Consider the following 72089-nt stretch of genomic DNA (forward strand, 5'->3'; position numbering starts at 1 on the left):
TCGCAGATGTCCTGGCCCCGGGAAATTCTCCAGGAGGGGGCTGTAGCCCCTCCTACCCAGGAAGGGGCCTTGACCGCCTTTCCTTTCCTTTCGGCGGCCCATCCTTAGAAGGGACCGCCTCCCCGTTGAGGGGCCAATGGCCACCTCCCTCGAGCGCTCCCATCCGTAATGGGTGACGCCCACTCATAGGGATCTTCCAATTAGTGCTCACCGATCATGACCTTACCGCCACAGGCCGGATAGTTGACCGGCTATCCGGACCCCCCACAACACTCCTACCTAAAGGTCATGTCTTAAAGTCTTTAGCCAAGCTATGAAGTCTCCTATGAGTAACTCGTTCCCCACCCGGGACAAATGAACACCATCCCCCAAATACATACTGTCACCAGTAACACAACCATGCGAAATAGAATGCAGTGTATTGGAACGGAACAATCTACTCACTTTGTTATTAATTTTTCTTACTGAATGATTCAGAGCAGAAACAGAAATAGCCCCCCGCCATACTTTTCGTGGGATCATATGGGACCATGCAATTGTGCACCCTGGAACTCTCCTCGCTAACCAACTTACAGAGGAAAGCATCGCCTCAAGAAGAAGTCGTCTACCAGTGGTGACCAAATCATTGCCCCCAAGATGTACTATGACTATAGACGGCGGTGACCTCGTCCGCCCTAGCAAACCCTCGAAAAATGATTGAAACTGGTCAATACAGAGTCCGCCCCTTCCGTAGAAGGACACACTGTACCCGTATTCCCCAGCCACGTGAATCATGTCACCTGCTTTGAATACGTCCGCGGCACGCCTCACGTATGAGTGGCCCACGACCCACACCTCCTTTTTCACAGCCGGTGATGTCTGACCGCTGGCCCGGTGTTGGGTCGACTGCATAGTTCGCCCCGCCTCGTAGGCTTGCGCAACTGAAACCAAACAAAAACAAGAAGCGTGAGTACATCATTACAGCTTCACAACATGTGCAACCGCACATACCTTTTATAACAATTGGAGGACCAACGCCCCACACGTTTAACTTGTTCTACATTCAGACCCCTGGCTGTAGCCTCTGTAGCAGCCCCTATCCGAAAGGAATGGGTCCCAAACTCGCCCGGGTTCAAGCCCGCAGCGGCAATCGACATCGCAAGCACCCGCTGAAACTGAAACCTCGTCAGTGGGGTGGCGTCAGCGTGTCTCAACAAGGTCCCCCCCCATGATGCCACCCTTTGTGCTAAATATTCCTCTACACAACTCACCGGGCACATGGAGGAACCGGGAATCCTTTGTATGATTATGCAATCACCCATCGCACCCTGATCGGTCTTGGACCTGACAAACGAGACAGTCATTGTCCCCCCTCTGACCTGAACGTGCTCTCGGCACAATCCCCCCATCACATCCTGCTTGTTCCTTGCCACTAGTTCGCTTACCCGCATAGCCCCATGGAATGCCAGCGTAAAAGCGTCTCGGAAAAACACTGTTTCATACTGGGATGAACACGTTGCAGGGAATATGGAAAATAACAGGGCCAACCTATCCAAACCTATCGGGCGCCTTTCATCTACTCTGCGACCCTCAAGGCGTTGCCACCCACGTAGCGCTTTTTGCACAACGAAAGACGCTGTCGGGTCCTGGATCCCATGAGCCCTAGCCACAAAGGAAATGGCGGCCCGATGCCTCTGGGCCGTAGCCACCGATTTGCCTGCCTGATGTAAAGACAGCAGAAATCCTACTACAGACTCTTCCTGACCCCAAAGCTCCCCCCTAGCAGCCCCCAAAAAGGCCCAATAGGAACGGAACGCCCCTTCATATGCCTTCCTCGTCCTGGGTGCTAAACTCTCTCCCACGAGGTTTTGTAGTTCGGGGCACCGAGAGACCAGAGAGCTTCGGGGAAGGGTGCCGCCACCGGGTCCGCTGTGGGCAGGAAACCCCAGAAGGCCTGCATACGAAAACGAGAAAGTGCATCAGCCGCATGGTTCAGCACCCCCGGCACATGTCTTGCCTTAAATAGCACAGTCAATTGCATACACAGTAATACAATTTCCTTGAGCAATCTCAGAATCCATTTGCATCGTGCTGCCTGGCTATTGATACATTCAACCACGGTCATGTTATCAGACCAGAATACCACAGAGTGATCTCTGAACCCCTCGGGCCAAGTTCTCAGGGCCACCAGAATGGGGAAAAGTTCCAGAAAAGCAATGTTACTTGTCAGTCCGCTATCATGCCACCATGACGGCCATTTTTGTGCCGACCACTGAGTGCCGAATATGGCACCAAAACCAATGCTCCCTGCCGAATCTGTCCACAGCCCCAGCTCCTCAGAGGACACCGCCGGTTTGTTCCAGACAATTCGACCATTGAAATCCGCCAGAAATGCCAACCAAATGCGCATGTCCTGGCGAACCTCTGCCGAGAGCCTTGTGCGATGATGACCCTCCTTCAGGCCGACCATGGCTTGAGCGATCGAGCGGGAAAAGGGGCGGGCCATCGGTATTACTCTTAGGGCAAAATTCAACTGTCCCACCAATTGTTGTAATTGATGTAGCTAAACCTTAGACTCACTTATACACGTTTGCAGGCATGCCCTGAATCTTAACACTTTGTCTCCTGGTAAACGAAAACAACCTTCTTCAGAGTCGAGCTCGATCCCCAGAAACTCGAGGCAAGTCGAGGGACCCACAGTCTTACCAGGTGCCAATGGCACGCCAAACTGATTCATCAAGACACAAAATTCAGTCAAAGCCTGTCCACATTCCGGATCCCCGGCTGCCCCCAGAAACAAAAAGTCATCGAGATAATGCATAACATGTTGAAACCCCGTCTTCTTTGTGAAGACCCATTGCAGGAAACAACTGAACTTTTCAAAATAGGCACAAGATATAGAGCACCCCATTGGCATACACCTATCCATGTAATAGTGACCCTGAAACATGAAACCAAGGAGACGCTGATCGTCTGGATGTACCAGGAGCAACCGGAACGCTGACTCTATATCAGATTTTGCCATCAGCGCACCGGGCCCCAGGCGATTCAATATGGCTACGGCCTCATCGAAGGATGCGTACCGCACCGAACACACTTCCGGGTCTATCGCATCGTTTACGGAAAGACCACGTGGGGCTGATAGATTATGAATCAGCCGAAACTCACCCGGGTCCTTCTTGGGGACCACCCCTAGCGGGGAACAAACAAAGTTAGCAACTGGTGGCACATTAAATGGACCGGCGACTCGACCTCGAGTAACTTCTTTCCTGATTTTTTCCTGTACCACGGCCGTATGTTGCAAGACCGATATTTGGTTTTTACATTTCGCTATACCCTGAAACTCCCCCACTGGGATGCGGAAACCGTATGAAAACCCGTTCCGCAACACCCCAGCGGAAGCGTGATCCGGGTATTCGCTGAGCCAGGGAATCATTGCCATGGTATCAATCGGAGTAGGTAAAGGCGCCCCTCGGACTATATCAGACCTGTTTGGCGCCTCCTCTCCCCCCGTTATCACCCGTTTTGGCTCTGCACATGGACTCAGGATGAGATGATTGCCCACACCCACTACATTCGTGCCTAAATTTGCATGACCCCTGGGGCCTCGTACATTTCCCCCTGTTAAAGTTCCAACAAATCCCCCTTTTACCTGCGTTGCCGATCGACCTCGAGTGGTTGTCGTTACTCGTACCTGATCGAAAGGGCGTCCCAGCATATTGGCGGGAGGGTTCACCCACGCTACTCCCTACCAGTGGCAACTTCAACATACCAGTATCTTCCATTTTGGACCAAGACACAGAATCATAACAATCCCAAGTTAAGTTTTTATCATGTTCTTTCGCTTTTCTGAAAATATTATCGTAACAGAACCAGTGATTGCCCTCGTGTGATACAGAATACCCCATGATCCGTGACTGATAAATCGGCAATTCGGGCAGCAATTCGGGCCTATGCTCACAGATGATGGATGTAAAAATCCCCCACGCTTTGCCCCAATTGCCAATGTTTTCATTTACCTTAAAGGCGGCCATCTTTGCGCGCCAAACACTCGGATGCATGAGCTCCTTCTGGCTCTTAACATGCTCCATCTCATAATGATCGGTAAGCAACGAGAAGATGTTTATATACTCCGCTGCCCATATCTTCTCTTTAATAGCCAAAGGGACATGTTGACCCAACTTTTCCCTTCGTGAGGGTGCAGACTCATCCCTCGCAATCGGCAATGGCCGCTTACCTGAACCGGAAGCTGTATCTGCGACTGGACCTGTCCCAGGTGGCTTCTCTACTGCCGCAGCCGGCGATGGTGCCTTCGCCGCTTCCCTTGTTTCACGCAGTTGCTTCATCAACACCTGCGAGTCGTCAGCCGTGGCGCCCTTGCTACCTTTTCCCAACCACGCTGCTAATTGTGCTGCCAGCTCGGGCGGCATATCTTCCCCGGACACGGGGGTGACCACCACGGGAATCGGATTCCCCTCTTCCGGTACGGGAGTTGGTTCCTCGAGTGGGGTACAGGGAACCGGGATGTCTCCCCCAGCTGCTCCCCTCCTGGGCCTCTTGCCTTTTCCTCCCGGAGCTGCTCCCGCCAAAGGACGTTTCGGTCCCCCTTCCTCGTCTTTATCCGCCATTCGCCTTTTTAGGTCGGTCACCTCTTTCATAAGAACACGCAGCATCTGGTCGGTAGTCATTCGCTTTCCCGCTTTCTTGGGCATTCTCCAACAGAGTATCTGCAAAACAAACAAGAAAGATTACAACGCTCAAAATTGGCTCTTCGTTCCGTCTCGAGCTCACGTGCAGCGAGGTGGTGCAGCTTCAGAGCACAGGAACAAGAGGATGCTTCCTTGGCTTGTTGCTCCTTTTATCCGTCTTCAGGGCGGACGTAAACCCGCCCCTGCCTGCCCCAAGGGCGAGGCCGGCCGCGTCAGTGTCTAGGCCAGCCCACTCCAGGGCGGGAAAAAGGCACGCCCCGGCTACGCCGCTTCGGGCATACCAGCCGAGACTCGCCTCCCGCCCAAGATGGCTTCCCGGGGGGATCGTGGTACTCCGCCATACGTTCGGGGGGACCGAATGGTCGCCCCTTTCCATATGGCTGAGATACCCGCCACCCCCTCTCGACACAATCCCCAAGGATGGGAAACCGGAAACAGTTCTGAACTTTTGGAAGACGGGAGGGAGTGACCCTCCCGGCCGTATTTATTAAAATATGAAACAAAATTAAAACATTAAAATAACAGTTTCATATTATGTACAATTTCATTACCACATTGCGATGTTTGGCTAACCTTAACATATTCTCTAATACAAAGGTTCTCCTAGCCGAACTAACATCCTACAAAACATTTAACTTGAAATTTTGAAATTGTACATCCTAACGTTTAAGGGCCAACGGCAAGGTCGTAACCGGTGTCAAGATCCCTAAACCAGAAACATCCCCCTCACTTGTGAGGGGCGACCGCACAGAGGTGTACCTCAAGTGCAACTACCAATTTCCCTTGACTTGACGGGGGCCCCAATAAACTCGACGCCACTTAAAGGTCGTCCGAGGACTCGTGTGAGGTATCTAGAAGGTAGCGTAGACCCCCCCCCCAAACCCCACACAACTTACCGCATCTGCCGTCGCAGATGTCCTGGCCCCGGGAAATTCTCCAGGAGGGGGCTGTAGCCCCTCCTACCCAGGAAGGGGCCTTGACCGCCTTTCCTTTCCTTTCGGCGGCCCATCCTTAGAAGGGACCGCCTCCCCGTTGAGGGGCCAATGGCCACCTCCCTCGAGCGCTCCCATCCGTAATGGGTGACGCCCACTCATAGGGATCTTCCAATTAGTGCTCACCGATCATGACCTTACCGCCACAGGCCGGATAGTTGACCGGCTATCCGGACCCCCCACAACACTCCTACCTAAAGGTCATGTCTTAAAGTCTTTAGCCAAGCTATGAAGTCTCCTATGAGTAACTCGTTCCCCACCCGGGACAAATGAACACCATCCCCCAAATACATACTGTCACCAGTAACACAACCATGCGAAATAGAATGCAGTGTATTGGAACGGAACAATCTACTCACTTTGTTATTAATTTTTCTTACTGAATGATTCAGAGCAGAAACAGAAATAGCCCCCCGCCATACTTTTCGTGGGATCATATGGGACCATGCAATTGTGCACCCTGGAACTCTCCTCGCTAACCAACTTACAGAGGAAAGCATCGCCTCAAGAAGAAGTCGTCTACCAGTGGTGACCAAATCATTGCCCCCAAGATGTACTATGACTATAGACGGCGGTGACCTCGTCCGCCCTAGCAAACCCTCGAAAAATGATTGAAACTGGTCAATACAGAGTCCGCCCCTTCCGTAGAAGGACACACTGTACCCGTATTCCCCAGCCACGTGAATCATGTCACCTGCTTTGAATACGTCCGCGGCACGCCTCACGTATGAGTGGCCCACGACCCACACCTCCTTTTTCACAGCCGGTGATGTCTGACCGCTGGCCCGGTGTTGGGTCGACTGCATAGTTCGCCCCGCCTCGTAGGCTTGCGCAACTGAAACCAAACAAAAACAAGAAGCGTGAGTACATCATTACAGCTTCACAACATGTGCAACCGCACATACCTTTTATAACAATTGGAGGACCAACGCCCCACACGTTTAACTTGTTCTACATTCAGACCCCTGGCTGTAGCCTCTGTAGCAGCCCCTATCCGAAAGGAATGGGTCCCAAACTCGCCCGGGTTCAAGCCCGCAGCGGCAATCGACATCGCAAGCACCCGCTGAAACTGAAACCTCGTCAGTGGGGTGGCGTCAGCGTGTCTCAACAAGGTCCCCCCCCATGATGCCACCCTTTGTGCTAAATATTCCTCTACACAACTCACCGGGCACATGGAGGAACCGGGAATCCTTTGTATGATTATGCAATCACCCATCGCACCCTGATCGGTCTTGGACCTGACAAACGAGACAGTCATTGTCCCCCCTCTGACCTGAACGTGCTCTCGGCACAATCCCCCCATCACATCCTGCTTGTTCCTTGCCACTAGTTCGCTTACCCGCATAGCCCCATGGAATGCCAGCGTAAAAGCGTCTCGGAAAAACACTGTTTCATACTGGGATGAACACGTTGCAGGGAATATGGAAAATAACAGGGCCAACCTATCCAAACCTATCGGGCGCCTTTCATCTACTCTGCGACCCTCAAGGCGTTGCCACCCACGTAGCGCTTTTTGCACAACGAAAGACGCTGTCGGGTCCTGGATCCCATGAGCCCTAGCCACAAAGGAAATGGCGGCCCGATGCCTCTGGGCCGTAGCCACCGATTTGCCTGCCTGATGTAAAGACAGCAGAAATCCTACTACAGACTCTTCCTGACCCCAAAGCTCCCCCCTAGCAGCCCCCAAAAAGGCCCAATAGGAACGGAACGCCCCTTCATATGCCTTCCTCGTCCTGGGTGCTAAACTCTCTCCCACGAGGTTTTGTAGTTCGGGGCACCGAGAGACCAGAGAGCTTCGGGGAAGGGTGCCGCCACCGGGTCCGCTGTGGGCAGGAAACCCCAGAAGGCCTGCATACGAAAACGAGAAAGTGCATCAGCCGCATGGTTCAGCACCCCCGGCACATGTCTTGCCTTAAATAGCACAGTCAATTGCATACACAGTAATACAATTTCCTTGAGCAATCTCAGAATCCATTTGCATCGTGCTGCCTGGCTATTGATACATTCAACCACGGTCATGTTATCAGACCAGAATACCACAGAGTGATCTCTGAACCCCTCGGGCCAAGTTCTCAGGGCCACCAGAATGGGGAAAAGTTCCAGAAAAGCAATGTTACTTGTCAGTCCGCTATCATGCCACCATGACGGCCATTTTTGTGCCGACCACTGAGTGCCGAATATGGCACCAAAACCAATGCTCCCTGCCGAATCTGTCCACAGCCCCAGCTCCTCAGAGGACACCGCCGGTTTGTTCCAGACAATTCGACCATTGAAATCCGCCAGAAATGCCAACCAAATGCGCATGTCCTGGCGAACCTCTGCCGAGAGCCTTGTGCGATGATGACCCTCCTTCAGGCCGACCATGGCTTGAGCGATCGAGCGGGAAAAGGGGCGGGCCATCGGTATTACTCTTAGGGCAAAATTCAACTGTCCCACCAATTGTTGTAATTGATGTAGCTAAACCTTAGACTCACTTATACACGTTTGCAGGCATGCCCTGAATCTTAACACTTTGTCTCCTGGTAAACGAAAACAACCTTCTTCAGAGTCGAGCTCGATCCCCAGAAACTCGAGGCAAGTCGAGGGACCCACAGTCTTACCAGGTGCCAATGGCACGCCAAACTGATTCATCAAGACACAAAATTCAGTCAAAGCCTGTCCACATTCCGGATCCCCGGCTGCCCCCAGAAACAAAAAGTCATCGAGATAATGCATAACATGTTGAAACCCCGTCTTCTTTGTGAAGACCCATTGCAGGAAACAACTGAACTTTTCAAAATAGGCACAAGATATAGAGCACCCCATTGGCATACACCTATCCATGTAATAGTGACCCTGAAACATGAAACCAAGGAGACGCTGATCGTCTGGATGTACCAGGAGCAACCGGAACGCTGACTCTATATCAGATTTTGCCATCAGCGCACCGGGCCCCAGGCGATTCAATATGGCTACGGCCTCATCGAAGGATGCGTACCGCACCGAACACACTTCCGGGTCTATCGCATCGTTTACGGAAAGACCACGTGGGGCTGATAGATTATGAATCAGCCGAAACTCACCCGGGTCCTTCTTGGGGACCACCCCTAGCGGGGAACAAACAAAGTTAGCAACTGGTGGCACATTAAATGGACCGGCGACTCGACCTCGAGTAACTTCTTTCCTGATTTTTTCCTGTACCACGGCCGTATGTTGCAAGACCGATATTTGGTTTTTACATTTCGCTATACCCTGAAACTCCCCCACTGGGATGCGGAAACCGTATGAAAACCCGTTCCGCAACACCCCAGCGGAAGCGTGATCCGGGTATTCGCTGAGCCAGGGAATCATTGCCATGGTATCAATCGGAGTAGGTAAAGGCGCCCCTCGGACTATATCAGACCTGTTTGGCGCCTCCTCTCCCCCCGTTATCACCCGTTTTGGCTCTGCACATGGACTCAGGATGAGATGATTGCCCACACCCACTACATTCGTGCCTAAATTTGCATGACCCCTGGGGCCTCGTACATTTCCCCCTGTTAAAGTTCCAACAAATCCCCCTTTTACCTGCGTTGCCGATCGACCTCGAGTGGTTGTCGTTACTCGTACCTGATCGAAAGGGCGTCCCAGCATATTGGCGGGAGGGTTCACCCACGCTACTCCCTACCAGTGGCAACTTCAACATACCAGTATCTTCCATTTTGGACCAAGACACAGAATCATAACAATCCCAAGTTAAGTTTTTATCATGTTCTTTCGCTTTTCTGAAAATATTATCGTAACAGAACCAGTGATTGCCCTCGTGTGATACAGAATACCCCATGATCCGTGACTGATAAATCGGCAATTCGGGCAGCAATTCGGGCCTATGCTCACAGATGATGGATGTAAAAATCCCCCACGCTTTGCCCCAATTGCCAATGTTTTCATTTACCTTAAAGGCGGCCATCTTTGCGCGCCAAACACTCGGATGCATGAGCTCCTTCTGGCTCTTAACATGCTCCATCTCATAATGATCGGTAAGCAACGAGAAGATGTTTATATACTCCGCTGCCCATATCTTCTCTTTAATAGCCAAAGGGACATGTTGACCCAACTTTTCCCTTCGTGAGGGTGCAGACTCATCCCTCGCAATCGGCAATGGCCGCTTACCTGAACCGGAAGCTGTATCTGCGACTGGACCTGTCCCAGGTGGCTTCTCTACTGCCGCAGCCGGCGATGGTGCCTTCGCCGCTTCCCTTGTTTCACGCAGTTGCTTCATCAACACCTGCGAGTCGTCAGCCGTGGCGCCCTTGCTACCTTTTCCCAACCACGCTGCTAATTGTGCTGCCAGCTCGGGCGGCATATCTTCCCCGGACACGGGGGTGACCACCACGGGAATCGGATTCCCCTCTTCCGGTACGGGAGTTGGTTCCTCGAGTGGGGTACAGGGAACCGGGATGTCTCCCCCAGCTGCTCCCCTCCTGGGCCTCTTGCCTTTTCCTCCCGGAGCTGCTCCCGCCAAAGGACGTTTCGGTCCCCCTTCCTCGTCTTTATCCGCCATTCGCCTTTTTAGGTCGGTCACCTCTTTCATAAGAACACGCAGCATCTGGTCGGTAGTCATTCGCTTTCCCGCTTTCTTGGGCATTCTCCAACAGAGTATCTGCAAAACAAACAAGAAAGATTACAACGCTCAAAATTGGCTCTTCGTTCCGTCTCGAGCTCACGTGCAGCGAGGTGGTGCAGCTTCAGAGCACAGGAACAAGAGGATGCTTCCTTGGCTTTTTGCTCCTTTTATCCGTCTTCAGGGCGGGCGTAAACCCGCCCCTGCCTGCCCCAAGGGCGTGGTCGGCCGCGTCAGTGTCTAGGCCAGCCCACTCCAGGGCGGGAAAAAGGCGCGCCCCGGCTACGCCGCTTCGGGCATACCAGCCGAGACTCGCCTCCCGCCCAAGATGGCTTCCCGGGGGGATCGTGGTACTCCGCCATACGTTCGGGGGGACCGAATGGTCGCCCCTTTCCAAGTGATGGATAGTGTAGGGGTTACAATTACTATTCTAACTCCAGAGAGAGGTAGCAGTAGGGCAAGTGTTGGCTAGTGTAGGGGTAAACATTACTATTCTAACTCCAGGGAGGTGTAGCAGTAGGGTAAGTGTTGGATGGTGTAGGGATAAAAATTACTATGCTAACTCCATAGAGATGTAGCAGTAGGGTAAGTGATGGATAGTGTAGAGGTTAAAATTACTATTCTAACTATAGTGAGGTGTAGCAGTAGAGCAAGTGTTGGATAGTGTAAGGGTAAACAGTTACTATTCTAACTCCAGAGAGGTGTAGCAATAGGGCAAGGGTTGGATAGTGTAAGGGTAAAAATTATTATTCTAACTCCAGTGAGGTGCAGCAGCAGGGTAAGTGTTGGATAGTGTAGGGGTAAAAAAGTACTATTCTAACTCCAGGGAGGTGTAGCAGTAGGGCAAGTGTTGGCTAGTGTAAGGGTAATAATTACTATTCTAACTCCAGTGAGATGCAGCAGTAGGGTAGATGTTGGATAGTGTAGAGGAAAACATTACTAATCTAACTCCAGGGAGGTATAGTAGTAGGGCAAGTGTTGGATAGTTTAGGGGTAAAATTTACTTTTCTAACTCCAGAGAGGTGTAGCAGATGGGTAAGGGAAAGATAGTGTAGAGGGTAAAATTACTATTCTATCTCCAGTGAGGTGTAGCAGTAGGGCAAGTGTTGAATAGTGTAGGGATAAAACATACTATTCCAACTCCAGGGAGGTGTAGCAGTAGGGTAAGAGTTGGATAGTGTAGGGGTAAAAACTACTATTCTAACTCCAGAGAGGTGCAGCAGTAAGGTAAGTGATGGATAGTGTAGGGGTTACAATTACTATTCTAACTCCAGAGAGAGGTAGCAGTAGGGCAAGTGTTAGATAGTGTAGGGGTAAAAATTACTATTCTAACTCCAGGGAGGTGTAACAGTAGGGTAAGTGTTGGATGGTGTAGGGATATAAATTACTATTCTAACTCCAGAGAGTTGTAGCAGTAGGGTAAGTGATAGATACTGTAGAGGTTAATATTACTATTATAACTCCAGTGAGGTGTAGCAGTAGGGCAAGTGTTGGATAGTGTAGGGGTAAACAATTACTGTTCTAACTCCTGAGAGGTGTAGCAATAGGGCAAGTGTTGGATAGTGTAAGGGTAAAAATGATTATTCTAACTCCAGTGAGGTGTAGCAATAGGGCAAGTGTTGGATAGTGTAAGGGTAAAACTTATTATTCTAACTCCAGTGAGGTGCAGCAGTAGGGTAAGTGTTGGGTAGTGTAGGGGTAAAAAAGTACTATTCTAACTCCAGGGAGGTGTAGCAGTAGGGCAAGTGTTGGATAGTGTAAGGGTAATAATTACTATTCTAACTCTAGAGAGGTGCAGCAGTAGGGTAGATGTTGGATAGTGTAGAGGAAAACATTACAAATCTAACTCCATGGAGGTGTAGTAGTAGGGCAAGTGTTGGATAGTGTAGGGGTAAAACTTACTATTCTAACTCCAGTGAGGTGTAGCAGTAGGGCAAGTGAGGTGCAGCAGTAGGGTAAGTGATGGATAGTGTAGGGGTTACAATTACTATTCCAACTCCAGTGAGGTGTAGCAGTAGGGTAAGAGTTGGATAGTGTAGGGGTAAAAATTACTATTCTAACTCCAGAGAGGTGCAGCAGTAAGGTAAGTGATGGATAGTGTAGGGGTTACAATTACTATTCTAACTCCAGAGAGAGGTAGCAGTAGGGCAAGTGTTGGATAGTGTAGGGGTAAACATTACTATTCTAACTCTAGAGAGGTGCAGCAGTAGGGTAGATGTTGGATAGTGTAGAGGAAAACATTACAAATCTAACTCCATGGAGGTGTAGTAGTAGGGCAAGTGTTGGATAGTGTAGGGGTAAAACTTACTATTCTAACTCCAGTGAGGTGTAGCAGTAGGGCAAGTGTTAGGTAGTGTAGGGGTAAAACATTCCTATTCTAACTCCAGAGAGGTGTAGAAATAGGGTAAGTAATGGATAGTGTAGAGGTTAAAATTACTATTCTAACTCCGGTGAAGTGTAGCAGCAGGGTAACTGATGGATAGTGTAGGGGTAAAAATTACTATTCTAACTCCAGGGAGATGTAGCAGTAGGGTAAGTGTTGATAGTGTAGGGGTAAAAATTATTATTCTAACTCCAGTGGGGTGCAGCAGTAGGGTAAATGATGGATAGTGTAGGGGTTACAATTACTATTCCAAATCCAGTGAGGTGCAGCAGTAGGGTAAGAGTTGGATAGTGTAGGGGTAAAAATTACTATTCTAACTCCAGAGAGATGCAGCAGTAAGGTAAGTGATGGACAGTGTAGGGGTTACAATTACTATTCTAACTCCAGAGAGAGGTAGCAGTAGGGCAAGTGTTGGATAGTTTAGGGGTAAAAATTACTATTCTAACTCCAGGGAGGTTTAGCAGTAGGTTAAGTGTTGGATGGTGTAGGGATATAAATTTCTATTCTAACTCCAGAGAGGTGTAGCAGTAGAGTAAGTGATGGATAGTGTAGAGGTTAAAATTACTATTCTAACTCCAGTGAGGTGTAGCAGTAGGGCAAGTGTTGGATAGTGTAGGGGTAAACAATTACTATTCTAACTCCAGAGAGGTGTAGCAATAGGGCAAGTGTTGGATAGTGTAAGGGTAAACATTATTATTCTAACTCCAGTGAGGTGCAGCAGTAGGGTAAGTGTTGGATAGTGTAGGGGTAAAAAAGTACTATTCTAACTCCAGGGAGGTGTAGCAGTCGGGCAAGTGTTGGATAGTGTAAGGGATATATTTACTATTTTAACTCCAGTGAGGTGCAGCAGTAGGGTAGATGTTGGATAGTGTAGAGGAAAACATTACTAATCTAACTCCAGGGAGGTATAGTAGTAGGGCAAGTGTTGGATAGTATAGGGGTAAAACTTACTATTCTAACTCCAGAGAGGTGTAGCAGTAGGGTAAGTGATGGATAGTGTAGAGGGTAAAATTACTATTCTAACTCCAGTGAGGTTTAGCAGTAGGGCAAGTGTTGGATAGTGTAGGGATAAAGAAAATACTATTCTAACTCCAGGGAGCTGTAGCAGTAGGGCAAGTGTTAGATAGTGAAAGGGTAAACATTACTATTCTAACTCCAGTGAGTTGCAGCAGTAAGGTAAGAGTTGGATAGTGTAGAGGAAAAAAATACTAATCTAACTCCAGGGAGGTGTAACAGTAGGGCAAGTTTTGGATAGTGTAGGTTTAAAGATTACTACTCTAACTCTAGTGAGGCGCAGCAGTAGGGAAGTGATGGATAGTGTAGGGGTTAGAAATTAGTATTCTAAATCCAGGGAGGTACAGCAGTAGGGTAATTGATGGATACATAAAAAATATATTTTTGAAAATCATTTTTTTCCTTTTCAGATAATGTCAGCAGATAATACTGCCAGATACATCAAATCTAACAAAGGAAACTGACTATTAAAAAATGCTGGATAAATATATTGTAAGGAGAGAATAACTGAACCTAGAAGACATTGGAGGTACGTGCAATATTACTCAAGCCATTGCAAAGGCAGAGTGGTTAACTTAGGTGACAGAGTTATTAAAATATCAGACCATAACCACTCTGCCTCTGCAATGGACATTGAAGTTAGAGAAACAATAAAGGAAATGAAGGATATTGCAAGCACCTCCAATGACACTTCTGGTTCAATTTTAAGGAAGGTTGCTCAGCATGTCCCTAGTCATGTAGCTAGCAGTATGCCAATAATAACTAATCTGAGAAGAATAATTCAAAGAAAAAAACAGGCAAGTAACCCACAGAGAACTACTCCACAAACCTATTCTGGTATTCACATTCCTCCTGAACTCTCTGTTTCTTTTTCTAATGAACCTTTCCTACTGCATGATAAGCAAAACCCTCTTAAACGTATACTTATCTTCAATACACCCTGCAACCTTGTAAAATTAGAGAATAGTGAAATATGGATGGGATATTTAAAAGCACGCCCCATCCATTCATTCAAATTTACACCATTCATGCTAAAATTAACAATAATGTAGTCCCCTTAGTGTACAGTTTGCTACCTGACAAACAATCCACAACCTACACTGAACTTTTAACAGTGATTAAAAACAAAACATCTAACAAAAGTCTAGGAAAATAATTATTGATTTTGAATTTGCAATGATAAATGTTATTACCAAAACGTACATGGATACCCAAATTTAGGGATGTTTTTTCCATTTTTCCCAGGCATTTTGGTGTAAATTACAAAAAACATCCCTAGTTTTGGATTATTCTTCGGATCGCAAACTGCAATTTGAATTAAAAAAACTAACAGTTCTGTGCTGTGTTCCTCCTGAAAGTGTAGACGAGTACTGCACAGCAAATACAGAATCAGAATTTGTTACCGAAAACGAGGAAAAACTGGCACCCTTACTAAATTATTTTGAGGACACATGGATTGGGTATCTAAGCAGGTCGGGTCGCAGGAGGAAACCACGTTTCCATAAGGAGTGGTGGAACTTCTACACGAGCTGCTTAGAAAGAGAAGCAAAGACAAACAATGCCATAGAGGGATGCCATAACTCCTTCAATAATACAATTGGTAAACCTCACCCAAACTTCTATCATTTTTTGGAAACTTTGAAGAAGGAGCAAAGTTTCCAAGAAATGAGAATCTCACAAACATTAACTGGTAGTCTAAATCCACGCATCTCTAAAAAATCAAAAGAAATGTCTGAGAGACTATTGGGTACCTTACAACAATTTTCGTTGTGTGTGGCTTTAAACTAGCTAGATAATGTTGCTCACATACTACATTATTAACACAAACATTAACATTACTTTCCTGTTTTGCCCTAAATTCAATTCAATTCAATTCAAAATAGCTTTATTCCATTTTGCATACAGAATCATAAAAGCACAAAATTACATTCCAATTAAAACATTGTTAAAAGACAGTAGATAAAACCTTTAAAAGAATTTCATTATTACAGTGGTTAAAATGGCAGATATGTCCTAACTCAAATTCATTTGAAAGTAAAAACATGAATACAAAGATTCATTAAACGTTACATGGACTTTCTGAGGGCTATGATAGTTTTCAAATAAGATGCCACTGCTAAGCATGGGCGGAAAATCCGTTACGCTTGCGGATTTTGCAGATTTTTGGGAAATTCGCAATCCGCGAGATTTGCGAATTTCCCGCAAAATCCGCAAATTCGCACGCAGCGGATTTTTTTTGCGGCTCGCGTCGTTGGTGATACAATTTTTGCGGCGCGCGGCGTTTATCATAATTTGCCGAGTTGTTTTTCTCGATATTTTGCGAGTGCTGCGCCATTTTGGATCTTGCTGTGTGATCCCGCGGGAATTTGGTGAGAGCGATTACGTCATCGCGGCTTGCCAACTTGCACAGCGAGAGTTTGTCAACGCGAGTACGGCGAGATCACTTCTCGCGGTACTTCGCAATTGCGAGATTTGAGATGCGGCGAGCAGTAATAATCTCGCACACGCGAAAATATAAAATTTGCAATTCTGCACAAGAAATCCACCAGCAAGCAGCATAAACCTTCTTGAAATGATGATTTTTATCTGAATAACTCCTTAGGTTGACATTTGCCTGCACTTTTTTAGCGAGGAGTCCATTTGGGGAGGGGGGAGGGGGGTGGGAGGAAGGAAGTGCCCCACAGTCTTCAACTTCCTGTTCCTGTCCAGCAGGCTCCTCCCAGTGCTTTGTCCATCTCCTGGTCACTATTCATTTGGATCTGGAGCTGGAAGGATTACTTTTTGTGGATGCTGCTGGATATTTGGATTTGAGGCCTTTTTGACTTTCTTTGGATCACTGTTGGATTAGAAATTTTACAAGTAAGTTTGTTTGGGGCATTACAGTTGCTGCAACAAAAATTTTGGAATTTTCGATTTTTGGGCTGTTTTGGGGCCTTTTGCCCAGGGGTACTCAGTGGTGGGTGGACTGAGTCTTTCTGTGGGTTGTCTTGAACTTAAACATCATGGAGGGCATGGATGGATTGGGATTGTGCTGATTTTTCAGTGATTTTCGTTTTTTGGGGCTGTACTTGTGGCCTTTTCACCAGGGGTATTTGAGTCTTACATGGGCCTAGTCTTTCTGTGGGCTGTCTTGAACTTAAACATCATGGAGGGCATGGATGGAATGGGATTGTGCTGATTTTCAGTGATTTTCGTTTTTTGGGGCTGTACTTGTGGCCTTTTCACCAGGGGTATTTGAGTCTAGCATGGGCCTAGTCTTTCTGTGGGCTGTCTTGAACTTAAACATCATGGAGGGCATGGATGGAATGGGATTGTGCTGATTTTGCAGTGTTTTTCGATTTTTGGGGGTGTTCATGGGGAGGGACAGGCCATGTGGCTGGTGGCCATTTTGAGTGCTGCTACAGGCACTGGCCATGTGCTGGGAGGCAAGTGGCCATTTTGAATGCAGGCTTTGTTGTTAGGCCTGCAACCATTTTGCCTACTTTTCAACCTTTATGCCCAGGGGTAGTGAGTCTTGCATGGGCCTAGTCTTTCTGTGGGTTGTCTTGAATTTAAACATCATGGAGGGCATGGATGGATTGGGATTGTGCTGATTTTTCAGTGATTTTCGTTTTTTGGGGCTGTACTTGTGGCCTTTTCACCAGGGGTATTTGAGTCTAGCATGGGCCTAGTCTTTCTGTGGGCTGTCTTGAACTTAAACATCATGGATGGCATGGATGGAATGGGATTGTGCTGATTTTTCAGTGATTTTCGTTTTTTGGGGCTGTACTTGTGGCCTTTTCACCAGGGGTATTTGAGTCTAGCATGGGCCTAGTCTTTCTGTGGGCTGTCTCGAACTTAAACATCATGGAGGGCATGGATGGAATGGGATTGTGCTGATTTTGCAGTGTTTTTCGATTTTTGGGGGTGTTCATGGGGAGGGACAGGCCTTGTGGCTGGTGGCTATTTTGAGTGCTGCTACAGGCACTGGCCATGTGCTGGGAGGCAAGTGGCCATTTTGAATGCAGGCTTTGTTGTTAGGCCTGCAACCATTTTGCCTACTTTTCAACCTTTATGCCCAGGGGTAGTGAGTCTTGCATGGGCCTAGTCTTTCTGTGGGTTGTCTTGAATTTAAACATCATGGAGGGCATGGATGGATTGGGATTGTGCTGATTTTTCAGTGATTTTCGTTTTTTGGGGCTGTACTTGTGGCCTTTTCACCAGGGGTATTTGAGTCTAGCATGGGCCTAGTCTTTCTGTGGGCTGTCTTGAACTTAAACATCATGGATGGCATGGATGGAATGGGATTGTGCTGATTTTTCAGTGATTTTCGTTTTTTGGGGCTGTACTTGTGGCCTTTTCACCAGGGGTATTTGAGTCTAGCATGGGCCTAGTCTTTCTGTGGGCTGTCTCGAACTTAAACATCATGGAGGGCATGGATGGAATGGGATTGTGCTGATTTTGCAGTGTTTTTCGATTTTTGGGGGTGTTCATGGGGAGGGACAGGCCTTGTGGCTGGTGGCTATTTTGAGTGCTGCTACAGGCACTGGCCATGTGCTGGGAGGCAAGTGGCCATTTTGAATGAAGGCTTTGTTGTTAGGCCTGCAACCATTTTGCCTACTTTTCAACCTTTATGCCCAGGGGTAGTGAGTCTTGCATGGGCCTAGTCTTTCTGTGGGTTGTCTTGAATTGAAACATCATGGAGGGCATGGATGGATTGGGATTGTGCTGATTTTTCAGTGATTTTCGTTTTTTGGGGCTGTACTTGTGGCCTTTTCACCAGGGGTATTTGAGTCTAGCATGGGCCTAGTCTTTCTGTGGGCTGTCTTGAACTTAAACATCATGGAGGGCATGGATGGAATGGGATTGTGCTGATTTTGCATTGTTTTTCGATTTTTGGGGGTGTTCATGGGGAGGGACAGGCCATGTGGCTGGTGGCCATTTTGAGTGCTGCTACAGGCACTGGCCATGTGCTGGGAGGCAAGTGGCCATTTTGAATGCAGGCTTTGTTTTTAGGCCTGCAACCATTTTGCCCACTTTTCAACCTTTATGCCCAGGGGTAGTGAGTCTTGCATGGGCCTAGTCTTTCTGTGGGTTGTCTTGAATTTAAACATCATGGAGGGCATGGATGGATTGGGATTGTGCTGATTTTTCAGTGATTTCGTTTTTTGGGGCTGTACTTGTGGCCTTTTCACCAGGGGTATTTGAGTCTAGCATGGGCCTAGTCTTTCTGTGGGCTGTCTTGAACTTAAACATCATGGAGGGCATGGATGGAATGGGATTGTGCTGATTTTTCAGTGATTTTCGTTTTTTGGGGCTGTACTTGTGGCCTTTTCACCAGGGGTATTTGAGTCTAGCATGGGCCTAGTCTTTCTGTGGGCTGTCTTGAACTTAAACATCATGGAGGGCATGGATGGAATGGGATTGTGCTGATTTTGCAGTGTTTTTCGATTTTTGGGGGTGTTCATGGGGAGGGACAGGCCATGTGGCTGGTGGCCATTTTGAGTGCTGCTACAGGCAATGGCCATGTGCTGGGAGGCAAGTGGCCTTTTTGAATGCAGGCTTTGTTGTTAGGCCTGCAACCATTTTGCCTACTTTTCAACCTTCATGCCCCGGGGTAGTGAGTCTTGCATGGGCCTATTCTTTCTGTGGGTTGTCTTGAATTTAAACATCATGGAGGGCATGGATGGATTGGGATTGTGCTGATTTTTCAGTGATTTTCGTTTTTTGGGGCTGTACTTGTGGCCTTTTCACCAGGGGTATTTGAGTCTAGCATGGGCCTAGTCTTTCTGTGGGGTGTCTTGAACTTAAACATCTTGGAGGGCCTGGATGGAATGGGATTGTGCTGATTTTGCAGTGTTTTTCGATTTTTGGGGGTGTTCATGGGGAGGGACAGGCCATGTGGCTGGTGGCCATTTTGAGTGCTGCTGCAGGCACTGGCCATGTGCTGGGAGGCAAGTGGCCATTTTGAATGCAGGCTTTGTTGTTAGGCCTGAAACCATTTTGCCTACTTTTCAACCTTCATGCCCAGGGGTAGTGAGTCTTGCATGGGCCTAGTCTTTCTGTGGGTTGTCTTGAATTTAAATATCATGGAGGGCATGGATGGATTGGGATTGTGCTGATTTTTCAGTGATTTTCGTTTTTTGGGGCTGTACTTGTGGCCTTTTCACCAGGGGTATTTGAGTCTAGCATGGGCCTAGTCTTTTTGTGGGCTGTCATGAACTTAAACATCATGGAGGGCATGGATGGAATGGGATTGTGCTGATTTTTCTGGGGGGTTTTTCGATTTTTTTGGGGTGTATAACTGAACTGATGTTCCTCTGTCTTCCATTGTTTTTAGGTGCACAAGACTCAAGAGAACCACCAGTGCCAGGAAGAAGTCCTGCAGCGGTGTGTGTGTGCAGCATAACGTCACGCGACGTCACGTCTGGCCTCAGACAACTCTACAATTCATGCAACTGTGGCCTGCTGTCTGACCTGCTCTGAAGAAGATGGCCCCAAAAAAAGTTCTCCGTAGCTCCTCTATCAAGAAAGTTGCTAGTAAGGAGCAGAAGAAGCAAGTTACCAAGGAGGCTGGTGTGCCAACCGCCACGTTTTTTGGGAGCAAAAAAAAAAGTACGCCTGCAGCAGCAGGATCTGCTGGGGACCAAGCTGGGAGCAGCACCCCCGCTCCATTGGGTTCAGTGCCTCCACCACCACGCCAACTTAAGTCAAATCCCTTGAGTGCTTCAGAGGCAGTCAGTGTACTTCTCCAATCACCATCGACCAGTGATGTTGGCTCATCGCAAGAAAGTAGCAGCAATGTCCCTGAATCAACACAGGTTGTTGTAACTCATCTGACAAGTGTTGAACAACCACAGCCGCAACAACAACATGTGCAAGTACTACAAGCCCAAGTACATGTGGAAGGAGAGGCAGCGCAAGGAGATGCGCAAGTAGAGGTGCATGGAGGGTCACAACAAGTTCCCACAATAGTTGTCCCTCCCGAAGTAGGGGCACATCAGGAAATCGACAATCAAGCCGAGGTATCATTGGAAGCCACTCCTCCTGATGATTATTCATTGTCTTTCACATCCCTAGCAAGGAAAAGATCAAAGGGGGTGTCTACATCTTCTTCAAGCCCACCTCCTTCTGATGATCTGGATGAAACATGGAAACCACCACGGCCGTCTGAGAGTGAGGCACACCATGATCTGACAAAGGTACCTAAGCGTAAAAGGAAGGTCGTCGACAAACTCATACCTATGGAGTGTGATGAGGCTCAACAAGAAGTGACGCATACTGCTGCTGATGAAGCCCTTCACGACGACGATCCAGTCATCATAAAGGTCACTGCAGGCCCAGCGGGCATGCAGCAAAGAGACATTTTGACCCTATCCCGAGAAGCTGCTGAGCGTGATGATGATGTCGACGAGGAGGCAATGGAAATGGAAACACAACAATCATTACATTTGGAGTTAACTAGTACACCAACACCTACCGCTTCCATATTTCTTCCTCGCAAGAAGGGACCCACCTCGACCTCAATTCGTGGTGGTGAAAGTGCAAAACGTACTGAAGTTCGGCAATCCACATTCTCCACTTCATCTGGCATTAGCAGCAGGACCACCACCACCAGTATCTCCTCCTCCTCCAGCCCCCAAAGACATTTCAAGTCTCCAGTTTGGGACTTCTTTAGTGTTTGCCCAAGAATGGAAAACGTAGCCATTTGTAGCATTTGTAAGCTTCGAGTTAGTCATGGTAAGTTTGGTAGCAACTATGGTACCGGAGGCCAGAGAGGTCATCTTAAGAGAGCGCACCCTGTCCAATGGTTTCCGCACCTAGAGGCGTTCAAGCAAGCCGGAATTGCACGTAATGGAAACGTTGATTTTTCATCTGATGATGACGAGGAGGAAGAAGACGATTCAAACACTTCACTTACACCCAGTACCCCTGTCAGCAGCACACCCCATGTGAGGCACACTAAGAGTGTGGGAGAGAGTGAGACATCAATGCGGAAAAGTTCATCAGCGAGCGTAACTGGGTTGAAGATATCATCATCATCCCGTAAATCCTTGGTCCAGGGCAACATTAAAAAGATGTTGTTTACAGAAGCGCAATATGAACGCAACCACCCACTGACGCGTCTGTATAACACTAAGCTGGCTAAAATGCTAGCTCTGGACCTTCTCCCTTTTTCTTTTGTAGAAGGGGTTGGTTTTCTAGAATTAGTGGCAGAGCACTGCCCAAAATGGAAGGTTCCTAGCCGGTTCTATTTTGCCCGAATTGCGGTTCCAGCACTACATGAAGATGTTCTGAAGGTGATTGAGGCAGCTTTGCAGAAGAGTGCTGTTCACACTATACATCTGACAACAGACATGTGGACCAGTGGCGCAGGCGCTGATTACATGTGCATCACTGCACACTGGGTCTCTTTTTCAGGGGCTAAAGCAAAGCTAAACACAGGTGTTGACACGGACATTGTTTTTAAAGCTGCTCGGAAACATGCAACACTAGCCATGTTTGGTTTGGAGAAACGTCACACAGCAGAAAACATTTTGGATGTCTTTAACACAAAGGTCCTTAACTGGCTGTCCCCAGTAAAACGCCAGGTTGGTTATGTTTCCACGGACAATGGCGCCAATATAGTTAAGGCCATGAAGAAGGGTGACTATTTCAGAGTGCCGTGTTTGGCGCACTGTATAAACCTGGTTGTCCAAAAATTCTTGGGTGATAAAGGCAGTGCAGCGTACAGAGTATTGGACACCTGCCGAAAAATGTGCAAGCATTTCAGCCATTCTTTTAAGGGCCGGAAGCAGCTGAGGAGCCTGCTATATCAACGTCAAATGCCAGTGAAAGCACTCATCCAGGAGGTGGTAACACGTTGGAACTCAACCTTCTACATGCTTGAGCGTCTGTATGAGCAGTATACGGTACTCGATCAATATTTCTTGACAGAGGGTACAGAGGACCTGAGGATGGGTGCGGCGCAATGGAACATAGTTCAAAGCCTGACACGCATGCTTCGTCCTTTTGAGTTCTTCACGCGTGCAGTCAGCAAGGAGGACTGTAATTTGGAAAAGCTATCCCATTGTTGTACATGCTGGAGGGCCAACTGAAGGAGGTGTGTTCTGTGTTTGAAAAAGATGTAAAAAACCAAGACTCTTTTCTTCTGGCTGAGAAATTATTAGAGCTCCTACAAGGTGATGAACGTCTTAAAACGATCCACTCAGAAGAGCATTACATTTGTGCTACTATTCTGGATCCACGCTACAAAAAGGCGCTGGCAGGCCAAGCATTCTTTCCTTTTGATGATGAACATGTTCCAAAGTACAAACGTTGGCTAGCCTTGTCAGCCAAGAGGTTTGAAAGAGAACGGCTGAAAATTGAAGGAAATGGCAGTACATCAGCAGGCCATCCCCAGTCAAAACAATCCACTTCTGCACCTGTGGCTGTGGCACAAGTGACCTCTCAGCCGTTAAAGACACCGGCAACCGGATCATCTGCACCAGACACAACAGAAACATTGGAGGCTGAAGAGGATTGGCTAGCTCTGCGTGGGTTTGGTTCTCAAAAGGTCAGAGGCACAGCAAGAGCTAAGCAAAGTGGAGGAACCTTGGATGAGGACCTTGAGTCGATGGTGAAGGACTATCTGAATGACTCAACACAGGTCTATGTTAATTCTGACCCATTGGCGTATTGGCATGGGAAAAAAGAATTGTGGCCACAGCTCACCAACCTGGCATTAAACTACTTGTCTTGCCCACTCGCAAGCGTGTCTTCTGAACGTGTTTTCAGTGCTGCTGGTGGCATTGTAACTCCCAAACGGAGCCGCCTCTCGCCCAAAAATGTGGAGAGGTTAACAATGATCAAGATGAATCAGCACCTCATACCACCAGATTTCAGAGTACGAGAAATCGCGCCGGGTGAAGACGAGGTGGCCAGCAACATAGATGAGGGAATTTCTACTCTGTCAGATGACACTGAGCTCACCCTGCCTGAATTCGCAGAGTATGATGATGAAGCCTTATTCTCATTCCTGGACCGTGATACTGAGCCCTGAAAATGAGACAACGACTCAATAATTTTCTTTTTCGTCCTTATTCACTTTTATTCCTGTGTGTCTGTCTTTCTTTGCTGTGCACAGTTAATATATTTCAAACTTTAATCAGATAATCACAAAAACAAGCCCATCAGCAGAACTGTCTTCACTGGTTTGCTAATTGATTTGAAGTTGCCGCAGTCTGCATTCCTCAGGTTCACAAGTTCAGAAGAACATGCTCCTCTATCCTCCTCCTTCAGACTCCTATTTCCATCAAACCAGAGGGCTGGTTTACGCCCAATGAAGAAAGACTCAGCACTTGTGGAGGTGTTGTTCTACCTCTTTGCAGGTGAGTTGACGGCTCTGGGACCATTGTTGGGAGGATCTAATACCGGATAAAAGTGTTTTGGACCAAATCCGAGGCGCACATTTTTTAGTGTTTTTGCTGACTTGCTTGCCTTTGAGGTGCTCTTAGGGGGCTTCCTGGTGTTTGTGGGTGAGTTTCGGGGTCTGGGAGCACTGCTGGGACACTCTAATCTTGATTGCATTTGCTTTTCAGGAAATCTGTGGTGGCAACCCCGACTTATGGCCTAGCTACGCAGCGCGTTTGGACCGAAGGCCGAGAAATATTGCAAGTATGAGATTTTGCTTTTGGCCTGTTTGGGGGTGTTATGCTTCTTGGCGGGTGGGTTGCCGGGTCTTGGGGCATTCCTGGGAAGGTCTAATACCGGCTAGAAGTGGTTGGGACAAAATCAAGGCCGAATTTTTTTTGCTATTTCTGACATTTTGCTCAATGTAGCGTTTTCGGGGGCCTGTTTGGGGGGCTTCCTGGTGTTTGTGGGTGAGTTTCGTGGTTTGGGAGCACTGCTGGGACAGTCTAATCTTGATTGCATTTGCTTTTTAGGAAATCCGTGGTGGCAACCCCGACTTATGGCCTAGCTACACAGCGCGTTTGGACCGAAGGCTGAGAAATATTGCAAGTATGAGATTTTGCTTTTGGCCTGTTTGGGGGTGTTATGTTTCTTGGCGGGTGGGTTGGCAGGTCTTTGGGCATTCCTGGGAAGGTCTAATACCGGGTAGAAGTGGTTGGGACAAAATCCAGGCCGATTTCTTTTTGGCTATTTCTGACATTTTGCTCAATGTAGCGTTTTCGGGGGCCTGTTTGGGGGGCTTCCTGGTGTTTGTGGGTGGGTTTCGGGGTCTGGGCGCACTGCTGGCTATATATACTTTACTTTGCAAGAGGTTTGAAGCAAATCCATGGTGGCAGAGGGGAGTTAGGGCCTAGCTGCAGAGCGCGCGCGGAGTGATTTGGGAAATTTGGGAAAAACTAAGTCCCCATTTTTGTACTTTTGCTCTTTGGCTGTTTGGGGGTCTTCTACTTGTTTTCTCCTGGGTTGACAGCTCTGTGGCCATTGCTGGGAAGCTCTAATACCGGATAAAATTGGTTTGGACCAAATCCCAGGCGGAATTTTTTGTGTGTTTTTGATGACTTGCTTGCCTTTGAGGTGCTTTTAGGGGGGGTTCCGTCTGTTTGTGGGTGAGTTTCGTGGTCTGGGAGCACTGCTGGGACACTCTAATCTTGATTGCATTTGTTTTTCAGAAAATCCGTGGTGGCAACCCCGACTTATGGCCTAGCTACGCAGCGCGTTTGGACCGAAGGCCGAGAAATATTGCAAGTATGAGATTTTGCTTTTGGCCTGTTTGGGGGTGTTATGCTTCTTGGCGGGTGGGTTGGCGGGTCTTGGGGCATTCCTGGGAAGGTCTAATACCGGGTAGAAGTGGTTGGGACAAAATCCAGGCCGATTTTTTTTTGGCTATTTTTGACATTTTGCTCAATGTAGCGTTTTCGGGGGCCTGTTTGGGGGGCTTCCTGGTGTTTGTGGGTGGGTTTCTGGGTCTGGGCGCACTGCTGGGACACTCTAATCTTGATTGCATTTGCTTTTCAGGAAATCCGTGGTGGCAACCCCGACTTATGGCCTAGCTACGCAGCGCGTTTGGACCGAAGGCTGAGAAATATTGCAAGTATGAGATTTTGCTTTTGGCCTGTTTGGGGGTGTTATGCTTCTTGGCGGGTGGGTTGGCGGGTCTTTGGGCATTCCTGGGAAGGTCTAATACCGGGTAGAAGTGGTTGGGACAAAATCCAGGCCGATTTTTTTTTGGCTATTTCTGACATTTTGCTCAATGTAGCGTTTTCGGGGGCCTGTTTGGGGGGCTTCCTGGTGTTTGTGGGTGGGTTTCGGGGTCTGGGCGCACTGCTGGCTATATACTTTACTTTGCAAGCAGTTTGAAGCAAATCCATGGTGGCAGAGGGGAGTTAGGGCCTAGCTGCAGAGCCCGCGCGTAGTGATTTGGGAAATTTGGGAAAAACTGACAAAGTCCCCATTTTTGTACTTTTGCTCTTTGGCTGTTTGGGGGTCTTCTACTCGTTTTCTCCTGGGTTGACGGCTCTGTGGCCATTGCTGGGAAGCTCTAATACCGGATAAAAGTGGTTTGGACCAAATCCCAGGTGGAATTTTTTTTGTGTTTTTGATGACTTGCTTGCCTTTGAGGTGCTTTTAGGGGGGGTTCCGTCTGTTTGTGGGTGAGTTTCGTGGTCTGGGAGCACTGCTGGGACACTCTAATCTTGATTGCATTTGTTTTTCAGAAAATCCGTGGTGGCAACCCCGACTTATGGCCTAGCTACGCAGCGCGTTTGGACCGAAGGCCGAGAAATATTGCAAGTATGAGATTTTGCTTTTGGCCTGTTTGGGGGTGTTATGCTTCTTGGCGGGTGGGTTGGCGGGTCTTGGGGCATTCCTGGGAAGGTCTAATACCGGGTAGAAGTGGTTGGGACAAAATCCAGGCCGATTTTTTTTTGGCTATTTTTGACATTTTGCTCAATGTAGCGTTTTCGGGGGCCTGTTTGGGGGGCTTCCTGGTGTTTGTGGGTGGGTTTCTGGGTCTGGGCGCACTGCTGGGACACTCTAATCTTGATTGCATTTGCTTTTCAGGAAATCCGTGGTGGCAACCCCGACTTATGGCCTAGCTACGCAGCGCGTTTGGACCGAAGGCTGAGAAATATTGCAAGTATGAGATTTTGCTTTTGGCCTGTTTGGGGGTGTTATGCTTCTTGGCGGGTGGGTTGGCGGGTCTTTGGGCATTCCTGGGAAGGTCTAATACCGGGTAGAAGTGGTTGGGACAAAATCCAGGCCGATTTTTTTTTGGCTATTTCTGACATTTTGCTCAATGTAGCGTTTTCGGGGGCCTGTTTGGGGGGCTTCCTGGTGTTTGTGGGTGGGTTTCGGGGTCTGGGCGCACTGCTGGCTATATACTTTACTTTGCAAGCAGTTTGAAGCAAATCCATGGTGGCAGAGGGGAGTTAGGGCCTAGCTGCAGAGCCCGCGCGTAGTGATTTGGGAAATTTGGGAAAAACTGACAAAGTCCCCATTTTTGTACTTTTGCTCTTTGGCTGTTTGGGGGTCTTCTACTCGTTTTCTCCTGGGTTGACGGCTCTGTGGCCATTGCTGGGAAGCTCTAATACCGGATAAAAGTGGTTTGGACCAAATCCCAGGTGGAATTTTTTTTGTGTTTTTGATGACTTGCTTGCCTTTGAGGTGCTTTTAGGGGGGGTTCCGTCTGTTTGTGGGTGAGTTTCGTGGTCTGGGAGCACTGCTGGGACACTCTAATCTTGATTGCATTTGTTTTTCAGGAAATCCGTGGTGGCAACCCCGACTTATGGCCTAGCTACACAGCGCGTTTGGACCAAAGGCCAAGAAATATTGCAAGTATGAGATTTTGCTTTTGGCCTGTTTGGGGGTGTTATGCTTCTTGGCGGGTGGGTTGGCGGGTCTTGGGGCATTCCTGGGAAGGTCTAATACCGGGTAGAAGTGGTTGGGACAAAATCCAGGCCGATTTTTTTTTGGCTATTTCTGACATTTTGCTCAATGTAGCGTTTTCGGGGGCCTGTTTGGGGGGCTTCCTGGTGTTTGTGGGTGGGTTTCGGGGTCTGGGCGCACTGCTGTCTATATATACTTTACTTTGCAAGAGGTTTGAAGCAAATCCATGGTGGCAGAGGGGAGTTAGGGCCTAGCTGCAGAGCGCGCGCGGAGTGATTTGGGAAATTTGGGAAAAACTGACAAAGTCCCCATTTTTGTACTTTTGCTCTTTGGCTGTTTGGGGGTCTTCTACTCTTTTTCTCCTGGGTTGACGGCTCTGTGGCCATTGCTGGGAAGCTCTAATACCGGATAAAAGTGGTTTGGACCAAATCCCAGGCGGAATTTTTTTTGTGTTTTTGATGACTTGCTTGCCTTTGAGGTGCTTTTAGGGGGGGTTCCGTCTGTTTGTGGGTGAGTTTCGTGGTCTGGGAGCACTGCTGGGACACTCTAATCTTGATTGCATTTGTTTTTCAGGAAATCCGTGGTGGCAACCCCGACTTATGGCCTAGCTACACAGCGCGTTTGGACCGAAGGCCGAGAAATATTGCAAGTATGAGATTTTGCTTTTGGTCTGTTTGGGGGTGTTATGCTTCTTGGCGGGTGGGTTGGCGGGTCTTGGGGCATTCCTGGGAAGGTCTAATACCGGGTAGAAGTGGTTGGGACAAAATCCAGGCCGATTTTTTTTTGGCTATTTCTGACTTTTGCTCAATGTAGCGTTTTCGGGGGCCTGTTTGGGGGGCTTCCTGGTGTTTGTGGGTGGGTTTCGGGGTCTGGGCGCACTGCTGTCTATATATACTTTACTTTGCAAGAGGTTTGAAGCAAATCCATGGTGGCAGAGGGGAGTTAGGGCCTAGCTGCAGAGCGCGCGCGGAGTGATTTGGGAAATTTGGGAAAAACTGACAAAGTCCCCATTTTTGTACTTTTGCTCTTTGGCTGTTTGGGGGTCTTCTACTCTTCTTCTCCTGGGTTGACGGCGCTGGGGCCATTGTTGGGAAGCTCTAATACCGGATAAAAGTGGTTTGGACCAAATCCCAGGCGGAAAGTTTTTGGGTTTTTGATGACTTGCATGCCTTTGAGGTGCTAATCTTGAGGTGCTAATCTTGATTGCATTTGCTTTTCAGGAAATCCGTGGTGGCAACCCCGACTTATGGCCTAGCTACGCAGCGCGTTTGGACCGAAGGCCGAGAAATATTGCAAGTATGAGATTTTGCTTTTGGCCTGTTTGGGGGTGTTATGCTTCTTGGCGGGTGGATTGGCGGGTCTTGGGGCATTCCTGCGAAGGTCTAATACCGGGTAGAAGTGGTTGGGACAAAATCCTCGCGGAAAAGCCTTTTGGCACTTTTTGTAACTTAGGGTTCGTTAGGGTTAGCTCTAGCAGCAGGATTGCATGTGTTTCGGGGTGTTCTAGATTTTTGCAACTGAGTTCTGGGGTCTTAGAGCACTTGTGAGAATGTGTAATTTTGGTTGCAAGTCATTTGAAGAAAATCCATGGTAGGAAAGGGGGGATTTGGCATAGTTAAAGAAAGCCTTTGCCACTATTCTTAACTTAGGGTTCGTTAGGGTTAGCAGTATTTCTATTGCATGTGTTTGGGTGGGGGGGTTTTCGAGTCTTGGAGCGATGCTGGCTATGGATACTTTTGCTTGGTTGCTTGCAAGTGGTTTGAATGCAATCCACGGTGGGTAAGGGGTAATTAGTAAGGGGGTACTTCGGCCTACTTTTACTTTCAAAGTAAGTTTTGTCACCAGTTTTCTGCTAGGCCTCGTTTTTTGAGATTTGATTGGGGGTCTTTTACATTTTTGCGACTGGCTTTAGTAAGGGACTGGGTGGGAGCACTGCTGGGAAAATCTAATTTTGTTATAAAACACAGTTTACAGTACACCTAGCTTGAGGGGAAAGATCCGCTACATTAATTTGCCCCTACTTATTTATCCTTCAAAAGGTGACTCAGACAGAGTACGCACTTTCAAAAATATTGTACTGTCTACTAGGAAAATCAAAGTGTGACTTTTTGCACTCCACAGCCTACATACCTTATATTTATTTATCAGTGGTGTTGTAATATTATATCACTTCCTGTTTTTCGTTGAATAATTACAGGCCGGGTTTCAGTCTCTGCAATGGGGAAAAAAGGATGGAGTCAGGCTTCACATTAGCGAGCCACAATTCAGCATCAGGCAGGCAGTGGACAGGGTGTCTTCTGGTGACCAACATCGATGGGCGAAGCGTAGGCTGCAATGGAGGAGTGCCGCTAATAAGAGGATTTTTTTTCTGCAGGCAACTTACTTACCACTTCCAACAGGACAACTACAACAACATAGATACAGTATCCCTTGCCTTTTTCTCTGACTGTGACTGCATTTCTTGGATCTCTCTGTGCTTCTAAATTGATCCCTTAACACATCACTTAGTCCACTCCACTATCACATCTGCACCACACATAGTCATTTGTAAGTGCTCCTACGTAATTCGCAAGTCGCAGCACGCCCCAGCCCGTAGAGGACTGGGATGGCCCCAATGATGAAGCATGTCACCAAGGGGCAACCCTGGTGAGTGAGGGGACACCTAGAAAAAAAACAATTTCTCCTTTTCTATCTACTATACCTTCCAGACCAACCCCATTGAGTGTTGTTGTGAATGGATTTATAGTGACCAGCAAGGCTCTCAGGTATCTAGCTACAGAGACCTTATGTTGAATATAGTTATCAATAATTCCACACACGCCCTGTACTGTCGCATTCTTTCTTCCACAGTTGTCGAAAGTACTACTTACTTTTCACTGACATGCATGCAGTAGTGCATGCACTTTCAAAGATTGATGGATAGGTTTGTACCCAAAGAATTGTTTATGTTCAATTGTTTGTCTATGCTGTGCTTTTTTTACAGGGTGTCTTCTGGTGACCAACATCGATGGACGAAGCGTCGGCTGCAATGGAGGAGTGCCGCTAATAAGAGGATTTTTTTTCTGCAGGCAACTTACTTACCACTTCCAACAGGACAACTACAACAACATAGATACAGTATCCCTTGCCTTTTTCTCTGACTGTGACTGCATTTCTTGGATCTCTCTCTGCTTCTAAATTGATCCCTTAACACATCACTTAGTCCACTCCACTATCACATCTGCACCACACATAGTCATTTGTAAGTGCTCCTACGTAATTCGCAAGTCGCAGCACGCCCCAGCCCGTAGAGGACTGGGATGGCCCCAATGATGAAGCATGTCACCAAGGGGCAACCCTGGTGAGTGAGGGGACACCTAGAAAAAAAGCAATTTCTCCTTTTCTATCTACTATACCTTCCAGACCAACCCCATTGAGTGTTGTTGTGAATGGATTTATAGTGACCAGCAAGGCTCTCAGGTATCTAGCTACAGAGACCTTATGTTGAATATAGTTATCAATAATTCCACACACGCCCTGTACTGTTGCATTCTTTCTTCCACAGTTGTCGAAAGTACTACTTACTTTTCACTGACATGCATGCAGTAGTGCATGCACTTTCAAAGATTGATGGATAGGTTTGTACCCAAAGATTTGTTTATGTTCACAATTGTTTGTCCATGCTGTGCTATTTTTTCTTGTCTCCCAAAACCTTTCCCAAAAACCCCCGTACCCATCCATTTTTCAAACCCTAACCCTCTTCCCCCGGGCTGTGTGGTTTTGATTGATGTGTGACTAAATTACAGCAATAAATCCACACACTTGCTGGGGAGGATAAGGTGATAGCAACAGGCTGGTGAAGAAATCCGAGGATATATTCTTACTCTGCTTGACAAAGACCCATGGCTAATGTCAAAGAACTTCAACCGAAATAGTAGTTATACTTTACCATTTGTTAGGCTACAATGTGGCACTGTTCTAGTGTACTTCTGTCACCTGCTATATTCTCTATTGTACCGTTGAATTGCTCAGGAGGACAAACCAGATTTAATTTTCTTTTTTTTTCATAGGCATGCAACTGCCACTGTGTCACACCACTAGTACCACCGCTATGAGGAAATTTTATCCGACCAAGATTGCCAACCTTATTCGCTGTTTCCCGTGGAGCCAGCCCTGGGTCTAGCCCTACTTTCAAACACAAATTACAGGTAAGATAAGCGTTTGATGGTTTGGGGGTATAATGGAGTATTAGTAGGAGAGACGAGAGACTGACGGTAGTACTACTAAAGTCCTAGGACTCTTGGATTCACTTCACTTACTCTGTGAGAGGCACTTAGTGTTGAAAACATTTGGGCATTTACACTTAAAGGAAGAAAATGGAACTAAACTTTCAGGAAAACAAAGTCACTGTTAAACCCCCACCCACCAGGCAAGCAGTAAAAAACGGGTATGCTCAGATAAAGTTTGAAAAAGTATATTTATATCCCTAACAAAATAATCTCCCGCAAGACCCTCCCTAACCCCAACGATTGTCCTTCAAAAGTCCCCAAAAACCCAACTCCCAATTCCCACCCCCCAAAAGTCTCTAAAAAAGGGGCAAGGGACACTATGGGTGGATGCTGTCTACTTTTTGGGCCAGGGCATCATGCTCCTGGCGGAGCAATGCGTGCTCTACGCGGAGCCCCTCCAACACGTTTGAAAAGTGGTGGAGCTCCTGCTGGAGGCGGGACACCATCAGGGTACTGCGGCGCAGGCGTGCCTTCACTGCCTTTCAGGTGCAACGGCTGTGAGAGGAAGCTGTTGTCCTTGCTACTCGGCGGTGGCGTTTGGCTTTGGAAGCCCGGCTCAGTCTGGGTGGACCACTGTGCTGGGTGGCAGCCCGTGGGGGCACAGAGGCCGATGCAGACGACGTTGTTGTTGTGGTCGACTGCACACTTTCTTCGTCCTCCAGGGCCACCAGCCGCCGATATTCGGCCACAGTGGCATCGATCCTCCGTTGCCGGGCCGCTCTAGCCAGCTCCTTCCTCCTTGTTCATTTGGAAGGAGCATCTATATGAAGAAAGAAAGACATAGTCTGTAACCAATGCTCTTTAAGATTAACTCAATCATTCAGCAGAAATTTGTGTTGCAGTACAACTAGCAACTTGCAAGCGCATTACATAACTATTGAGGCCAGTATCTATCTAACCTCACACTTCTTCATCCTTGCTCTAACATTAGTGGGAGTTTAAGGAACAAATTCTACAAGCACTATGGACTTCCATTGGAGTCGACTATGAAAGTACACCAGTCTTATTCTTATTCTTGTCTCTTGTTTAGGAAAATTGGTACGTTATTTTCTGCAAGCCGGCATAATGCCAGTGCAGTAAACTTGCACCCGAGAAAAAGAGACGCACGCCATGATGAGTGACCTAGACTTGCGTTGCGTTACTGTACCCGTCCAGTACATGCAGGTGGTGAAGCTCTTACTTTTCTATTACGGGTGGCACTGAGAATACTTTGTTACAACTCAAGGGCTACTGCTTAATTAATTTAACTTTCACCCCACAGTGCAAATGAGTACTCGAAATGGAAAATTGAAGAAGATAAGTAATCTGATTATCTATCACTTCACATGGGATGTTTTTGCTTATATATGGGATGACTTTAGGTGCTTTGCTTTTTATTGAGTGACCAGTGATACATCCACACATGAATGACTGAGTACTACTAAACTTATTAAGAGAGGTAGGGAGTGGCCACCGTAATAACCGGATCTATGCTGTGCTTGCAATACAAACTACTGCTACTGTTGATGGTAGTATTTGGACAAAATTAAAACTTCTTTTCCTTGCCTTTCCTACACTGGAACGGACGTGCGGGTGCAGTGTTACATGCTCTTCAAAGTTACACTTAGTTCATCCACTGACCGTCTACTCTCTCTAGATCGTGGGTACTCACAAACTTTCTCTCAGGGGCTAAATTTACAGTGTAGTTTGTGGCCGAGGGCTGCACTGGTGGGGGCGGAGTCAGAGGGGGCGGGGCTAAAGCAAAACGAAAACTTGTGACCATGAGGTTGCACACAGGTCCCTGCAGCAGATACCTGCATCCACTGAGCCACCAGACCCAGCATTTACATACATCTCTCTCACTCATGCTCTCCCTCCTGCCCTCCCTCTCCATCTCTCTCTCCCTCCTGCCCTCCCTCTCCCTCCCCCTCTGTCATCTCACTGTGTGTGTGTCTGTCTGTGTCAGCCTTCAGCCCGGGCTGAGATAGCTTCCTCAACGCGCACACACAGCCACACCAAAGTACTTAACAGGTCTTTAAAAGACCATTAACATATTATTGAGGCTTTGCTTGTTGTAGCGCCCCTGCATCTCCACCCTGACAATCACTGCTTGCCCAGAGGCTTTGTTCTATTTCACCTCTTTGTGGCCCTGCATCTCCACTCTGCTCTCTGGGGGCCAGGGGAGCAGTGATTGTCTGCAAGGTCTGCACACCGCCAAGGAAGGCTTGCTGGGCCCCCACCGGCCCGTGGGCCGTACTATGAGTACCCCTGCTCTAGATACACATATGCTATCTAAGAGTCAGATAGTAGCATGATCAAGGTATATGGACACATACAGTTTCTGTGTCACCCACCCAGGCTGTTGTCCTTCCACCAATCATTGCTTCATCATTCACCCAGCCATGCATCCATGCATCTCATATTTTTTCCTTCCCAGCCACGTCTTCAATCTCAATAAGTAAGGAATATATAAGAGCTTACCTCTGCCCGCCACCACCACCGTCTGAACTCTCACAGCCGGCACTGGAACCGCCGCATCCTCCCCTGAGGAATTGCCCTCCGCCTCCGTGTCGAGCACCACCACCTCCGCGTTGGCCCCGCCACCAGATGTTCCACCTACAAAGTACATTTAAGAATGTTAGAATAAACCACTCACTAGTATTTGGTCTAGGAATGAAGACATGTGAAAACAATGTAATGCAGCACTTTTTGGCACAACTGATGAAGGCTGGCTTTTTAACACGCACCATTTTTTTCCACACAGACAGAAGATGGACTTCTAACAACAAGATCAATTTGAAACAAGGTGAGAGCTCGGCTCGACCACAAGAAATGTCTTCAATTAATCGTCAGCACTAACCACTTTTACATTCTCAGTTAAACGTTTCGTTTTTTTATTATGACTTTATTTTAATAAATGTGTTTACTTTTATTAAAGCTTTTAAACTTAGAGAGACTCTGTGTTTTTTGGTCCAGAGTGACTAGAGTGACTGAGCGAAAGGTTTTGCAATTTTTGCAAGCATGAGTCCGTGCCTCTGACACTTCTTGACTCTGACTCCGTACTCTTCAGCTACGTTGGATAATAATCATCATTGGGGATGAATGATCGATGAATTCGGGAGGTAAATGACTGTGCCACACTATGTAGTCAGTCAGTAAGGACATTGGGGGTTCAAAGTCTGTTATCACAGAGGTATGTGGAAACTCTAACAGCGCCTATTATAATTGATAAGCAATGCACTATTTATTGTCCATAGTTCTGTTTCTGCAGAAGAATTGTCCGCGCCACTGTAGTGGTATGGATTGTTCTCCTATCCAAACCAAAAGGTAGTATCTTATTCTTTCTTGGTGGTCATTCACATTTTATAGTTGGGAATTTTCAAAGCAGATAGAACACTTCAAAAGACATTATGGACAATCCCAGAGGACTGCACTAAGTTGATAGAGCTATTGCTGACTAGAATGGGAGTTTCGCCAACCGTGCAATCTTAGTTAGCTACACAGACAGACTAATAAGAATAATCTAGTAATACCACAGGGAGTCATAGTAGAGGCAGGATAAGAATTTAGATACAGTCTACAAGAAGATCAAAGACGATTTTGAAAAAATCAAATGAGGAACGCTAGGAAAAATAGGTACTAGTCTAAAATGAAAACTTACTGGGGCCAGCAAAGGAGCCCTCGCCTGCCCGATCCTGGCCCTGTTCAACAGCATCCGCCGCCTGCTGCTCCTGTGTCCTCCCCTCGCCCCTGGGGGGAGCTGACGTACAACATGAAAGAAAGAACAGAAAACATGGATGATTGTTGCTTGTCAATGTCAACCAAATCAAACATTTCAAAAGAACAATAACAAAATATTTCCGCGAAATTATATTGATTAGGGTTAGTTTTCATTTATTTGCGGACCTGTGACTTCGAAAGTCACGTAACTCACTAAACAAAGTACTGAAAGGTTCACCTAGGACTGGCAGGCAGCAGTCCGCAGGCAAGATGCAAAGTGACAGACAAACTCCATTGTGATTTCAGTCAGATCTGTGACAACACTAACAGTTGCCTGCTACATTACCAGTCATTTAAATAGTCAAACTATCAATCCACCGCCACTATTTTTCTTATTGTCAGGGGTACAAAGGAAGGGGCAGATTTAAGCCCCTTGTGGCTCTTTTGCTCCGTTCTTGCGTGACTTTTGTGACGTAGCAGCTAAACAAAAAAGGGCGCCATGGTGCGGCGTATAATATTATAACAACGTGATGCATTTGGGAGATGCATCCCGTTATAAAGCCCTGCGCCATCAGGGGGCGTTCCGGCGCAAGGGAGGGCATTCCTGCGCTGGAACACATCCTAAAAGTGGCTGAGGGAAATCTACAAAATTTCAATCAGTCACCTTTAGGACAATGATGCGTCACACAAACCCTGCACCTGCTTGAAGCAGACGTACGGCTTGACCCAGCATTGGGGAGATAGGGTACCCCAGAGCATTGCTGGAGCTGCGCCATCGTTGCGACGCAACTCCAGCAGTAAAGCTTCGGTGACGTTTTGGACCCATGGTACGCTGCATTGCAAATACGGCGCACCATGTTTGGTGATGGTAGCGGGCCGCCCAATTAATGGCGCATCCCTGCTACTTTGCAGGGATATGACGGTAATTGCAATTCTGCCCCTTAGGGGCATACTTAATTACGCATTCTGGCGCATCTCCAGAGATGCGCCAGATCAAATGCGTCACGCAAAACTACCCTTGCGACACGGCAGATGCGCCTCATTTACAATGCGGTGCGCCCTGGCGCAAGGGTAGGCACTTGCGTGACGCATCTCGTCACGTAAGAGCGGCGCATCGCTGGAGTCACGTCGCCAACGCAATGCAACTCCAGTAATGCTCAGGGCCACCCAATACTTAACATGCTGTGTCAGTCCTTACGCCTGCTTCAAGCAGGCATAAGGAATTGAATTGACGTAGCAGCGTCGCAGAAGTGCCTGCGTTAAATCTTGTAGATTTCATGCAGGCAATTTTGCGAGGCGCACAGCCGCCGGACCGCCCACCCTGCGTACTAGGAACGCACCCATTGTGATGCAGCCCATGGCTTTATAACGTGACGCATCTCCCTAGATGCGTCATGCTGTAAATGACTCGCAGGGATGCGCCACGTTTACGCCGCTGTTGCGTCACGCAAGGCAACGTAAACGTGGCGCAAGGGGCTTGTAAATGTAATCTGCCCCCTAGTGTCTAGCATTACGCAGTTCTGTAAAGTACACTCATACATAATAGTTACTCAGGCCAATGAGACCACAAAATAGAAAACAAATAAGCATAGTAGTAACGCCACTGAGAAGGAGAGCAGTGCACCTGAAATGCACAGAAGATTTTGAAATATAATTTAACTACAATGTAATCGTCATCAGCGGCATTATTGGCTTGCTCCATATAAAAAACAAATATTTGCAATACAACAACACAGAGCAGGAGAAAACATCATAGTAGTGATTGATGAAATGGCTACTACTACTTACCAAGCCCGGGGATCTCCAAGCCGAGCTGGTCCAGCAGGTCGCGCTTCCGGTCCAGGAGGTCCGTCCAGCGATGGGTGGCCTGGCTGTAGGTGCTCTGGACCCCGTAGAGGTGGGATATGGCCCCGTAGAGGTGGGATATGGCCCAGCACACCTTCTCCCACCGCTTCCGGTGCTCCCGATCCTGCCGCCTCCCGTGATGGTCCTGGGCAGGCGGCGCTGAACGAAGTAGACCAGCACGCCCACTTCCTCCGGGCTGAAGATCTCCCGTCGCATCACCTGCTCCCCCCCTCAATCGACCGCATGGTGTCCTGGCACGGGGTCCAGGACTCCTCCTCCCCGCCGCCGATGCCGCCCTCAAGTGCCTGGGCAGCTTCACGGCGCCTGGCTTCACCATGGTCTGGGCAGGTAAGGTAGGAAGTAGAAAATTAAGAAGGAATAGGATAGGGAAGAAGAAAAGAAAAGAGTTTAAAAAAGTAGTTTAAAAGTAAAGAAAAATAGCAGAAAAGACAAAAATAAACAGCTAGGAAAAGAGAGGGATAGATAAGAAGCAAAATCGTTAAAAAAAACTGAAAACAAGCAAAGGATGGCAAAAATAGCAAGAGGATTAAACACCATGCCCAGACACAGGAAATGAATGAAAAACAAGGTGGCCGGCTCCCGTTCACGAGCGCGAAAGTAAGTTCGCGCAAGATTTTCCTCGCGATCTCGTGCAAACTTGTACTCGCAATGCGCTTACTGCGCGAGATTATACATAGCAGGCGGAAACGGAAATACGTCACGCAAACAAAATGGCCGCGCCCATACTCGACCTTGGGGTAAATTCGCGTGTTGCGCTGCAAGCGGCTCGCGAATACTGCAAAAAAACTCGCGAAACAACAAGCCGCAAAAAATATAAAGCTCATTCGCATGAATTGGTGGCTTCCGCGGTCGGTTTCGCATGACGCCGCGCCCCGCGAATAGCACGGAAAAACCGAAAAACGATTTTTGCAAAAGCAAAAGCAATGAGCAGGTGCAAAAGGTCAACCTCATGATTTGTAACAATTCCCTGTAGTGCTTCCTGAGGGGGCCATCCAGAATTCGGTTGCCTGCTTGCAACTATTGTGTGACCCTGCTCTGACCTTAACTGTATGCCACAAAGGTCCTGATTTACAGACAAGGGAGCAGACAAGCAGGTGCCAGGCTGGAACTTCAAATTCAGTGACACATTAATTAGCCCCTATTTCATTATTGTCAGTTGGGGGAGGGCAGGTGTTGTTAATAAACTAACCCCAAATTAATTCATGTCAGTTCAAGCAGGGCAGGTGGGCTTGCTTTTCCCCCCCATCTTCTACAGTGATGATGAACCAGAGGGTGGCATTGATGTAACAGAGGGTGGCATGGGTCAAAGAGAGGGTGGCAGTGGTGAAACAGAGGGTGCTGAGAGGCTGTGATGATGAACCAGACGTAGAAACAACATAGTCGCGACCGTTGCGAGCTGACAAGTAAGTTCGCAATTGCGAACTAGTACCAAATCCTCGCAAACTGGCGGAAACACTTGCGAACACAAAAAAAAAATCTGCAAATTTGCGAGAATTCGTGGATTTTGCGGATTGCGAGTTCGCAATTTCGCAAAATTCGAGAACGCCAGATTCGCAAAATTCGCCCATGTTTAGCCACTACCTTTATCTCAAACACAGTCTCTAGTAACTTCAGTTTGCAGTACGCATCAAAACATCCTCTGATACCCCATTTAGTAAATATAGGTTTTAAAAACTGTTTCCTAGGGGCCAAATAAAAATGACAAAAAAGGATAGAATGAATGTTTGATTGATTCGAAGACCCATCACAGGGACACTTTTCCAACTGTTTAGCCCAGTCATTACAATTAGGGAATGTTATCAAACGGAAAAATGTATCAGCCCGAAACCTGGTCAATAGCATTCTGGAATAAGGACTACTCTCCATAGTTAAGTAGAGTTTCATTCCTTCCTGTTGAGTGAGTGCGCAGTTTAATTTGTTGGTGTTTTTTCCTTTCTCAATCAACCACCTTTTGTTGGCCAGATGTTCCATTATAGTCTTTTTCAGGGTGCCCTTAGAGATGGTTTCCAGGCACAACGGGTCTTTAAAGTATTCTTCATGGCCAATGTTTATAGCCATGTTTCTCACATGGTGCAACCATTTGCTGTTTCGCACCCCCTCTAGCTTTAGGCAGTCCAAAACAATTTCCCTCTTCAGTGATGTTTCCGGGGTAGTCCAAATTTTATGCCACAAAAGAAGGGGACTGGCTTTAATCGTGTCCTCTCATAGGGGAGCCCCAATTCTCTATGACTGAAAAAAATGGATAATGATTTTGGCGTGGCAAGCAGATACTGTATAAAGTTATTTTCAGCCAGTTGTATCTGCTTGGTCGACCGATATTTACAACCATCTGTAATTAAGCTCAAAAGTTATATTAAAGACACCACAGAATTTCTAAAAAAACTTTTTGAAACCATCACCACCAACAACGAACAACTGATCTTCTGCACCGCAGATGTCAAAAGCCTCCACACCTCCATTCCCCATGGCGGTGGTATCGAAGCTATTGAAAACGTCTTATTGAACAGCGACATCACGGAATCTCTTCAAACCTTCCTCATGGAATTGATGATATATACACTCTATCATAGCTACTTTGTACATGACCAACAGTGGTACCTACAGATGTCTGGCATGTCAATGGGCAATTGTGCAGCACCGACATATGCAAATCTTTACATGGGTGAATTTGAGTCAAGATACATATACACCGACACCAACTGGACCGACAACCTCCTACTATATGTTCGCTACAAAGACGATCTTTTCTTCATCTGGAAGAACACTCAACATACCTTAGAGAAGGCCTTAAATGCCCTAAACACCAAAGACAACCGAATCACATTAACATGGAATATCAACGACAAAGAAATCACATTCCTTGATGTCATGGTAAAACTCACAGAAACAGGATTAGAAACCGACCTCTTCCGAAAAGCAACTGACCGCAATAATACCCTGCATCACACCAGTTTCCATCAGGATTCTCTGAAAAGACATTTACCATTCAGTCAAATGCTAAGAGTAAAACGAATCATATCAAATCCAGATGCATGCATCAGCCAAATGACGCAAATGGCCAAAAGGTTTCAAAGTAGAGGGTACCCAGAAGAAACCCTCAATGAGGCAATCACAAAAGTATCCAACATCACACGAGAGGAAGCCCTTAGAGGATCCACCACTAAAAAAGACAATAAAAGAACGGTATTAGTATCAAGATACTCTACTGCCAGCAAAACCTTTAAAAGCATCATTTTGAAACATTGGCGCATTCTGTCATCTGAGCCTGATTTTAGGAATCTTTTCAAAGAACCTCCAATCTTCGCTTACACGAGGACAGAAAATCTCAAAGAATGTCTATCTAAACCACCAAGTAAACAGGTGTCACACACTGGCACACGCCTGTGCCATAATTGCAACAGCTGCAATAACGTCATCCGGGGAAACAGTATCAACCACCCGTGAGAGGTTTCAAAATTAAACTTAATGTGGATGCCACGTGCGACTCCTCCAATCTCATTTACCTTCTCAAATGCCCTTGTGGCATGATCTACGTGGGAAAAACTACCAGAAAAATCAAAGTTCGTCTTAACGAACACAAATCAAACATTCGAACTAAAAATCAGAAGTCCAGTGTTGCAATTCACTTCAATGACTCCAACCACAACGTGGCCCAACTTAAATACATGGTTCTTGAGACTATTTGCAAAAAAGAAGGTAAAGACAATAACAAACTCCTCCTTCAACAAGAAATGGCCTGGATCTATAGGCTTCAGGCGATGAAGCCGCATGGTCTATATGACCGTATTGAATTAAGTGCCTTTTTTTAGTACCCTGCGTGGTACCGTTCCCCACACATTGCCCCCTGGCAGCATCAGCTTGAGTGTCATTACTGTCTATGTATAAATTCACACGCATGGTTTATGCACTTTTTGTAACCATAGCCATGTACCCAACAAATATCTGTTTCTCCCACACCCCCCACCCATTATGGGTTCCATTCTCCACATATCAGTTTCCACCTCCCCTCTCCAATATGGCCGCCTAAACTTAATTTCACCCTTAGTCCTTTCACTATGTTTTACGACCAAGCCACATGTTTCCTTCACATGGCTCCGTTTCACTATGCCAATTGAAACTTTATCTTCCACTCCGCGGAAACTCCACATCAGACCCCAGTTACCACAACAGCTGACGGAGCTCAATCTGAAGCGCAACACAAGCATTCAAAAAATCCCACAAGTAAGTCGGGGCCCCGACGGGTGTTGAAATGCTGTTTCACCGCTCGGTTTGAAACGTACATTTACAATACCTCATACTTGTTTTCTTACCGTGCAGGTTTTCACCAAACAGACCAGCAACATTGGCGTAAGTTTTTAAATACACCCTTTCCTGACCCAACTTTCACTTAGCCTTTAAAAATCGCCACATCTAAAAATAGCCCCCACGGTCTATAAGGTACTCTTTTACACGCCACCAGGTGACCAGGTTAGCATGTTTACCAGTGAATTTACACAAATGGAAAATAATGTTATGTATGTTTATATATGCTTTTGAGTCAGTTCCACATTGTAAAAGCGTTTATCATTATGTTTTCAGCGCTCCTTGAAAAAGGGCTGTTCCAGCCCGAAATGCATTGGAGCCTTTTTTTTGTGTGAAACACTGCAGTCTCGACTCAACTGAATCATATGCTTTAATTTGGATAAAATGAGCTTACAAAACAAAAATACGCGAACATTGATGAAAAATTTGAATCTAAAATAAAATCACATCAATTTTGCAACTACAAAGGAGTCTGTCGTGTTTATGATGAACCCAATGGTGTGCCCAGTCACAAGGATGCGTTTACACATATGGTAACGCACTCAACCAGCCACAATGCCAAGTAGGCCATAGCAAGCACCATGTGGTAATCTCGGTCACATTTGTGTCAGATGTGTGGGCCTCAACCATCATGGTGCATGCAAAGTAGGCATACATGAAGTCACACTCATAAAGTTGACACTGCAGTTAACCACAATATAGATTCCCCACACTATCCCAATGATGAATGACCATGTGGACCCTAACACATATGGCAATGCGAAAGAACAGCAGGGAGGATCAGCTCAGTAAGGCAAGGGTGGGCCAATGCCTCATACAAGCACACATCACAGTAGCCACTCACATCACACAGCATAGCATAGCAACACATACACATCACATGGGTCACCGCTGCCACAGGCCCTGTACACATGCATCCACTCCCAGCTGAAGTCACCGTCCCCAGATACTCACCACCCCTGCCTTGGTGCCGATGCTCCTTCAGACGCGCATCCAGGTCTGGATGAGTCACCGCCAGTATGCGGCCCATCAGTGGAGTCATGCTGCACCGTGCCAATTCTCCTGTGTGTGGTAGCATCCCCAAGGTCATCTCTGCCACTTGCTTTGTCAGCCGGCTGATGTCATCCCACCTCTTGTGACAGTGGGTGCGTCGTCTGTTGGAAACCCCCAGGGCTCGCACCTTTACTGCAATGGCCCTCCACAGGGCCTTACGCTGGTGTACTTTGAGGTGCAGGTATGAGAGAAAAGAAGGATAAACGAACAGTTACACAATGTCAGATAACAACATCTATCAGTACAGTGGCAAGACACAGACTCAGGACTCATTGTAACCTCCCTCCCTCCAAAACTGGGTGACCCCTCACAAGGGCACTCTGCATGGCCCAAACATTTGTGATTGCAGGCACACATTGGGCCGTATAGGCTCCATGATAATCTCACAAATGCAGGATGCCTCAACACAGTATGCATCGACAGAAGTGTTTAAGTCTGAAATTATACAGGGCACAGATGGGGCATATCTACTATTCAGTGTGAAGGAGAAAGAGCATGTGAGTCTGGTGATGATTAATCGTTTGGGTGGGCAGCCACTGAATCTACTCTGTGGGTCACACTGACTCAGACATCCAGGGGCACACTGAAACATTCACACAAGCAATTACTGTCCTGGCACCTAAATGGCTAACATCCGTTGGCTCTGTATGGCTGACAATGTAACACACCCCACTCACACATACAAGTACAGGCATTGAAAAGAGTGAAATTGGGACTCACACACACTCCCTTGCCCTGGAGACAGCTTGTCTTTCGGTGTTGTACACAACTCCACACCCTCAGGCATATACTGCAGCTGCACAACTACACGTCTGACACTCCCTGCCCTACAACTACCTTCATGGAGACTTACCACTACATTGGGACCACCGAACAGCCTTGGGTACAGTGCCATCACCTCGTCCACAAGGACCTTCAGCTCCTCACTTGTGAATGGACTGGCACAGATCTTCTCTGTCCTTGCCATTCCTGTGGACATGGAACACCTGTGGTGGAAGTGGGTGGTGAGGGGTCCCAGGCAGCAGACTCTTCAGGCAGCAGCAGGAGAGGGTCCCAGGCAGTAGGCTCTTCAGGCAGCGGCAGGAGAGGGTCCCAGGCAGCAGGCTCCTCAGGCAGCAGCAGGAGAGGGTCCCGGGCAGCAGGCTCTACAGGCAGCAGCAAGAGAGGGTCCCAGGCAGCAGGCTCTTCAGGCAGCAGCAGGAGATGGTCCCAGGCAGCAGGCTCTTCAGGCAGCAGCAGGAGAGGGTCCCAGACAGCAGGCTCTTCAGGCAGCAGCAGGAGAGGGTCCCAGGCAGCAGGCTCTACAGGCAGCAGCAGGAGAGGGTCCCAGGCAACAGGCTCTTCAGGCAGCAGCAGGAGAGGGTTCCAGGCGGCAGGCTTTTCAGGCAGCAGCAGGAGAGGGTCCCAGGCAGCAGGCTCTTCAGGCAGCAGCAGGAGAGGGTCTCAGGCAGCAGGCTCTTCAGGCAGCAGCAGTAGAGGGTCCCAGGCAGCAGGCTCTGTGAGCAGTGGAAATGTGAGGCTCACTCCCACAGATTTATAGCTCCCTGGGGTTGTTTAGAAGCTGAAAAGCTGCTACAATTGGTTGTCCAGGTCTGCCTCTTTCAAAAGCATCCGATGACTGCCTCCGCGGTGGCGGTGCACACCTTCCGCAATTTTCAAATCTGCATCATGCCACCGCGATCATCGCTGCCATTGGCTGTAGGCAATGCTCCATGGCGGTGACGCTCCGTGGGTGGCCGGGTTGCGCTTCCGCGATGGTGCATCATTCAAAAGTATCTAATGACCGCCTCCGTGGTGGCGGTGCACACCTTCCGCGATTTTCAAATCTGCATCATGCCCCCGCGATCATCGCTGCCATTGGCTGTAGGCAATGCTCCATGGCGGTGACGCACCGCAGGTGCCTGGGGTGCGCTACCGCAATGGTGCATCATTCTAAAGTATTCAATGACCGCCTCCGCCGTAGATACCCACCGCCATCTACACATGTCTCCATGCCAATGGCTACCGCACTTGTGAAGGGGTGGTTCTGTCACACCGCCGGGGCCAGGCGGTAGCTACTGCCATTTTCGTAACATTAAATGGCTATGTCCATCGTGAATCATTACCCAGCAGCAACATGGTGAAGGGCACATCCTTGTATACACAATGCCATTCTTTCATGACATCCACAGGTGGACGCACATTCTGTGTGACATACTTTCGTCTGTGGTCCCTGCCATGTTAGTTATGCATTCGATGGTTGATGATGCTTGACACTCTTGAGCTGGTGTCAATGATGTTGAAGAAATCAATGAGTTGCGGGTCAGTGCTGACCTTGACAAGGCTTGTGTCACTGTATGGTTTCGTACGAAACTTGTGTGTTCACATCAGCTCATGCACACAACTGAAAGTTTTCCTGCTACTGTGATGAATGTGTCTATAGATGTGTGCAGACTTTACATGATGCATTGAGGTGTGACAGGTACAGCAGATGGGTATGATACAGTCATGGTAGTTTCAGACACATAAGCGGATGTCACAGCACCTGGTGTGCACATGTGACATTTGTGGTTCATTATGTGTGCATTCACATTCACCAATGTGTTTGCGGCACTCGTGTATTGTTAGTGGAGAGGTGTGCCCTCTGTGTGTATGAAAAGGCCACCCATGTAACCTGGTGTGCGATGCATCTCTCAGGCAGTCTTTGTGTTTCCATGACATCATTGATGGTATGTGCTGTGGCCATCTCATGATGGTTGTCACTGACATTTTCGAATTTACATCTCAACTAGGAGGAGGCCAAATCTCCTACGTCACCTGACAGTGCTGGAGGACATGGAAAATGTTGCAATAATTCGGAAATTCCGACTGGATAGACCAACACTGAAGATCCTGTGTGATCTTTTGGAGTCCCACCTGCAGCCTCGCCTTCACTATCCAACTGCATTCAAACCCACATACAAGGTGATGGAAGCCGTCCACTTTTTTGCAACTGGTTCCTTCCAGGAGAACGTGGCTAGTGCTAGAGGGATGTTGCAGCCCATGTTCAGCCAGGTGCTGAGGGATGTTCTTGCAGCCATGATGCTCCATAGGAATCGCTATATTCACATGTTGTTGGTGCCATCGATTGCACCCATGTAGGTCTGGTGCCACCACAGGAAACAGAGCACATTAATAGAAACCGTAAACATTATCATTCTATCAATGTGCAGGTGGTGTGCCTTGCGGACATGACCATTTCCCATGTGTGTGCAAGATTTCCTGGCTCTGCACATGATTCTTATGTCATGAGGAACAGCATGGTTCCGCAGATGATGGAAAATCTGCATCCCGAGCGTGCTTGGATTGTGGGTGAGTATGTCTACTGATGTTGCATGCTCTGTGTTACTTGCTGCACTCTGGCTGTGGAACATTGCAATGGGTGTTTGTCATTCACAGGTGACTCTGCATATCCCCGCAGGCCTCGGCTGTTGAGCCCGCTAAGGAATCCAGGACCCCGGCTGACATCCGGTACAATGAGGCCCATGGCAGAACCCGATGTGTAATTGAGCGGACTTTTGGCGTGCTGAAGTCAAGATTACGCTGCCTTGACAGGACAAGAGGTGCACTGGCATACTCGCCTTGGAAGGTATGCAAGATCGTTGTGGCATGCTGTATGCTGCACAACCTGGCAATCCACAAGGGGATCCCCCTGCTCCTGGACGATGGTGAGGAACCAAGGCCACCACCTGCTCCAGGACCTGAGTCCAGTGATGATGACAGTGGAGAGGAGGAAGAAGTTGACCTGGCCAGCTCATCGACCGCTACTTCACTTGAAGGTGGGTGATGACGTACAACGTGTACATTGTCTGGTGTGGTTGATGTTGTTGTGAATGGCTATGCGCAGATGTAACAGACAGGCACACGTACAGTCACCTGTGTGTGGGTAATGTGACAGTGAAGTTCCATATGGGGACGTATGCTGGCCTCTATTTGTTCACACCTACAGCCCATTGTCTTGTATGCCAGTAGTGTCTTGTGTAAGCATGGGCTGAAAATTTGTTCCAGCGGAAGCTTGTTTCCGGTCCAGGGAAGGCATGGCTTGGCAGTTCGGGCTGGACTGTTCCCATGAGGCGCAGGGTCAGACTGATTTGCATATGGCCATGTCTGAACTGGGGTGGTGTGGAGTGCAAAAAAATGATGGATTTAGGCCCAGATCTCTGTACTGGGGTGAATGTATGACATTGTTCTGCATTCTGTCCATCAACTGTGGTTTTTGCATTTGTCACCCCGAGTGGGATGGGTATGCTCAGACATGAGTCCCATGCACTCCACACCACTGGATTCAAGCAAGCCAGGCTGAAGACGGCTGGAATGCCAGAAACTGCTCCTCGGAAGCTGGTTTCAGGTCCAGGGAAGGCATGGCCTTGGCAGTTCAGGCTGGACTGTTCCCATGAGGCACAAGGTCAGACTGATTTGCATATGGCCATGTCTGAACTGAGGTGGTGTGGAGTGCAAAAAAACGATGGATTTAGGCCCAGATCTCTGTACTGGGGTGAATGTATGACATTTTTCTGCATTCTGTCCATCAACTGTGGTTTTTGCATTTTGTCACCCCGAGTGGGATGGGCATGCTCAGACGTGAGTCCCATGCACTCCACACACCTGGATTTAAGCAAGCCGGGCTGAAGATGGCTGGAATGCCAGAAACCGGTCCTCGGAAGCTTGGTTCCGCTCCAGGAAATGCATGGCTTGGTAGTTCGGCTGGACTCTTCCCATGAGGCACAGGGTCAGACTGATTTGCATATGGCCATGTCTGAACTTGGGTGGTGTGGAGTGCAAAAAACGATGGATTTAGGCCCATATCTCTGTACTGGGTTGAATGTATGACATTGTTCTGCATTCTGTCCATCAACTGTAGTTTTTGCATGTGCCTGTGTTAGAGGCATACATGGTCACTGGAGACACATCTTCTGGCCCTTTACGCAGCTGCAGTGTAGTAAAAGCACTATACATTTACCCAATGAGGGAGCACTTACTAGATTAGCTAGTAGAAAGTACTTCAGGGCAAATCGCAAAAAAATACGCGATTTTGTGGGAAAATTCGCGTATTCGCAGATTGTTTTTTTGCGATTTCGCGGGGAAATCCACGCATTCGCGGATCGCACATTTGCAAATTTTGCCCATGCTTAGTCTTGTGTATGTTTTGTATAGTGTTCTGTCTGTGATGCCACAATGACACCAGTGACTGTGGTTCTGTTGTGTCTCCCTAGGTGCTTCAGAATAATCCTGCCCTACATACAGTGCATCATTTGGACACATCATGGACATTGTCAGCACTGAAAATGTTGTACTAAAAAAGATACTGCACAATATCTGGTGCGTCAGGTATTTTATTAGTAAAGTGGAAATGTGATTTGTGCGTGAATATTTACATGAAGGAGGGGAATGAACAGTGAGTTGACAGACATGGTTGATGAGATGCAAGAGTAGACACCACATGGATGTGGCGACCCAGTCCAACAGACAAGTGACATTGCCAAGGAAATATGGGGAAAGACAGTCCAAACAGTCAATGCAGTGGAGAAGAGGGTTGCCATCAGGGCTGGCTCTGTGACTGGCGTGTGGCAGGTGCTTTGCCTTCCGGAGTCTCCCAGGCTCTTCTTTGGACGCCTCCTTTATCTTTTTGGCGGGGGGGGGGTCTGCTGACTGGCCAGCGGCATCAGGGGACTCGTCCCTCTCTGTTGGCGCAGGGGAGGATGGTGCACTGTCATCCTGTGGCACAACAGGAGGGGGCTGTGGTGTTGTTTGGGACACAGGTCTGTCCCTCTGCAACGCCACTTGCTTGCCCATGAGGTCCACCATCTGTCCAAGGCGGTTGTCGATGGACCTCATCAGCAGGATGAGCTCACATAATAGTTCATCAGACTGGCCACTTTGTCCCTGGACCTCTTGGTATGCCTCCACAACTCTGCTGAAGTCATCCAGGGATGGTGTCCACTCCTTCCGAGGTCTGGTGGTGACCCTGGCCCTCCCATCTGCCCTGCTGCCACAGACCTGTTGCCTCGCCACTCTGGGTCCACGCACACACTCCCTGCCCTCCACAGTTGCTGGTGTGGCCTGGTCATCCCCTGGGACAGGGTGGGGGGGTGCTGCAGGTGGTACTGGTGGTACTGGTGGTGGTGGTGGTGGTGGTGGTGGTAGTGGTGGCAGTGGTGGAGGCAGAGGCCATGACTGCAGGGGTCTGCTGTGCTGTTGTTGGTGCAGCAGACGTAGTGGTGGGGAGGATGGGGTTCTGGGACCTCTGGGTCTGTGGCACACCAGATTGGCCTAGCTGGAGCTCATCGTCCAAACTGTCCTTGAGTCAACATCTGAGAGTCCATGTACCGAGGGTGGAGACTGGCTCTGGTGGTCGATGTTCTGGTCCTCAGCAGTGAGTTCTTCATCACCTGTGGATTAGATGGGGATGGGTCAGTGTTGTGCACTGTGCAAGTATTGTATCATCTGCATTTCATTGACTGTCTGTACACTACACAATTATTAAGCCGCTTGATTGCTACCATTTGGAACAAGCCTTCATCATGTATCCCTAAAAGACGAACCAGAGTGGTAATCAAACCGCAAATGATCAATACTTGGTATGACTTACAAAGATAATTGACCGTTACAAGATGGCTGCCGTATTGGTAAGGAATGCGACGCCATTTTTGTACTACTTGCACAGTCTAGTCTTTATAGATGACGCACGCAGATTCCACTGCACACTTCAATTTGATTCCGTTTGAGATTACACGTTCTGAACCGTTTCTCCGCCTATGCTTAGTGCGTGAGAGAATGGTTATCTAGGTTTTCAGTTAGCAATAACTACTCCGTTTCTAGAGAGAGAGTTTGCTACTACTCTGCTCTCGGAAATTCAATTTCAGTCACAGTGAGAGTCTAAATCTGAGAAGCAGTCTTCAGAGTTCCTGAGAGTTTCGAGCGCTGAGGAGAATCAGCATAGAAGCAGACACAACGAGTCAGAGCTGTGGGGAATAGTGGCTTGGAACTGTCCTAGCGACGCCACTTATCAAGTAAGAACTTTCCATTGGTTGCAGCGCAGAACTTGTCAACTATTCATCGTCCTAAATCCTTTGGGACCCTGTCCTTCCTATTGCACTTTTCCTCACCTTTTTCCTTCCCTATCTATCCTTCCTTGTTCCCCTTTGCGCGCCAGTTCGAAGAACATTTGCACATACTCAATTTCCAAGTTTTCCAGGACATTTCTGAAAAGAGACAGAACTCCTATTCAATTGTGAAAGATATCTCACTCTGCAATTCTCTTCCCAATTAAAAGGTAAAAGTCCAGTTCGTCACTTGCTATTTAGAAGAAAGGATACAGTAATTAGTTCTAAGGTTGTTTTCTTTATTGCAGAGAGTCACACATTCTTCTAATTTAGTAGAGTCCAAATTCAATAATACCAAAGAAAGGCAATGCTCCAAATAAGCACTGGTATAGTAAATAAGAGACTGTATATTAACTATAGAGTGTTTAGTCAGAGTTTTGGTGTTTACGGTTCTCTCCCTCTGTGCATTAGGTAACCCTCCTGGGTAGAGGAAAACAAATAGCAGACAGAAGCCTCTGAAACCACCGAGGGTGACAGCATGTCAGAAGCGCGACGTCACCGGCGGTCGGGCGTTGGGAAAAAGCGGCCATTTGCGCCTGCGAAGATTCTGGGTCCTTGACATGAAGTCTCCACTAGTATTATTGATGGCAACACTGTGTGTAATTTCATAGTGCAGAGGAACATCATTTACTCATACATGTCAGGTGTTGATGTATAGCATGAAAATGTTGCTTTGTGTGGGGATGCAGGTCTCACACACACACATCAGGAAGAGTTAAGATGGATACCTACCGGTTAGCTGAGGGAGAATAGTGCGATGGCTGACTCATGCTCCTGGTTGGGGGAGGCCTCCATGCTACTGGAGTGTGGGACAGGGGGCATGCTGGGATTGGTGATACAGGCCTTCCACCCCCATCAGTGCTCCAATACAAGATGGATACCTACCTGTAAGTCTGTTTGTTGAACAGTGCGATGGCTGACACATGCTCCTGGGTGGGGGAAGGTTCCATGCTGCTGGAGTGTGGGACAGGGGGCATGCTGGGAGTGGTGATACAGGTTTTCCACCCCCAAAGAGTGCTCCAATACAAGATAGCTACCTACCTGTAAGTCTGTTTGTTGAACAGTGCAATGACTGACACATGCTTCTGGGTGGTGTAGGGGGGTTATACATCTTGGTAGGCTGTGGTAGAGGGGTATGGTGTGAGTTGTTGTACAGACCTCCCTCCCCCATACAGGCCTCCTATGCAAGATGGATAGCTACCTGTTGGGTGAGGGTGGACAGTGCAATGGGGTTTGGGTTGTGGAAGGGAGTACTTCTCAGTGTGTTGGTTGCCATTTGTTTGTACTTACCAGCCTCTGTTCCCCCGGCTACTCCTGTGAGACTCTCAGGATGCAGTATGGCAAGCACCTTCTCCTCCCATGGTGGGAATGTTTTCGGTGGGATGGCATGGCCACTGCCAGTCACGTTCGCCAGATGCCAGTTCTTGCTCCACTTCTCTTTGACCACCCTCTTGAGATCATGCCACCGCTTCATGATCTCCTTCTTGGATCTTGGGGTGGTCCCTACAGCATTGACCCTTTGGACTATCCTTTCCCACATTGGTGTCCTTGTGGCTAATGGTGTCTGTTGGACCATACTACCAAACAGTTTCGGCTCTACTGTCACTATCTCATTGACCATGACTGTCAACTCACTCTCTGTGAATTTGGGCATTTTCTGTGATGTCATGGTGTGTGGTGGTTGAAGTGTTTGTGGGTGCAGGTGTCTGGGTGGGGGTTGTAGTGTTGGTGTGTGAGGTGTGTTGTGTGCTGGGGGATTGTTGGTGCTGGTGTGATGGTGGTAGTGATAGTGGTGGTGGATGTGTGTGTGTGTTGTGCTCTTTTGCCTCTCCTGTCAGATGTGGTGTATGGCCTTCTCTTCTGGAGTGTTGCAAAGGATTGTGGTCAGTGGAGGTGCGTGTGTCCAAGGGGAATTTGGCTGTCAGGTGTGTTGTGGGACTAGTCTTGTGTTTTTATATTTTTATTTGCATTATTTATTTTTATTTGTATGTGTTTTTTGGGGGGGCAGGGCTACTTTGATTTGTGCAATGTTTGGCATCACTGCGGTGTTTTGGAATTGTCTGCCATGTTTTTCATGTTCAGTCCGCTGTGGTGGCTATGCTGCCGCTCTTCCGCTATCTCTCCCATTCACTCCTGTGTGAGACCGCAGCGGTTGGGAACAGCGGTTCCGACCGCAGGACCCTCAGGGATATCCTAATTTCGCGTGCGGTGTCTCCACTTTCCTTGCGGCGGGGTGTTGCTTTTCTGCTGCTTTTCTGACCGCCGCGGTCGGTATTTTAGACCTCACCGCCCACGCTGGGCGGTTTTGGTAGGGCCGCTACCGCCTCGGTCGGTCTTTTGTGGCGGTTCATCCTAATTTGGCCGCCGGTTTATCCACGGTCCTGGCGGGCGGTTGTTTTCCGCCTCCATGGCGGTCGGGGTGATTTTCCGCCCGCTATCCTAATGAGGCCCTAAGTATATAACTATTTTTTAAAGAGTATAAATGTTTAATACTTATAAATGCATTTTTTTTAATTATAAAATTAATAAAGATTCCCCACCCAATACCCCAATTTTCCATACATCCCGTCCCAAGATGTATTTTACAAAATAAATACAAAATTAAAAATATTACTTGTTTATTAATAAATTAATAAATAAATACAAATAAATACTAAAATAAATACAACTACTTTTTATTGTAGGAGTATTTTATACTACTAAATTAAAAATTAATTACTAAAAAAATACTACTAGTATTTATTTTTAGATTTTTAAAAAATATATATTTTTAAAAGTAGTATAATATTTTATAAACAAACAAAAGTTTCATTCTAAATATTAAAATAATTCCCCACCCAAAACCCCTTTTTTCCCTGCATGTCGTCTCAGTAGGTATTTTACAAAATAAAATTAAAAAAGTAAAATATTTCTTTAGTATTAATTTAATATTAAATACATACTACTATTTTTATAGAGTATTTTTTATTACTATTTGAAAAAATGATTACTAAATAATTACTCATACTATTTTTTGATTGTGTATTTGTTAACATATTTATTTAATAAATATATTTTAATATAAACAAACTAAAAGTTTCTTTTACAATTTTAAAATACTTCCCCACCCAAAAGGCATTTTTTCCCTGCATACCGTCCCAGGAGGTATTTTTCAATTTTTTTAAAAAATAATTAAAAATTACTAAATTGATTAAAAAGCATATCAGTAAATATTAGTAATTTAAAATTTATTAAAAGTATGAATAATATATAAAAAAATAGAAAAAAAATACTTACAATGTAATTGCATGCGTTGCAATAGCGCCTGCGTTGTAATGGCATGCGTTGTAATGGATCCTGCATTGTAAAAGTTTTGTTGTAATGGTAGTGCCTTATTATAGTTGCGTTGTAATGGCTAGTCCCCGTCTACAATAGACATAGATCGCAATTCTCTGATGCAAAGGGCAGTTTCTAGGTAAAAACAATAATGGTCGTAGCATCTAGAGGCTTAAATGAAGGAAGAAAAGTCCCTGAAATCTCAGCCAAATTTCTGGAACAAACCATCAATCTAAGAGTAAGGCAATGGACAGAAATGTATAAAAGGAGTCGACTACATACACCTGTTACTTGTGAAAGTCCCCATTTCCCTTAGGGTCCATCAACAGTGACAAGTGGATCCAATGAGTCGAAACCACCAACTTGCAGACCAGAGCTACCCCTCAGGAAATGCAACAATCACAATGGTCTGAGGATCACTTTGGATAGGGAAGGGTAGCTCTGAGATGGTCACAGGTCAGCAGAGTGAGCAGCCAGTCGATTTCCTCAAAGGACCTGCTGGGCATTGGCAAAGAGAGTTGCCCCTGGAGCCCCCCTTCTCAACCAGAAAGCCAAAAGATGATGATGCTGACAGGAATTATTTGAGGAACGATTACTGTGGAGCTAGCAATAGTACTAGGGAAATATCTACTTTATAGCGAGAGCCATTTGCATCCGTTGGGGAAATCCGCAGATACAAGCCCAGAAGAGGACTTTCAGTTTTAACTCTACCTTCTCCCTGAGATGCCAAACCTCAGAGTAAAATACAAAGGAATGAAGGCATAGAGAAGTAGAGATGGCTGTTGATAGTTCAGAGCATCCATCAATTAGGCTCCCTGCGCCTTCAGTTAAAACATGAGACAAAGAAGAAGAGTATGGAAAGGGGCGACCACTCGGTCCCCCCGAACGTATGGCGGAGTGCCTCGATCCCCCCGGGAAGCCATTTTTTGGCGGGAGGCGCGTCTCGGCTGGTATGCCCGAAGCGGCGTAGCCGGGGCGCGCTTTTTCCCGCCCTAGAGTGGGCTGGCCTAGACACCGACGCAGCCAGCCACGCCCTCGGGGCAGGCAGGGGCGGGTTTTCGCCCGCCCTGAAGACGGATAAAAAGGGACGCAAGACCAGAAGACGTCCTCTTGTTCTTGTGCTCTGAAGCTGCACCTCCTCGCTACACGTGAGCTCGGGACAGAACGAAGAGCCAATTTTGAGCGTTTTGATCTTTTTCTTTGTCTTCTAGATACTTCGTCGGAGAGATGCCCAAGAAAGGCGCAAAGAGAATGACGACCGACCAGATGGTGCGGGCCCTTTTTAAAGAGATGTCCGACATAAAGAAACGGTTGGCGGAGCGAGACGGGGAGGAGGGTTCGGGCCCTGCGCCGGCTGGAGGGAGACCTAAGAGGCCGAGAAGGGTTCCAGCCGGTGGAGACGTCCCGGTTCCCTCTGCCCCGCTCGAGGCGCCGACCCCAGTACCGATGGAGGGGACTCCAATCCCCGTTGTCGTCACTCCGACATCCAATGAAGATATGCCCCCCGAGCTGGCAGCACAGCTAGCAGCATGGTTGGGGGATAGTAGTGAGGGCGCCACGGCTGCCGAGGCACAGGCGCTGATAAAAGGGCTGCGTGAGAAGAGAGATGCAGCTAGAGTGACCGCGCCGTTGGCGGGGATAGACAAGCCGCAAGCGGCGGAAGCAGCGTCCGGTTCAGGTAAGCGGCCATTGCCGATCGCAAGGGACGAGTCAGCACCCTCTCGTAGAGAGAGATTGGGACAACATGTGCCTTTAGCAATAAAGGAAAAGATCTGGGCGGGGGAGTATGTGAATATTTTCTCCTTGCTTGTTGATCATTATGAGGTGGAGCATGTTAAGAGTCAGAAGGACCTAATGCATCCGAGTGTTTGGCGCGCAAAAATGGCCGCCTTTAAGGTAAATGAGAATATTGGCAACTGGGGCAATGCGTGGGGTATTTTTACATCGATTTTGGGGGAACGTAGGCCCGAGATGCTTCCTGAGTTTCCCATTTATCAGTCACGAATTATGAGTTACTCGACAGCGTATCAGGGTAACCATTGGTTCTGTTATGACAACTTGTTTAGGAAAGAAAAGGAGCATAACAAAGGTTTAACGTGGGATTGTTACGATTCTGTGACATGGGACAAAATGAAAGAGTCAGGAATGTTGAAAATGCCGTTAGTAGGGAGCAATGTTGTTGATTACTCCCGCCAAAATGTGGGGACGCCCTTTCGGTCAGGTACGAGCACGGACGATTACCCGAGACCTGCCGGCAACACGGGGAAAAGGGGTTTCTGCTTCAATTTCAACAAGGGAAAATGTACCAGGGCTCCGGGATCATGTAAATTCAAACACGAATGCAGCAACTGCGGGTCGTCCCATCCTGAGTCCTTGTGTAGAGCCAAAACAAGTGAGAATGGGGGTAAAGGAGGCGCCAAACAAGCCTAATATAGGCCGAGGGGCGCCTTTACCGACCCCGATTGATACTTTGGCGATGACTCCTTGGCTCAGCGAGTACCCAGATCGTATCTCTGCTGGGGTGCTGCGGAACGGTTTTTCATATGGTTTCCGCATCCCGGTGGGGGACTTTCAGGGTACCGGGACGTGCAGAAATCAACTTTCCGTCTTGCATCATACATCTGTAGTACAGGATAAGATCCAGAAAGAGGTTAGCAAGGGAAGGGTCGCCGGGCCGTTTATTGTACCCCCGGTACCGTATTTTGTCTGTTCTCCGTTAGGGGTGGTCCCCAAGAAGGACCCAGGTGAGTTTCGACTAATCCATAATCTGTCAGCCCCACGGGGTATTTCGGTAAACGATGCAATTGATCCAGAAGTATGTTCGGTGCGGTACGCATCATTTGATGAGGCAGTAGCCATTTTGAATCGCCTGGGGCCCGGGACGTTGATGGCAAAATCAGATATCGAGTCAGCTTTCCGGTTGCTCCCGGTACACCCTGATGACCAGCGTTTTCTGGGATTCATGTTTCAGGGATCATATTACATGGATAGATGTATGCCAATGGGATGCTCTATATCGTGTGCATATTTTGAAAAATTCAGCACTTTTTTGCAATGGGTGTTCACGAAGAAAACGGGTTTCCGAAATGTGATGCATTACCTTGATGACTTTCTGTTTCTTGGACCCCCCGGAAGTCCCGAATGTGCCCAGGCCTTGGCTGAATTCTGTGTGTTGATGGGTCAATTTGGCGTGCCATTGGCACCAGGTAAAACTGTGGGTCCCACGACTTGCCTCGAGTTTTTGGGGATCGAGTTGGACTCTAGTGAGGGCTGTTTCCGTCTACCAGCTAGCAAAGTGTCGAAATTCAGGGCAGCCCTGCAAGTATGTTTACATACATCTAAGGTTACACTGCATCAGTTGCAACAATTGGTAGGGAAGTTGAACTTTGCCTTAAGGGTGATCCCAATGGCCCGCCCTTTTTCCCGTTCAATTGCTCAAGCGATGGTTGGCCTTAAGGAGGGTCATCATCGCACGAGGTTATCGGCCGAGGTCCGCCAGGACATGCGTATTTGGTTAGCATTTTTGGCGGACTTCAATGGTCGAGTCGTCTGGAACAAGCCAGCCGTGTCCTCTGAAGAGCTTGGTCTGTGGACAGATTCAGCGGGAAGCATAGGCTTTGGCGCCATCTTCGGCACAAAATGGTCGGCACAAAGGTGGCCCCCATGGTGGCATGAGGAGGGGCTGACGAGTAATATTGCTTTCCTTGAACTGTTTCCCATTCTGGTGGCCCTGAGAACCTGGCCCGAAGGGTTCAAAGATCATTCTGTCGTGTTCTGGTCTGACAATATGACCGTTGTAGAATGCATCAATAGTCAGGCTGCCCGTTGTAAATTGATTTTGAGGCTACTCAAAGAAATTGTCTTACTGTGTATGCAACTGAACGTGATATTCAGAGCAAAGCATGTCCCGGGGGTGATGAATCAGGCTGCTGATGCACTGTCTCGTTTTCACATGCAGGCTTTCTCGGGTTTCCTTCCCTCAGCGGACCCAGAGCCGGCACCCTTCCCCGAAGCTCTCTGGTCTCTCGGTGCCCCGAACTTCGTCACCTCGTGGGAGAGAGTCTAGCACCCAGGACGAGGAAGGCATATGAAGGGGCGTTTCGGGCCTATTTAGCCTATTTGGGGGCTGAGAGAGGGGGACTTTGGGGTCAGGAGGAGTGGGTAGTACATTTCCTGATGTCCTTACGTAGGGCTGGGAAGTCGGTGGCTACGGCCCAAAGGCATCGTGCCGCCATTTCCTTTGTTGCCAGGGCCCATAACATCCAGGACCCGACAGCGTCTTTTGTGGTACAGAAGGCGCTGCGTGGGTGGCAACGCCTGGAGGGTCGCAGAGTAGATGAGAGACGACCGATAGGTCCGGATAGGTTGTCCCAGTTGCTGGCCGCACTCCCTACCACATGCTCGTCTCCTTTCGAGACGTGTTTGTTCCGGGCTGCATTTACGCTGGCATTTCACGGGGCAATGAGGATAAGTGAGCTGGTTGCAAGGAACAAACAGGATGTGGTGGGGGTTTGTGCCGGGAACACGTTCAGATCAGGGGGGAAACGATGATTGTCTCCTTTGCCAGGTCCAAGACCGACCAAGATGGGATAGGAGACTGCACGATCATTCGCAGGATCCCCGGGTCCTCCATGTGTCCAGTACGGTGTTTAGAGGATTATCTAGCACGAAGGGTGGCAGCATGGGGGGGGACATTGTTGAGACACGCAGACGCCACCCCACTGACGAAATTTCAGTTTCAGCGGGTGCTTGCAATGTCCATTACCGCAGCGGGCTTGGACCCGGGCGAATTCGGGACCCATTCCTTTCGAATAGGGGCTGCCACCGAAGCTGCAGCCAGGGGTCTTAATGTTGAACAAGTGAAACGAGTGGGGCGGTGGTCCTCCAATTGTTATAAGAGATATGTGCGATTGCACATGTTGTGAAGCCGTAATAATGTACTCACGCTTCTTGTCTTTTGTTTGGTTTTCAGTTACGCAAGCCTACGAGGCGAGGCGGACTATGCAGTCGACCCAACACCAGGCCAGCGGTCAGACGTCACCGGCTGTGAGACAGGAGGTGTGGGTCGTGGGCCACTCATACGTGAGGCGTGCCGCAGACGTATTCGAAACAGGTGACATGATTCACGTACCTGGGGAATACGGGTACAGAGTGTCCTTCTACGGAAGGGGCGGTCTCTGTATTGACCAGTTTCAAGAATTCTTTGAGGGTTTGTTAGGGCGGACGAGGTCACCGCCGTCTGTAGTCATAGTACATTTAGGGGGCAATGATTTGGTCACCACCGGTAGACGACTTCTCCTAGAGGCAATGCTTTCCACGGTAAGTTGGTTAGCAAGGAGAGTTCCGGGGTGCATAATTGCGTGGTCTCATATGATCCCACGTAAAGTGTGGCGGGGGGCTATCTCGATTCCTGCTTTGAATCATTCTGTTAGAAAACTTAATAACAAAGTGAGTAGGTTGTTCCGTTCCAAGACACTGCATTCTATCTCGCATAGTTGTATTAACGATGACAGTATGTATTTGGGGGATGGTGTGCATTTGTCACGGGTGGGGAATGAGTTACTCATAGGAGACTTCTTGGCTTGGTTAAAAACGTTAAAACATGACCTTTAGGTAGGAGTTTTGTGGGGGGTCCGGATAGCCGGTCAACTATCCGGACCTGTGGCGGTAAGGTCATGATCGGTGAGCACTAATTGGTAGATCCCTATGAGTGGGCGTCACCCAACACGGATGGGAGCGCTCGGGAGAGGTGGCCATTGGCCCCTCAATGGGGAGGCGGTCCCGTCTAAGGATGGGTCGCTGGAAGTAAAGGAAAGGCGGTCAAGGCCCCTTCCTTTGTAGGAGGGGTTACAGCCCCCTCCTGGTGAATTTCCCGGGGCCAGTGACATCTGCGACGGCAGATGCTGTAAGTTGTGTGGGTGGGGGGAGGTCCACGATACCTTCTAGATACCTCACACAAGTCTTCGAACGACCTTTAAATGGCGTCGAGTTCTTAAGTGCCCCCGTCAAGTCAAGGGAAATTGTTAGTAGTTGCACTTGAGGTAAGCCTCTGTGCTGTCGCCCCTCCCAAGTGGGAGGGGTAAGTCTGGTTAGGGATCTTGACACCGGTTATGACCTTGCCGTTGGCCCTTAAACGTTAGGATGTACAATTTCAGTAATTTTAGAGAATGTTTTGTAGGATGCTAGTTCGGCTAGGAGAACCTCTGTATTAGAGAATCTGTTAAGGTTAGCCAAACATCGCAATGTGGTAATGAAATTGTACATAACATGAAACGTTTAATGTTTTTAATTTGTTTTTAATAAATACGGCCGGGAGGGTCACTCCCTCCCACTTCCAAAAACTTCAAGAACTGTTTCCGGTTTCCCTCCTTCTGGGGATTGTGTTGAGAGGGGGTGGCGGGTATCTCGGCCATATGGAAAGGGGCGACCACTCGGTCCCCCCGAACGTATGGCGGAGTGCCTCGATCCCCCCGGGAAGCCATTTTTTGGCGGGAGGCGCGTCTCGGCTGGTATGCCCGAAGCGGCGTAGCCGGGGCGCGCTTTTTCCCGCCCTAGAGTGGGCTGGCCTAGACACCGACGCAGCCAGCCACGCCCTCGGGGCAGGCAGGGGCGGGTTTTCGCCCGCCCTGAAGACGGATAAAAAGGGACGCAAGACCAGAAGACGTCCTCTTGTTCTTGTGCTCTGAAGCTGCACCTCCTCGCTACACGTGAGCTCGGGACAGAACGAAGAGCCAATTTTGACCCACCCACCAGCCCCTGAGGACAGCAAGTTGTTTTGTAATAAAGAAAATCTATGATTATGTTTGCTGTTTTCGTTTACAGGTTGTGATGGTATCATGTTTACGATTGACCGTAATGAAGAAGAGTCTATGTTGTGAAGGTTTTTTCAATAAAATGATTCGATATAGAGTTGGAATTTTAAGCATGCTCTTTCGGTCGTAGCGACCAATGTTTTGTAGGTTTGAGTAGCATTGTCGTATTTATTTTTGGTAGGCGGTAAGGTCATGATCGGTGAGCACTAATTGGTAGATCCCTATGAGTGGGCGTCACCCAACACGGATGGGAGCGCTCGGGAGAGGTGGCCATTGGCCCCTCAATGGGGAGGCGGTCCCGTCTAAGGATGGGTCGCCGGAAGTAAAGGAAAGGCGGTCAAGACCCCTTCCTTTGTAGGAGGGGTTACAGCCCCCTCCTGGTGAATTTCCCGGGGCCAGTGACATCTGCGACGGCAGATGCTGTAAGTTGTGTGGGTGGGGGGAGGTCCACGATACCTTCTAGATACCTCACACAAGTCTTCGAACGACCTTTAAATGGCGTCGAGTTCTTAAGTGCCCCCGTCAAGTCAAGGGAAATTGTTAGTAGTTGCACTTGAGGTAAGCCTCTGTGCTGTCGCCCCTCCCAAGTGGGAGGGGTAAGTCTGGTTAGGGATCTTGACACCGGTTATGACCTTGCCGTTGGCCCTTAAACGTTAGGATGTACAATTTCAGTAATTTTAGAGAATGTTTTGTAGGATGCTAGTTCGGCTAGGAGAACCTCTGTATTAGAGAATCTGTTAAGGTTAGCCAAACATCGCAATGTGGTAATGAAATTGTACATAACATGAAACGTTTAATGTTTTTAATTTGTTTTTAATAAATACGGCCGGGAGGGTCACTCCCTCCCACTTCCAAAAACTTCAAGAACTGTTTCCGGTTTCCCTCCTTCTGGGGATTGTGTTGAGAGGGGGTGGCGGGTATCTCGGCCATATTACTGGTAGTCATAGAGAAGTCAACAACTGGGATGTTAAACATGCAAAATTCTGCAAAGGAGGAGCAAGCCAAGAACAAGTTTTGAGATGAAGAAATACACCAATCAAGTAATCTGCTCTACTATAGTCCACTGTCAAAAACAAGGAGAGGGGCTTTTTATACCAAAGGGAATGGCGCACCCAGATACTGTATAGTAAAAAAGAAGGGTTTTCCTTTAGTGTCCTTTAGGAGAAAGGCCAATCATGCAACACTTATTCACTCACATAAAGCAAGGGTCATCAATCAAAAGTAATAATAATATTTAAAGCACCTACAAAGAAAATGACAGCTATATTCAAATATATCACAAAGTTTATTTACAATTAAAAACCAATCATCCCTCATGCACAAATTCATTAAAAATTGTATACATAAAACTTTTTGTAAAAAGGCAAAACAATTTAGAGAAATTTATCATAAAAAGACATTCAGACAATTGACTTTGTTTTGATAATGCTAATTCAGATACGCTAGGTACATCAGGAGGCACGAGTTTGAATTCCCTATCATCATATCACTGTTGACCCTTCCGAATTTAACAAAGAATAAAGCGTTGACGCGTTTCATTGGTATTGGATCGATAATACCACCTTCTTCAGGACAAATTTTAATATCTATGTCCTTTTGACTGGTGTCACCCGTGCAATCGCACATGTGTGAAACTCCTCCTCGATTTAATTAAAAAAAGTAGGGTGCTGCGATGTCAAATTTAAAAATCTTATCTTAGTAAAAGATCTATTCTTTAGGTCGATCCCCTTGTGCAATCAATGGAGCCACAAAAAGGTCAACCCTTCTTATTTATATATAACACAGTGGTTATATTGTCCACCGGAAGGGATGTTTCTGACTTCCCGCTTACTCTGGTGGCGACTTTGATCGAGTTGCCACCAAAGTAAGCGGGAAGTCGGTACCGGGGAAAGCAGGTTGTTGGAGTTTAAAGCCACAACTTTATCATACCCCAACCTAAGAATTGGTATTATACCGCTACAAGGCCCATGTGATTTTAATAAGGTGAATTCTTTGAGAACATTGGGGACAGAAACATCCCTTCCGGTGGACAATATAATCACTGTGTTATATATAAATAAGAAGGGTTTACCTTTTGGTGGCTCCATTGATTGCACAAGGGGATCGACCTAAAGAATAGATCTTTCACTAAGATAAGATTTTTAAATTTGACATCGCAGCACCCTACCATAGTAAACACTTTATTTAGATATATAAAACATATCTTTAAAAGATTCTTCCAGCACATTAATACAATCTTACAACTTAAAAGAGATTAAGAAAATGAAAAAAATAAATAAAACAAAATAAAATGTGGCCTGCTTAACAGTGCTTACAGCAACGTGTCAATTTAGAAATTAGCACTCCCGACAATGCAGATGGAGTTAAATACATGTTATTCTGCACAGTGGTCCAATTTTTCTAGAAGACTATAAGCATGCTGAACGAATTTGGCCAATTTTATGTTTAAAACGAGTGTTCTCTGAGGACAGAGCAGCAATAATGGCGTGTCTGCAAGTCCGAACTCCCAGCCTGTTCCATTCCGGCCTGAGTAGGCGTCTGCGTTGGAGAATAAAGCAAGGGCATATACAAAGCACGTGCAAAAAAGTTTTGTTTGCAGACCCACACCCTCTGCATGTTTGATCAACCCTTTTTTGACGCCATACAGGGAGATTTTGACGGAAGCGCCAGTCTCCCAGTCTTAGAGCGATCAGGCATCGCTTTAAGTGATAGGAGAATGTTATTGAAAGGTAATTTGCTGGGGATAGTCGTTTATAACAGTTGATTACTGCCCAAGCATGGCTACGTTTCACAAGGAGAGCTTTGTCCATGATCAGGGATTTCAGTCTTGTAGCTTTTTTAATTGTGTTTTTGAAAGCAGTCTGGCTTGGGTTAAGGGCCCAAAGATCCACAGCAGACATTTGTTGGATGTAGTCATTTAGGAGGCGGCCAAATGTTCCCCCCCGGATTGCTCGTACTGATTTTGTTCCAGACCAAGAGTTCCAGAGTACCAGCATCTGCCTGTCTTAGTTTGTGGATCAGGTTAAGATATGAGCCAACGTTAGAGGATTCATAGTTAGATAAGCCCAGCTCTAGTCTGACCTGTGCTGGCGAGGAGGAACTCGGCAGGTGAAGCAATTTCTTATAGAGTTTAGTTGTCAGTTTATTTAAGGAATTATTCATTTTTCCCTTAAAGATCTCTATGCCATACGAAAGTGTGGGCCCAATCTTTGCTCTAAGCACTTCCAGTAAGGGCAAAATTGTGGGGCCTGAGAGTCTCCTCGAGAGCTTAGCCAAGGATATCATTAACGCTGTAGCCTTGGCTGCAATCACAGTGCTCTGTTTGGTGAAACTGCCCCTGGAGTCCAAATGGACCCCTAAGTATTTGTACGATTTGCCGATTGAGATGCTTTCTTTGTTTATTGTCCAACCTCCACCGCTGTAGCGTTTTTTGCCAAACGGAACAACCATAGTTTTTTTCATGTTGATTTCTAACTGGTTGTTAACCGTGTATTGCGTTAAGGCGTCCAGGAGTCTCTGTAGCCCCACTCTGGTGAGACTGAACAGTGCCAAGTCGTCGGCATATAAGAGATTGCATAATGCCGTGCCTCCTACTTTTGGTGGATGGCTGATTACTTTCTCTAGAGAGCTTGATAGGTCCGCAATGAATAGATTGAAGAGAAGGGGAGCCAGCACGCATCCCTGTTTGACACCACGAAAGGTCCAGCTTTTCCGGGAGAGATGCGCGCCAGACCCTAACTTCACTCGAACCCATGTGTTAGAATACAGCAAGATGATGGGATTCAGGATATTATCTGGGATTCCCCACTGCTTCAATTTTTGCCACAGAGCAGCCCTAGGAAATCGTCACAGCAGCAAAAAATCGACCTGGAATTTGTAAGGGCTTTGTCAATGATGGTGGAGATTGCCAATAAATTTGTCATTATTCCTGATTTGGCAACGAACCCTGTCTGATTTAAAGGAATCAGATTTTTGTCCTTTGCCCATTGTCTGAGATCCTCCAAAATGAGGCCTGCAAAGTGTTTTGCCTCTATATCCAACAGGGCAATTAATCTGTAGTTGTTCGGGTTGCCTCGCGCTCCGACTTTAAAGATGGGGTGGATAATAGCACCTCTCCAAGAGTCCGGAATGGTTTGGTGGCTCAGGGTGTAGGTAAAGAGATTTGATAGCACCTTGGACCAGAAAGGGACGTCGGATTTGAATAGTCTCTGCGGCAGGCCATTTGGGCCTGGTGCTCCGTCTTGTCTCCCTTTCGTCATTGCTTTGGCTACTTTTTCTTCAGACAATTCCTCGAATGAGGAGGGCCCCTGCATTTGATTGGGTGAAAGGTTCGATGTTATGCCCGTGCCAATGTCAGAAGCCCATGTTAGTCCAGGGCGGTCAGGGTTATCTTGTGCCTGGAAATGCTCTGTTAAGAATGAGATCCAGTCTGCTTCCTAGATGTTCGCTGATCCAAAGGATGTTGAATTTCGATCGATGTTGTTGACAAGTGACCAAAATGTCTTTGAGTTCTGTTGTTTGCTTTCCCATACTAGTTTAACCCAGAATCGAGATTCCGGGTCCTTTCTCTCTTGGGTAACTGCCTTCCTGAATGCCTTTTGGGCTTGACGGTATGTATCAAGGAAGCTGCTGTTCTCTGGGGATTTTAAAAGCTACCTCAGTGCATTGTTTCTTGTTCTTTTTAATGTTTTTATCATGGGGAGTGCTGCTGCTCCTACTGGTGGTGTGTGGTTTAGGCCCTGCCTTGTCGCTGGGTAAATTCTGATCAAATGTGCGCATAACTGTGACCATGTTGCTGTTGGGGAGACCATTTGGTCTAGAGCACACATGATAAAATCCTTGCTTGTTTTTAGGATACACTGACAGTTGGACTCACTCCATTTCAGGCATTTTGGGTTATCGGAATGTATTCCTTTGTATGTAGACGGTGCCTTTTTATGGAGAGCTAAATTTGTGGCAAAAGAAACGACCAATGGCCTATGGTCGCTTTCGAGCCTTGGCAGGACGGAGAAGCTAGCCAAATCGGACAGGAATTCCGAATTACAAATAGTAAAGTCCGAGTAGGATTTTGTTCTTCCATTTGACCAAGTCTAGTTTGGGGGGGAATCGCTTGCTGATCTTCCGTTCACCACCAGGTACCATGCGTTGTAAAGTCTGAACACGGTGACCTCGCCTAATATATTGAAAGCTTGCGTGGGGGGTTTGGATTGGGGGACATGCTCAATAATGCTGGTCAGGTTGGTTCCTTCTGAGTCTGCTATGTTCCCCTGGAAAAGGTTCGTGTTAAAGTCCCCTGTGATGATGCGGTCTGAGTTGGGATATTCTGTGGCTATATCGTTCATTGTTTCACAGAATCTAGCCAGGTGGACTTTTTTTGTGCGGGTGTTAGGATTAATATACACATTTATAAGTAAGAGCAATCGCTGTCTGCTCCGTAGATTAATTTTGACCCCCAGTAGCCAGTCTTCTTTCACGTTAAGTTGACTGAATTCACCTTTTAGGTTATTGGATATGTATGTGGAGAGCCCGCCTTTAGGGTGGCCGAAGCGGCTGTCCCTCAGTGCCTGTTTCCAATATTCAATGAAACCTTCAATCGGGGGGCCCTCAAGTTCCCATGTTTCCTGCAGAGCAATTGCCACATGTTCCCCCAGGAAAGACTTAGGGGTCCATTAGGATGGCAGGCGGGATAAGTCCGCCCGCCACCCTAACGGAGATCGGGACCGCCCGCCTAAAGGGCGGGGGTCCCGATATTGGCATTAGGATGCGCCCGCCACAGTGGCGGGCATCCTTCATTTTTAGCATTGTGCCGGGCGGTGCACTCTGCACCGCCCGCCACAATGCTAAAAATGCATTTTAGCATTAGCATATACAAAGTGGCAGGCACCGCGCGGTGCCTGCCGCTTTGTATATGCAAATGAAGGGGGGTAACACAGGTACCCCCGTGTGCCACCCCCCTATGGCCGTCACTCTGGGGGCCCACATGGGCCCCCCAGAGTGAACACCGCATGCCTTTCCGTGGCGGCAAGGCGACCGGGGCGGAAAAGTGGCGGGCGGTGTTTCACCCCGCTGCGGTCCCCCCGCCATTGTAATGTGGCGGGGGGAAATGGGTGGCGGGCGGGCATTTCTGTCGGGCGGATCGCCACCGCCACCATGGCGGTGGCGATCCGCCCGACATCATAATGGAGCCCATAGTGTCTTCATTTGAAAGTTTTTGATGTAGGCCGCTGATGTTCCATGAGCACAGTGAGAAAAGTGGCTCCTCCTTGTTGCTGACCACACTGTGCTGTTGTATCCCTGGCGGAGGGAGTGATTTTAATGAATTGTATGTTTTTGCTGGTGGACCTGTCACAGATGGTCAGTTTCTGCTTTTTGTGGCCAATGCTGCTGGCAGCCATCCCTAGGCATGGTCAGGTTCATTGTTTCTCACCGCTGTTTCAGGGCTTTTAAGTTCTATGTCTGGCCCTGGGGCATTTTTTAGAACAGAGAACGGCCTCCCATGCTCTGTATTCTTGGTGATGGCCGGCATGTTGGGGGTAGTTGTTCATGATAGCAGTGTGATTGGATACTCTGGCGTTGAATAGGGGTGCACTCTAATCCCCCAATTTCGCAGTGTAGCCTTGTGTTCGAGAAAGGCTCCGGCCCGGCCTGCCTGCGTGAAAGTTACAACAGTGACTTCAGAGGGTTGGTTTCCTCGTGGGGGAACAAATTCAATTGATTTGATGTTATTCGTGTCCAGACCCACTAGCCCCGGTATGCCTTCCGCTAATTTCAGCAGATTTGATCTGTTGAGAATATCGTGCCGCCCCTTAGATTTGTACTCAGGGGTTAATAGAATCCGATGACACGAATGGTTGTCATTTTGCGGCTCTGGTGCAGTTGTGGATTTGGGAATCAGTTTTTCGATTATTGCATCAGATCTGTTTTTGTGTAGCTTCTGTGGTGGTTGGAGGGGAGCCTGTTTTGATTGTGGAGTGTGACTGATCCTAGCAGCTATGTCATTGCAAATGGTTTTGGTAAAGCTCAATTTTGACTGTGGGTCAGCTTGCGGCTCTCTGCCGTGCTCAGACGTGCCCGGTGTTCTATGGGGCAGGTTGCAGCTCTCCGCCACACTGTGGGGCATATTGCGGCTCTCCGCCACGCTGTGGGGCGACTCGCAGCTCTCCGCGGCTCTATGCCACGTTCAAATGCGCCCAGGGGTTTTGCTGCGTTGAACAATAATTTGCAGCTCCTTTAAAGGGAATGGTAAATCCTGATCCGGCGCGGAGCACATGGAGCTCACTTGAGGGCACTCCTCATCCAACAGCCACAGTGCTGGCTTCTGGCGTTTTGGTCTATGGGCGTAGCGAGTGGGGGTGGGTGCAGTGGAGGTAGGGGTGGATGTCCCAGCCGCTAATGCCAGCGTTCGCGGCCTAGGCAGCCCTCTCGCGGCCCCCCCGCACCACTCACCACTCACCGAGGCACAGCTGCTCCCTCCTCGCGGCTCTTCACAGGTGGCAGCTCGCACCGCTATCTCCTCGCGGCTCGTCCCACTACCGCCGCTGCCGCCTCTTGCCACTGTTAAACTGTGCCTTCGCGGGGGAGGGAGGGAGGGGAAGGCTGAGTCCACCGCGGCCCCCGCAGTTCGTGGGTTCGTAGTACCTCGATGGCGAAGTACGCTCCTCTCTCCTCTCCTCTCCTCTCCTCTCACCTCTCTCCTCGGACACCTCGGCTCAGACTCATCTCAACAGCGCCACCTTGTGAGCAATGGAGGCTTTAGTGTAGAACACTAGTGTAGTGTGGACCCCTGGGGGCAGCAGTCTGAGTCCTAGCGGCTCTGTGGGGCTCTGTGAAGCGTTGAAAGGCGAAGCGTTAAGGGGATTATGAGGCAAGGGTGTCCCGGGGGGCCATGGGAACTGGATAACCCCAGGTCCTGCTGATGCCACTTCTCGCAGCCTCCCGCGGTTGTCCCGCGATTATCCCCGATTTCGGAAGGGACACAGTTTATCCGGACTCAGCTGCGCCCCAGCGCTCCCCTGCTTGTCGCCTTTACCTTCAGGTCTCCTGCCTCTCGCTGCCTCTGGCAAGCCTTTGCCTTGCGGCGTCCCCGCAGTAACGGTGGCCCGAGGAGCAGAGGAGCCGCTTCCCCGCTCAGCTAGTTCCGCCGCCGGCTTCTGACTCTGACTTTGCACGTCTCTGCTGCTGCTGACTGCAAAACCTGATGGCATACCTCAAACTGCCAATAACGTGCGAATTGTCCGGCAGCACCCTACCTTTTTTCATTAAATCGAGGAGGAGTTTCACACATGTGCGATTGCACGGGTGACACTAGTCAAAAGGAGATAGATATTAAAATTTGTACTGAAGAAGGTGGTTTTATCGATCCAATACCGCTGAAATGCATTGACTTTTTATTCTTTATTAAATTCGGAAGGTTCAACAGTGATATGGTGATAGGGAATATAAACTCTTGCCCCCTGTTGTACCAAGCATATCTGAATTAGCATTAAAAAGACAAAGTCAATTGTCTGAATGTCTCCCGTCTTTTTATGATAAATTTCTTTAAATTGTTGTGCCTTTTTACAAAAAGTTTTATGTATACAATTTTTAATAAGCTTGTGCATGAGGGATGATTGCTTTTTAATGTTAAATAAACTTTGTGATATATTTGAATATAACTGTCATTTTCTTTGTAAGTGCTTTATTATTATTATTACTTTTGATTGATGAAGCGTGCTTTATGTGAGTGAATAAGTGTTGCATGATTGGCCTTTCTCCTAAAGGACACTAAAGGGAAACCTTTCTTTTTTACTATACAGTATCTGGGTGCTCCATTCCCTTTGGTTTGAAGAGCCCCTCTCCTTGTTTTTGACAGTGGACTATAGTAGGGCAGATCACTTGAGTGGCGTTTTTCTTCATCTCAAAACTTCTTGGCTTGCTCCTCCTTTGCAGAATTTTGCATGTTTAACATCCCAGTTGTTGACTTCTCTATGACTACCAGTAATACTCTTCTTCTTTGTCTCATGTTTTAACTCAAGGCGCAGGGAGCCTAATTGATGGATGCTCTGAATTATCAACAGCCATCTCTACTTCTCTACTTCTCTATGCCTTTATTCCTTTTTATTTTACACTGAGGTTTGGCATCTCAGGGAGAAGGAAGAGCTAAAACTGAAAGTCCTCTTCTGTGCTTGTATCTGCTGATTTCCTCAACTGATGCAAATGGCTCTAGTTATAAAGTAGATATTTCCCTAGTACTATTGCCAGCTCCACAGTACTCGTTCCTCAAATGTTTCCTGTCAGCATCTTCATCTGTTGGCTTTCTGGTTGAGAAGAGGGGCTCCAGGGGCAATTCTCTTAGCCAATGCCCAGCAGGTCCTTTGAGGAAATCGACTGGCTGCTCACTCTGCTGACCTGTGACCATCTCTGAGCTACCCTTCCCTATCCAAAGGGATCCTCAGACCATTGTGATTGTTGCATTTCCTGAGGGATGGCTCTGATCTTCAAGTTGGTGGTTTCGACTCATTGAATCCACTTGTTAGTGTTGATGGACCCTAAGGGAATGGGAGACTTTCACAAGTGACGGGTGTATGTAGTTGACTCCTTTTACAATTATCTGTCCATTGCCTTACTCTTAGATCGAAGGTTTGTTCCAGAAATTTGGTTGAGATTTCAGGGTCTTTGCATCCTTCATTCAAGCCTCTAGATGCTACTACCATGTTTTTACCTAGAAACTACCCACTGCATCCGAGAATTGCGATCTATGTCTATTTTAGACACTTGTTTATGGGTATTTTCTGAGAGATTGGCATTGCTATTAGAGCTTTAGTTTCCTCCTAAGGTGGTATTTACCTTCCTTCAGGACCATGAATTTAATCTATACTCTTTTTTTATACCACTTAATAAGCTGCAGAGGCATCTTCTGGATGTGACCCAAGCAGGACAGACCTAATCTTCCATTTTCCTGTGCCCTTTTCCCTCAGTGAGAGTCTTCTTTTTAGACAGAGGTGTAAGGCCTCTACTTCCACGTCCAGTCACTCTATGAAGACAGTGGTCTCTGTTGCTTTTGCTTTACCGGTGTCTCCTTGCTAGGACCAGAACATGGGTGGGTAATTTGTGTGATGGCAGCCTCAAGTTGTGATGCTAGTGGGAGCCTAAATTGAGGGTATCGACAGGGCGGCAACTTGGCGGCTTCTTTCAACATGTCTTCATTATTGTTTGGATTTGGGGAAGCTGCTAGATGCAGTTCTTCTTGAGTGATGCTCTCCTGTAATGCTGAGTATAGTCTTTTATTCAAATAGTTGTGCTGTATTGCACTGGAATTGTGTGCGTTTTTCTTGGTTATGAGGTCGCTAGTTGCTGGTTTTGGCATATCCTTATTTAGAAAGGACTGGGACGAGACGGGTTTGAGGAGGTAATGTGCCAATTCATTGATGGTAATCCTCACCACTCCAGTTACCCTTCCTCATCCTAATGTTTATATAATTCAAGCCGTCCTGCTGTTGTGACACTAATCACAGAGCACTGTGCTGCATTTTCTCCATGTCTGCCCCTGTGCCATTATAATTTAGGGGGCTGTGCTCAGCCACACTGCGTCTCATTAATGTACAGAACACAGCCAAGGAGTGAATGTGCAGCAGATACCCTTGTGCGTGTGGTGTTTACTGTTTTGAGATGTCAGTCTGATGTGGATCAGCTGCTTTGCTAATCATATGAATGTAAATGCCAGCTCCGCGTGTTATTCTTCTAAATAGGCAGCCATTTAGCCCTGAACGTTGGCGTACTCTCCCGTGCATTTTTGATGAGATTAGCCCTTTTCTTTAGAAGTCACCTCATTATGCAGTGTTGTGCTGTTCTCCACTGTCACTGTAGCATATCAAACCTCCTCCGTGAGGAAATGTCACCTCGTCACCAGAAATGCAAAGTGCTCGGCAGCAGCTTTCAGAATCAAAATGGGCTGCCACGGAATGAGCGCCTGAGGCTCACTTCCTATTTCGAGGGATACAGCTGCTGGAGGGAAATCCAAATCTAGTGGCTAATGAGGGAAACGTTCGCAGGGCCAGCACAAACATTTACCTCACGGCGCTGGCCTCAATGCTTAAATTATGTGCCAAGAGCGGGGCCTGCACAGAGCCATGCTGTGGTGGACACCTTGCTGAGCCCGAGAAAGCGAGCAGCGGCACTTCAACAGATAACCTGCCACCAAGAAAAATGGAGACAACAAACTGGTGACAATGTGATATTAATATGAATAAGGGCGACTTCCCTTTACAACATTGTCTTTCGAGGGGAAAGAAATAGCCTGGCGACATGTTCGAACGCTGAAATGCCTTCTTCATCCGGCACGGATTGATTTTTTTTTTACCTTTGATTTGCGAGCGAGTGCGAAAGACTGGTCTGCAGGAAGACGGTGGATGATTCAGCCTCTCACATGGTTATCTGTCATCGGAAAAAAATGTGCTTTCCTCCTGGCGAGTCACCTGCGCACATTGTATGAGTGCAATATGAATAAAATACGACCTGAGTGTTTTTGGTTCCGGCTGCTAGGTGCGCGAGTCATGCACGGTGCACTGCCTAGCATGGCTGCTCATGAAAGGGCCGGGAATCGTGAATGTTCAGGACGAAGGAGTAAGTGCCAATTTCGAGAAAGAAAATTAATAGGATTCGCCTGAGGCAAAGCAAATCATGCTGTCACGCTGCTCAAATGTCTTGTTTTAATTCTACCGCAGTCATTACTTCACAGCGAAGGTATAACCGAGGTACCTAGCTAGGGAGCGTATGACTAATTACACCTGCAATGTAACGCTGATCAGAAAATGTGCAACCTGTGACAGCCTGATTCCCTTGTGGTAATTTGGCCACACACATAGACGTAAACATCTATCTGCACAATTCTTCTAGGGGCATATTATCAAGAACGGCGTTAAAAATTATCGCCGGTTTAGCAGTAGAAAACCGCCGCTAAAGCGGCGATAATGGGCTTGATAACATGCCCTTGAGAATTCCAATAGAAGTCCATTTTCTGGTGTGAACATGGGCTTCTTTAGGAATTCTCTAGGGCATATTATCAAGCCCATTATCGCTGCTTTAGTGGCAGTTTTCTGCAGCGAAACCGGCGATAATTTTAACACCGTTTTTGCTAATATGCCCCATAGTTTTTTCAGTAACAAATATCACTGTGGAGATAATGAATGTGCTAAGGTTTA

The sequence above is a fragment of the Lissotriton vulgaris genome, chromosome 3_1, assembly GCF_964263255.1.
Source record: "Lissotriton vulgaris chromosome 3_1, aLisVul1.2, whole genome shotgun sequence".
In the NCBI taxonomy this organism is placed as follows: Eukaryota; Metazoa; Chordata; class Amphibia; order Caudata; family Salamandridae; genus Lissotriton; species Lissotriton vulgaris.